Source organism: Chenopodium album, chromosome 4 (genome assembly GCF_948465745.1).
Source record: "Chenopodium album chromosome 4, dcCheAlbu1.1, whole genome shotgun sequence".
NCBI classification, from domain to species: domain Eukaryota; kingdom Viridiplantae; phylum Streptophyta; class Magnoliopsida; order Caryophyllales; family Amaranthaceae; genus Chenopodium; species Chenopodium album.
Window position 1 is genome coordinate 63,399,971 of NC_137837.1, and position 72,089 is coordinate 63,472,059.

Here is a 72,089-nt window from a genome sequence, read left to right on the forward strand (position 1 = left end):
ATAAATCTCAAGCCAAAGTCATTGAAATAACAAATTACATCAATCACAAACACAAAGTAAGGTGACCTAGCAAGAGAATTGGCTAGCTATACTTGATATGGGACAATCAATCTTCCACAAACCATTCAATTGATTCACACAATATCAAGTAGTTAGCAATGTATAGCACAGACCGAGAAAATTTTAGAATTATAACTAAGATCAAAAGAAGCTCAAGAGAGTCAAACCAAATCCGCACACGGTTCAAAGTCAAAAATATGAAAAATAGACACATGTATGAACTATCATAAACGTGCCTATAAACTCTATATAAATATGACTCGTCACTTCCCTACTACAATAGATGAACTAATAGAGAAAGTGTATGTACCATATAAGTGGTTTGATCCAATATTGAACAAGTACACATGGATCACTTTGCAAGGAGTAATGAAAAAAGATTCTACAGAAATAAGGAGTCAACAACTTCAATCCACCTCATATGGACAAGAAAAGGTTAGACCACCTAGGTCTGTTACCTGAGCTGTTGGAAGTTAAAAAGGGGCTCATTCAACAGGCAATTGACCACCTCAACAAACTTTTTATTCCAACAAAAATCAGAACAATGCAGACAACAATTAGATGGAGGTAGATGCAGACTAGGTACAACTCTTGAACATCATTCAATTAGAACATGACTTCCACACATAACCAAATAGGGAATCACAACATGTTTTTGTCTTAAGTAAGCTATTATTTTTTTTAATGCTTATTATGGTTTGGTTATGTGTATTTTGATGGATAAACTTTCTTATTTTTAGGCAGTCATGTAATGAATGACTAGATAAGCCTCGTGCGATGCACGACATAAAAAATTTCTTTGAAATATATATTTATTTTACATATGTCCCTCGTATGAGATAGATTATAAAAACATAACCATTAATTACAATGTTATTTAGATCTAACTAATTTTGAAGAAGAGTATAAATTTAAGTAAATTATGCAATACGAAGTACTCTTTAACCAGGAGTAGTTATATTTTGAAGCCAAATAGTAACTTATAAATTCATCATAATATAATACATAGAATATAATATAATATAATACTTTTTAAAAATAAAAAAAATAAAAAAAAAAAAAATATTGTAATAATTTAAGGTAAAAATAAAAATATGATGTCAGCAATTAATTTAGGCGAAAAAAATTTTAACCACAACTTGACATGTGTACAATTTGAAAAAGTGATTATGTAATCAGTTATTGTTTTAGTTTATTTATAGATTAGGTAAAGGGACCCTTAACATGTAACTTTTTGATTTGAAATGAATGATTATGGAATGGTAGCTTCAAAATGAATTCCATCAGGTAGGTTACTTTTGTTTTAGTGAGATGTTGTTGATTGTTACCTCAACAACAAGTTTAAAAGGCACTTGTTGGAGCAAAACTAACCAACACATCCAACTCAAAGTGAGTCCCTTCATCATCTGGAATTTTGACACATACATAACCCTTTATTAGGGACTCATCCACAAAGGCACATGCACTGACTTGCAACAACTACTAGGCAACAAATGGGACTGTATAGGCTACTTGGCATAGCTCATAAATCATCAATCTTGCATTCCCTTGGCCAATAACTAAAATGACTAAGAAAAGGCACACAAATAATCCAACACAATCTAGCCGTCTACACAAACAACCATCCAACATAATCCAGCATGAAACACAATCATACATAAACACGCTCCAGCAGGATACTTAAAGTACCAAAAACCACAATCCACCAGCCTAATAAAAGGCAATCCAACAAAAACAACAACATAAACAACCAACCAGCTAAATTAAGCAGCATAATCAACCATAGAACAGTATTAGGAAATCAGATTTGGCATGCTTTTCAACAATGATGGAAAACAATAATGACATAGTAGCCAAATCAAAATAAATCCAAACTAACCAAAGCAAATTTTAATCACAATAAACAAGTAGGGTTTAGCAATAGTCACGCTGCAAGATCAGTTAGTAGGAGGGAAGTCATGAGGGTATTTGTTCCTCATATAGGCAAGGTAAGCAGGATCCCAGTCGATATAGTCCTCTGTGAGGCAATAGTCCTCCGTGAACACAGATTTAACCCGTTTCTTCCCACTGGAGGATCCAGCGGTGGTGGCAGCTTTAAGGGACTCAGAGAATACTACATTTAGCACCTCGATCAAGAGAGTCAGGAACCTCCACCACTGCATTAGCTACCTAAGAGCCACCTTGCTCCACCAGATCTGACTCCCCAAAAGGGTCCTTCTCAACAACCAAATCTGTAATACCCCGTATTTTTTAAATGTATTTCTAATTAGTTAATTAATTAGTATTCTCTTAAAAAGGGTATTTTAGTAATTTATTTTACAATTTGAATTTTGGAGCCACAACGATATTTAAATTTTGTCGCCAAAAGTATTTTAAAAACTCAATTATTATTTTTGGATTTTGGATAAGATTTATTATCCATTTATTTTATTTTTAAAACCAGAATATTTATATATATTTCGGATATTTTAACTAATCAAAAATTATATTTTAATTATTTAATTAGGAGGTCCGAATTTCCTAAATAATAAGCTATGATTTTCGGGTTTTCTAAGACTAGAAAATCTTATTTTCTTAGTGAATTTATTTAGTAAATAATTGGTATTTTCTTCATTAATTATTTTATACAATATTTTTTTATTTACAAAATTATTTTTAATTCCTTAAAACTAGCAAATTATTTCCCTAAATATCTAAAGGGAGGTCTGAAAATATGAGCTTAGGAAAGCTCAAATTTTCGGCCACCATGATGGATTTTTGGGTGATTTATTTAGGTAAATTGTATTTTTAATTATCTCCATAAAATCCCTTATTTTATTTTCCTTAATTTTATTTTTCCATCTCACAAAGATTTGATCATCTTATTTTCCTACCTTATTTCTTCTTTGATTATTCCCCACGTAATCTCTTTTGCCAAATTATTTTCATGACAAACACATTTTCCTTAATTCTATCATTCTTAATCACCTTAATATTAAACTTTCCACAATTCTTTACCTCTCTTCTCCAAGTAATTTCCTTAATTCTTTTTACCATAATTCTTCCTACATTCTCCTACCGCAATTCTCTCATTCACGAGCCTATAAATACCCCTTCATACCCAATGATGCACGGGTACGCCAATGGAGAGCCGTTTCCTGTTCCCGAAACATATCGGGGACGGGTACGGTACGAGTACGCCTAGGATACGTCCCCAAACCGTCCCCTTCAAAAGTAGTATGTCAGGGCAATTTGGGGACGTTTAGCATCTTGATAGGAAACGTATCGGGTACGAAAAAGGTCAATTTCTAACATTTCCTATAAAGCCCAGCCTTTAAAAAAAACCCTAATCAATATACCTGATTGTTGATTTCTCCTAATTCCCAAAAACCCTAAAACTTTCGAATGTCTGAAACACCCGTGAAATTGCTTGAATTCACGAGTCAAACACCATTGTTGTAGCAGTTGTAGCTTGCTGCAATCGCACTATTAAAATACAGAGAAAGAAATGGGTAGAATTCTGGGTGAGTAGGGTAGGTGAGGGTAAAGATGGTAGTGTGTGACAGTTGGCAAATACTTGGTGATTCTTTTACATTTTTACAATATTTTTTTTTACTTTTAACCAATTGACCCACACTTTCTCTCTTTTCCTTTGGGCTGGTACTATAGTAATCACGTGATAGCTTATGTTTCTTATTTTTATTTTTTTAATTCTCACCTACTTCCATTTATGTTTTAGAAGATACGACGTACTTTTAATTTTCTCACTGATTAAAATCTTCACTTGCTACTTTCCTAGAGTAAGTGATTTTAATTTCTTTACTGTAATTACAATTATTATGTTGTTGTATGAAAATATTATGTTGTTGTATGAGAAACTTTTTTATGAATTATATATTTTGCTGATTTGTTTGTTGTATCCGAGGCGTACCCGTTTTCTGAAATTTTGATTTTGTCGCATCTCATACCCGTATCCGTACCCGTTTTTGTCCCCGTATTCGTATCAGTGCAACTTAGTTCATAACTCTCATATTCTTCACACCAAAACTCAATTCTCTTCTTCTCTCTTATTCTTCTTTTCCCTAAACCTTTTGATACTATTCTTTTCCTCTTTTCATACAAATATTATCCCGTATACCTTTGAATCCAGTTTTCGGGCACTTATGGTCAGATTTTGGGGTATTAATGTATCCCAAAAGATTGTTCATCATGAAATATCCTTGAGGTTAGGCTCAATAATCACCCAATTCGGAGTTATAGTGAAGAAGTTATGGCCTCTGCAAGTTCTGCCTATTCTGTCCAACGAAAATTCAATTCTCCTTAATCTATTCCTTTATCTTCTTCATGGTTAGTTTTATAAATACAAATACCTATTTCAAAGCTATAATTGTATATTAAAGTATTATTCTAAAAGAGTTTTATAGTCCATGCACATTAGATTTGAGTTTATGTTTTGATACCCTTATGGTTATGATATTTGCAAGGTGTATTCGTGATTGAACTTTGAAAGTGTGAAGTGTTGATTAAGATTCGGAATCAAGGTACGTTTAGGTGGCTAGATACATTTGAAAGTGATTGGTTTGAATAACATGTTTTACATGATTTGATTGGTGATTGAATTAAATTGATTTGAATTATGATTTTGAAATAAATTATGTTTGAAGGTATTGATTTTAATAAAAGTATTTTGAATGATTGATTTTTAAATTATGTTTGAAGGTATTAATTATATAAGAACTATTGGATATTAAAAGGATTTATTGAACCATTGAATTATTGTTATATTAATGCTATATAAGCATGTTGTCAATCACACTATGCGGATTTGGTTTATTGATAGGTCTTGGACTTTGTATGACCGGGTCTTTCCTCAAGAATAGCCTTGTAATATAAGGATACTAGCTTGGAGGGTGTGCACACTTGGGTGAGGAATTGGATTAAAAGAAATTGGTTCTTAATAAAGAAATTGGCTTTGTAGGGAATATTTCAAGCATTACCCCTAGCTTGAACCCCATTGTGATCATACAATAAAGTACAGTGGCGTCCAAAGGAAAAGAAGATATAGCAAAAGAGTCGCCAACAAGTTTTAGGAACTCGTAAACCATTCACGAGGTGAAGGTTACACCCCTTAATGATCCAGGAGATCGTTAACTCTAATAGGTCTGGAACCATGATTGGTAGTTCGGGAATATAAGTACAAATCCAACATAAAAGAGATTGAACCACCCTAATTATAGGCTTCTACTTTATTCTGATCGTATTCATGTGCACTTTCTGACTAACATACAATCATTAGGTTTAACCCTAAACCTGTTTATCTATGTTGGTTGAATATTAATGCACAAATAAATCTATTATTAGCGATCACTTGAGTTATAATCAAATTAACCCTAAACAAGATTATTAATTCTCTTATTAAGCGTGATTACAAGTACAAATTCCCTTTAAACATGCATAAAAGGTGTGATCAAGCAATAAATAATAATAACTATCAAGCAACATGATGTTAACAAATTATATATAAATTATCTGTCAATTAACAAATAACATGAAATAATTTGTAAATTAACAAATTACGTGAAATTATATAATTCAACATAATAATAATCATAATCATAATTATCAAAACCATGTTAAAGCATAATATTAATAGCAAGATCCTAGGCATGATACTAACAAGATTAATAATAAACCCTAGCATGTCACTAAACAATAAAGATCAAATATATAGCCCTAATATGATACTAACATGAATATTATAAAAGAAAATAGGAAGCATCACAGGAATCACAATTGTCATATTTGATATTAGAAATTATAGGAATTACCCTAAACATGATACTAGGAAGATCAAAACACCCTAAAATGACACTAGGAATCATAATAACAACCTAGACATGATTTCTATATCATAATATCAATAAAATCAATTAAAACACTTACTTGGATGCTTCGTATCTCTTTTTAATAACAAAATACACATGTTAGTAACTTCAAGAAAAATATAAAACAATTAAATTAAATAATAATTGAAATAGAGATTTGAAACCAAACCCTCAGAAATTAAAACCTTTCACGTCTAAGGTGAAGGCAACTTTAAACAATGTTAGGTGTGTCTAGTGCTAATGTATGAGGAATTGTGTTTGTAAAAGGCTAGGCATAGAAAGAGAGAGAGAATTAAGAAATTCTTGATGAGAGTTGATGAGAAGAATTGATGATAATTGATGAAAATTGATGATTGAAAACAGAGGTTTTAGAAGGCTATTTATAGAGAAAATCAGTCGGATGTGATAAAAAAACGAATCAAAGTTTCGAAAAGAATAAAACACGATTGCAGCGTCAAACACGCTCCTGGCGCCAAACGCCAGACATTAGCGCCAGACACCATGAGTGGCGCCAGACGCCAAAACTTAGCGCCAAGCGTTAATCATGTCGTCAGGCGCTAGAAACAGTTTTTTGCGGATTTTGTTTTTATCATATCTTTTGATCCAGAAGTCTAAATAAGTCATATAATATGTCGTTGGAAAGATCTTGAAGTCTAATTTCTAACTCAATTGTAATCAGATTACAATCTTTTGTAGATAAAAAGATATGACCGAAATAGTGGAAGGGTGTCAGTTTTGGATAGAGCTTCGTATCTCATTCATATCTTTTCCGTTATAGCTCGGATTTAATATTATAATATATCATTGGAAAGATAATTTCAAGATCTACCCAACCATATAAGGTTTGGATAAATATTATGAGGCACAAAAATAAAATCTGAATATATTCCACTTCGTACAAAACAAGGATTCTAAAAAGGAGTAGTTTTATTCAATTTCAAACTCTTTGAAACATAATTATCAATCCTAACTCCATTAGGATTTAAAAGAACCTTCTAGAGTATTCTAGAAGACTATAATCAATCCTAATAGCTTTAGGAATGATAATTAATAATAGGTCCTCCTCTAGATCATTGGGCCGCATATAAAAACCAAATCGGGCCCAGTTTAGTATTTTGGCCATAACTTCCTCATTATTATTCGGAATTTGGCTTATAATATATCGTTGGAAAGCTCTTTTCAAACCCCATCCAAATACACTATTTTTGGACCCTTATCATGGACCAAAATAAACTGAAATGCACGTTTTTCATAAATAAGGTAAGAAAAGAAATATTTTCAAAAACAGAAAGAAGAGATATTTTAATAAAAACATCCTCATCATAAGACTTTTCACACTTTCGCTTTGTTCGATAATCAAATGACGTGAAAGGTATTCATCACTGGATTTGGTTTTGGGGAGACACATTTGGGTGTCTACATAATCCCCCACTTTGACTGAGTTTGGAGAAACGCAAGTTTCGAAAACAAAAGTCAAAGTAGCAAAAGGGACGGAGAATGATTTAGAATGTTCTGCGATCCTAAATCATTCTTGTAACGCCGATACCTGCAAACTAGAATTAGTTAAATAGATAAAAGAGTTAAGAAACGTGTATCTTGCACCGTCGAGCACACGTCTCTAGAGGTAACCAATTTGTTGTGACGATCTTCCGCAAGCTAGAGAATACCGCCTGAAGACTGCTACGCCTGTAACTGCCTCCAATTTCCGCTGTGATAGTCTTCAAAAAGATCACTGCTTGTTGATCCTTAATGATGCTATGTCAGTACGTCGGTGCTTTGCTGCTTGTGAACCAGTATGTCGGTGCTTTTGCTGTGATGACAATCCTCTTTTCTTTGGGAATAGTTGCCAACACAACTCTTGTATGATGCATGACAATCCGATTTAGGGAAAGTTGTCAATGTTTCGTAGCAATCCATCCTTGGAAATGTTGCCATGATGAAGCGACAATCCGTACCTCGGAAAATTTGCCAAAATCCAATTTTTGGGAAAAGTTGTCAATGCTTCGTAACAATCTGTCATAAGAATTTTGCTACGATCGACAATCCACATCTTGTAATATAACTCTTGAAAGCAATCCACCTTGGAAATTTGCCAACGCTATGCGACAATCCTTTTAGGAAAATATTGCCACAATTGACAATCCGCCTCTTGGAACATTTGCAAAAAAGAGTCGACCGAAAATCCACTTCGAGAAAATTTTCCACTTACTAAAATGAATGACAATCCACGTTGAGGAACCTTTGCCGAAATTTATGATGAATAGAGTCCTACAACAATCCTTTGGGAAAGTTTGCCATAGGGAACTGGGTGTATGACAATCCAATCTCGGAAAACTTGCCAACGATGACAATCCGAACTTGGAAAAATTGTCAAGCAGAGAAGGAGCACGACAATCCACGCTTGGAAACTTTGCCAGAGATGACAATCCAATCTTGGAAAAATTGTCGTTAAATAAGATGCACGACAATCCATTTTTGGAAATATTGTCAGTTGGGGATGACAATCCAATTTTTGGAAAAATTGTCATTTAAGAAGATGCGCGACAATCCGTATTTGGAAATATTGTCGTTTAAATGCGCGACAATCCGTATTTGGAAATATTGTCATTTAAGAAGAATGCGCGACAATCCATATTTGGAAATATTGTCGTTTAAGTGCTTGCTTTTAAACCGATACGTTGGTGCTTGTAATGAGCCAGTGTTTTAGGCACTTAAGCTAAGTGAGACGATTTTTTGTCAGGTCAATCACTTACTACGATTGTAATCAAGCCGGCTACTAATCATGTCAATTTTCTTATAGGGTCTAACTGGCGTACCAAGGAACCCGAAATTGCTGTATGAGGTCGAAATAACCATTCTGAGAGGCTTCAAGCTCTGTCGCTGCTGAAATATCTCTGGCGTCAAGAATTGGCTCTGTCGCCAGACACTAGGATCTAGAGTCAGGCGCTGAACTCTGTTGCCAGACGCCAGATGTTGTTGCCAGACGACAGCCTTGTCGTCTTGTGCTGGAGTCGGGTCTTCCCTATTCTGCTCTTGCTGCCGCTGTTGCTTGGTTTTGCTCCGAACTTTGAGCTTGGTCGTTTCCTTTCAACCAAATCCGCTCAAATATTTTGTAAATTAAAGCTCTTGATCTCTAATTTACTGATCCATGTAACTCCTCTTATCTTGGAGGAATCTCCTGTATCATATTCGCGGTTTTTTAAAAAAAAATCCGAGAATGTCCTCGCTTGCTGGGATGCACTTGCATTTATATCTTTGACCATAGGACTTTGCTTATCTTTCTTTAGGGTTGACCTAAGTGTTGCTTGACTCATTGACTTGTCGTGACTCAAGGTATGAACTTGACTCGATGTGATTGACTCTAGGTTGACTCGACTCAAAGTGTTTGACACATGTGTTAGACTCAAATCAAGGTTATATCATGACATGACTCAACGTATACATGACTCGTGTGTGCATTGTATAATGATCGTGGGACTCAAAAATGCAAATAAGCAAAAATTTTCCGTCATTTTTGTGGAGGTTACCGACTTTCTCCCGAAAAATAAAGACACGAAAAAGAATCGAAGTGAAGTTTTTTTGAAGATGCATGTTGAATGAGCTTAATCCGTTAACTTTGTCTCTCACAGTACAAGGATTGTAACATCTTAAACTATCCTAGTTGACTCGATAATGAAAGTATTTAGGTAACTTAGGCACGGAGGCTAAGCACTTCATACTTCGATGCAATGATGATTATGATTGATGAGTGATTTTGTTATGACGAAGTATGCTTCAATGTTGTGTTAAGATTTCATGACAAAGGGTTCCTAAGGGAAAGACTATTTGGTCATGTATCTGTGATGTGTGTGATAGTTATTCTAAAGTTAGGCCGCAAAGGCTAAGTGTGTGGAAAGATATTATTTTTTAAAAGAGTCAAATGGTGGTGACTCTTAGGCTAGGTAAGCTAATGATGTAAGGATCAAGCCCCCAAGTCTAGCTCTAAGTGAATAGGGATGAGCATTGGAGATCCCTTGATATGACCATGATGTGTGAATGTGAATGTGAATATGAATAATGCATGTTTATTACGGCCGCACCTCGATGTGAGGTTGCCTACGTATCCGTTAGGAATCAGGCCGAACGTAGCTCTAGCCGAACCTCACACAAGTGTGTATACCTCAAAAAGGTCTTTGAAGGGTTGTAACGTGGTTAGGCTAAAGGTTATAGAAGAAGGGGATAAAACCTCAAGACCCTCGATAAGCCCCCAAGGTGTGCAACTTTGCTATTGAATATTTGTATTTTCATGCTTGAGGTTTTCTACTCTTTTTTAGCTCTTTCTTTTGCTTTAGCATTTATTTCATTTTTATAAGTGTGGGAAATCCCGATCATGTGGTCTATCACTCACTTGGCATTCATGTTTCTCGGGCACGGTACCGAGCATTTGATAAGAGACGCAATCTGAGACGTGTTCTTATCAAAGACATTTTCATATCAAAGACATTGGAACACTTGCCCATTTGTACACTTCTATTTACTTATTTTTCTATTTTTGCTATTTTAAACTTTTGAAGTCACTCAAGCTTTTTATGATATTGAAAACTGCATAAGTTGCACACTATCCCATCCCAAGGTTAGGTAGATATAGGTTGAAAAATGACAGGTCTATCGTTAGACGAGGCTCAAAGTGGTTTCTGAAGAAAGGATTGTAAATTAGAGAGGTGAAAGGCAATATGATGTGGCTACAAGGGGTACGGTGCCTCAAATCATTGCTATACCTTGTGCTTAGCTTGACAATGATTTTTTTTTTAATGCAATGTAATGAAATAATCATATGCAAGGAAATAAATACTCATTTTATTATAAGGGAAAAAGAAAGATTCTACAAAATTAATCTAAGGGAAAAGAAAGGTGCCTATGCTAGACTTATTGGGGGAAAGGGTAAATAAAAAAGAAATAAAAAAAAGAGGTCATGAAATCTCATTGTTGAAGCTCGCCTCTGTCTTGTGTCGTTTGCTTCATCATCACCCAGTCTTCTCGTTAGCTAGCGGCAATGGGATCTTATTTGCTTCTATGAGATCTTGAATGAGATTTTTAAACCTGTAGCATTCATCAGTAGTATGACCGCGTCCTCGATGGTACTTGCAATAAGAGTTGGGATTCCATCTCGAAGATCGATTTTCTGGCGTTGGATCCTCGGTAGGGCCAATAGGTTTGATTAACCCTCGATCATAGAGACGATCGAAAGAAGCATCGTAGGTCATTCCAATGGATGTGAACTCCTGGGTTTCCTTTTAGATCCTTGATTGTCCATGGCTAAGACACCATTATGGTCAAAGGTACTAACATTATTACTAGAGTGGGCGTTTTCGGAAGAAGAAGGATTGTCGTTCTTCTTTCCTTTCCAGCCACTATGGTTAGTATTGTTAGTAGATTTTTGTTTTGGGGCGAGGTCATCTTCAATTTCAATTCCGATGTCATAAACGGCTTTGAAAGTATTCAAATTATGTTGATATTTTAAATTCTTTGAATACTTCTCTTTGAGATTCATGGTAAACATCCTCACAAATTCTATTTCGGAGGGCACCTCAATCATCTTAGCGAAAGTTTTCCTCCACTTATTGAAGAAAGAAGTAAAGCCTTAATTCTCTTTTTATCTTAGCATTTCAAGTTGTCTGTAATCGGTTTTGACTTGAATGTTACACTTGTATCTATCAATGAAAGAGTTTATTATCGATTCCTAAGTAGAGGTTTTCTCTTTGTCAAGAGAAAAGAACCATTGTTGACAAACAGTTTCAAGTGATAAAGAAAACAAGGAATGAAAGACTTTCTTATCAATCCCCTTAATGTTCATTATAGTTTCAAAGGCTCTTAAGTGAAGATAAGGATTATCTGTTGCCTTGAATTTAGGGATGTCATTGGTATTGAACTTATGCGGAAGAAGTCCAGTGAAACCCCTTGTGAACTAATGCCTTGGAATTACTAGTCACTAGATAGCTTGCTCAAGCTCTCTTACATGAGCTCCATTTGTTGTTGCTTCATAGGGTCATTGATTTTGAGGGTTAAAGCCTTCAACGCCTCAGTCACATCAGTCAATTGGTTCCTGAGTTCGTTGACTTCTTCTTGAGTTGCCATTATCTTCTTAGCTTTCCTCTTTTGACGAATCGGTTTATCAAAAAGTAAGACTTAAACAAAGGTGTTATCCTTGATTAATCGCCCTTTTCTCCTTGACCAAGTATTGTGGATAGGGAAATTAGGGATATCGACTGTTAATTATTTGACTCAAACTCTATTCAACATGCAATGGATAGAAGAAGGTAGAAAAATGAGGGTGGTGATATGGAGAAAGCATGTAGATGGAGAGATGTGGAAAATTAGGAATAGAATGTACCCCCAACTCAAATGACGGAAAAAACCGGCTCATGGATGAACCTAAGACATGGTCATGGTGATATATACTCAAAGTGTGTAGGTGACATGTTAAGACTCGTGTCATGACCATGTGGCTAGACTATGTGACTAGACTCAAGCAAAGACTAAGTTAAGACTTCACGTATATGCATTAAACTGGATAGGTTGTGATATTTTAGTCATAACTTTTGATCTGTGACTCTGATTGGGATGAAATCAACGCCAAGTTAAAGATAAAACTCAGGGCTACATATCCATAGGTTGTACGACTTGTAGTTCTTCCTAAAACTCCGGATATGATCAAAATAAATTGACGCTTGTGCAGTATAGGGGAATAAAAATCCGGGTTGACTTAAAGGGACTATGACTCGATTTTAGACATATTTATTAGATCAAATTAATTAATTAATTAATTAATCAAAGTCCTTTAGTCATCAATTAGTTTATTAAGACTTATTTACAAGTGTAGACACCCATTTGTGTCTCCCCAAAACCAAACCCAGTGATGAGTACCTTTCGCGTCGAATCATAATCGAATGAAGCGAAAGTGTGGAAAGTCTAGTGTTGCGGAAAATTTTCTTTTCTTTTTTCTCTGTTTTTGAAAACTTATTTTTAAAAAAATAGTCAATCCAGTTTGGTTGGTCCATGACATGGGTCCAATAGTAGTGTAGTTGGATGGGGCTTGACAAGAGCTTTCCAACGATATATTATAAGCCCAATTCCGATGAATATTGAGGAAGTTATGGCCAAATTACTAAACTGGGCCCGTTTTGAGCCTTATATGCGGCCCAATGATCTAGGGGAGGGCCTAATACGGATTTATCATTCCTAATGCAATTAGGAATGGTTTTAGTCTTCTAGAATCTTCTAGAAGGTTCTTTTCATTCCTAATTCAATTAGCATTGATAAATTGACTTTTGACTTTTCAGAGTTTTAATTAAAATCAAATAGCATTTTTGAGGGAATTATATGATTTTATCCTCCAGTACGGCAAACTTATCTGATTCTCGAAAATGCGTTGAAAATAGGCTTGGCGCCTGACCCCAGGCTTTGGCGCCTGACCCCAGGCTTTGGCGCCTGACCCCAGGCTTTGGCGCCTGAAACCAGGCCTGGCGCCTGGCGCTAGCCATTGGCGCCTGGCGCTAGTGTTGGTGTCTGGCGCCAGTTAGCCAGGGTTGGCGCCAACTCTGTTTTAGGTGCGCCAACTCTGTTTTGCATGCGCCAAGTGCTCTGTTTTGATATTTTATCTTTTTGGCTGATTTTCTCTATCAATAACGTGTTAAAACTCCGTTTTCATTCACTTACAATCAGTTTTCATTCGCAATCATTAATTCTCTAATTTTCTCTTAATCATTCACCAACTCTCATCAAGATTTTCTTGATTATTCTCTCTCTCTCTCTCTTTTTCTAAACTAGCCTTTTCTCAAATACAAAATTCCGTATTCGCAAGACTTAGATACACCTAGCCATATTCGAAGTTGCCTTTGCCCTAGACGTGAAAGGTTTTAATTTCTGAGGGTTTGGTCCCAAATCTCTCTTTCAATTATTTAATTTAATTGTTTTGGTTATTATTTTCCTTGAAGTTACTAACGTGTGTATTTTTTTATTAGAAAGAGGTACGAGGCATCAAAGTAAGTGTTTTAATGGTTTTTATTGATATTATGATATAGAAATCATGTTTACATTATTGTTATGATATTCCTAGTATCATGTCTAGGGTATTTTTAATATTAAATATGATTGTTGTGATGCTTCCTATGTTCTTCCTAATATTTATGATTGTTAGTATCATGTTAGGGTTAAAGATTTGATTTTTATTGCTTAGTGACATGCTAGGGTTTGTTATTAATCTTGTTAGTATCATGTCTAGGATCTTGCTATTATTATTATGCTTTAATATTAACATGAACATGATTATGATTATAATTGTTATGATTTATGATGATTATGAATACTATTATTATTATTTTGATGATGATTATTTTATTTAATATGATTATTATTATTATTATGCTTATTATAATTATTATTCATGTTATTTATTATTATTATGTTGCTTGATTATTTATTTTTATTGCTTGATCACACCTTTTATTGCATGTTTAAAGGGAATTAGTATTTGTAATCATGCTTAATAAGATAATTAATAATCTTGTTAGGGTTAATAGGATTATAATTCAAGTGATCGCCAATAATAGTTTATTTGTTCATTAAATTCAACCAACATAGATAAACAGGTTTAGGGTTAATCCTATTGATTGTATGTTAGTCAAAAAGCGCACATGAATACGATCAGAATAAAGTAGAGGCCTATTATTAGGGCAGGTTCAATCTCTTTTAGGTTGGATTTGTACCTTCATCCCCGAACCCTTATTTGGTTCTAGACCTTATGGAGTTGACGATCTCATGGATTGTTAAGGGGTGTAACCTTCATCCTATGAACGGTTTACAAGTTCCTAAAACTTGTTGGCGACTCTTTTGCTCTATCTTCTTCCCTTTTGGACGCCACCGTACTTTAGTGTATGATCACAGTGGGGTTCAAGCTAGTGGGATTAAAGCTTGAAATTATTCCCTAAAACAAGCACAAGTCAAACCAAACGGTTAGCTTAGTCGCATAATAAGTATGCACAAGTAGTCAAGTAGTCACAACATGATGCAATGAGTTTGCAACCTAACCATGGCTCTAGTTTTCTAAAGTTCGGGATATGGGTTAGTCAAAGAGGGTCCATAGTTAATTGTCCGGATGCACCGCGCGGAAGCCTAACCGTGAAGGGTTGGCGCGAGTGGATGGGACACCGCGAGTTAAGAAAAACTCGCTTCCATGGTTTGGTGAATTCAACATTCTCGGATGTACCCTTTGTTGCACAGAGCGTTCAATCAGGTAGATGGAGCATGAATTCCCAAAGGGTTATGTCCATATGTAGAACACATATGGGTTTCAGAAAAGTGAGAAAAACTCAACCAGGAAGTAGGATCAAGCAAACAGTGCTAAAAACTGGTCAAAATTAGAACGTATACTTCTGGCTTGGTATTGGAAGAACTTGGCGCCAGCAAACAGAGGCCGGCGCCAACAATTTGGCTTTGGCGCCTGACGACAGAAATCGTCACCTGGCACCAGAGTCAAATTAGTGGCGCTAAATTCTTTTTTTCTGACGCTAGTTCCTACATGCCTCAGCAGCTTTCTGTGCTCGATAAAATTTTCTAGTTTCGCGCAGCATTATTTCGATCCTAGTTGTGAAAGATATTCCTCAAATTTCCTACGTGTAAAAATCCTATGTTTTAACTCATTACGGATGGTCTTTCCAATGAGATCTTTTTTATGCATATGACAATAATATTAATCAAAATTACGCACATGAAATACTTAGAACTTTTCAAGTCTCGTCCACTCATTCTAAATCATTTTCGAAATAAATTTCAGGAATTAAAATAGAAATTCTCCCTAGTGGAGTCGCCAAAAACTATAGGGAATATTTCAAGCATTACCCCTAGCTTGAACCCCACTGTGATCATGCACTAAAGTATGGTGGCATCCTAAGGGAAAGAAGATATAGCAAAAGAGTCGCCAACAAGTTTTAGGAACTCGTAAACCATTCACGAGGGAAGGTTACACCCCTTAACGATCCAGGAGATCGTTAACTCCAATATGTCTGGAACCATGACTGGTAGTTCGGGGATAAAAGTACAAATCCAACCTAAAAGAGATTGAACCTACCCTAATAATAGGCCTCTACTTTATTCTGATCGTATTCATGTGCGCTTTCTGACTAACATACAATCATTAGGTTTAACCCTAAACCTGTTTATCTATGTTGGTTGAATATTAATGCACAAATAAATCTATTATTGGCGATCACTTGAGTTATAATCAAATTAACCCTAAACAAGATTATTAATTATCTTATTAAGCGTGATTACAAGTACAAATTCCCTTTAAACATGCATAAAAGGTATGATCAAGCAATAAATAATAATAACTATCAAGCAACATGATGTTAACAAATTATATATAAGTTATCCGTCAATTAACAAATAACATGAAATAATTCGTAAATTAACAAATTATGTGAAATTATATAATTCGACATAATAATAATCATAATCATAATCATAATCATAATTATCAAAACCATGTTAAAGCATAATATTAATAGCAAGATCCTAGGCATGATACTAACAAGATTAATAATAAACCCTAGCATGTCACTAAACAATAAAGATCAAATATATAGCCTAATATGATACTAACATGAATATTAGAAAAGAAAATAGGAAGGATCACAGGAATCACAATTGTCATATTTGATATTAGAAATTATAGGAATTACCCTAAACATGATACTAGGAAGATCAAAACACCCTAAAATAACACTAGGAATCATAATAACAACCTAGACATGATTTCTATATCATAATATCAATAAAATCAATTAAAGCACTTACTTGGATGCCTCGTATCTCTTTCTAATAACAAAATACACACGTTAGTAACTTCAAGGAAAATATAAAACAATTAAATTAAATAATAATTGAAATAGAGATTTGAAACCATCAGAAATTAAAACCTTTCACGTCTAAGGCGAAGGCAACTTTGAACAATGCTAGGTGTGTCTAGTGCTAATGTATGAGGAATTGTGTTTGTAAAAGGCTAGGCATAGAAAGAGAGAGAGAATCAAGAAATTCTTGATGAGAGTTGATGAGAAGAATTGATGATAATTGATGAAAATTGATGATTGAAAACAGAGGTTTTAGAAGGCTATTTATAGAGAAAATCAGCCGGATGTGATAAAAAAACGAATCAGAGTTTCAAAAAGAATAAAACATGATTGCAGCGTCAAACACGCTCCTGGCGCCAAACGCCAGACATTAGCGCCAAACACCATGAGTGGCGCCAGACGCCAAGACTTAGCGCCAGGCGCTAATCCTGTCTTGTTTTTATCATATCTTTTGATCCAGAAGTCTAAATAAGTCATATAATCTGTCTTTGGAAAGATCTTGAAGTCTACTTTCCAACCCAATTGTAATCAGATTAAAATCTTTTGTAGATAAAAAGATATGACCGAAATAGTGGAAGGGTATCAGTTTTGGATAGAGTTTCGTATCTCATTCATATCTTTTCCGTTATAGCTCGGATTTAATATTATAATATATCATTGGAAAGATAATTTCAAGATCTATCCAACCATATAAGTTTTGGATAAATATTATGGGGCACAAAAATAAATTCTGAATATATTCCACTTCGTACAAAACAAGGATTCTAAAAAGGAGTAGTTTTATTCAATTTCAAACTCTTTGAAACATAATTATCAATCCTAACTCCATTAGGATTTAAAAGAACCTTCTAGAGTATTCTAGAAGACTATAATCAATCCTAATAGCTTTAGGAATGATAATTAATAATAGGTCCTCCTCTAGATCATTGGGCCGCATATAAAAACCAAATCGGGCCTAGTTTAGTATTTTGGCCATAACTTCCTCATTATTCATCGGAATTTGGATTATAATATATCATTGGAAAGCTCTTTTTAAGCCTCATCTAAATACACTATTATTGGAGCCTTATCACGGACCAAACTAAACTGGAATTCACGTTTTTCATAAATAAGGTAAGAAAAGAAATATTTTCAAAAACAGAAAGAAGAGATATTTTAATAAAAACATCCTCATCACTAGACTTTTCACACTTTCGCTTTGTTCGATAATCAAATGACGTGAAAGGTATTTATCACTGAGTTTGATTTTGGGGAGACACATTTGGGTGTCTACAGGCTTTTTAAAGGAATTGGTTTTATTAATTATTTTTATTAGTGAATCATTGAAATTGATTTTGGAATAATGAGTTTGGAATTTTTTGGATTATTAATTATTGGAATTGATTTTGGAAGCATGTTTGCAAATAAATTGAGTTTTCATTATCTTGCACTTATCGTACTTAGCATATTTTGCTAATCCGTGTTTCCTATTTGTTTTTGGTTCGCCCTATTTACCGTAATGGTAAGCAGTGTTGACTATTTTTAGGTGGAGTCATGAATGAGCATATGGGAGTCCCGAGATTTGCTTCACCTAGTTTAGGATGTTGGTCTTCTCTTTATTTTGAGTGTTCATAACAATGTTACTATTTTTTATAAGTATTAATAAAAGAAAGTTGAGTTTCCGCTGTAAGTTTTGTTATTGAGTTAAGTATTTTGAGTAGCCTTGCGTAATCACACGACGGTAATACGCCCAAGTCTATCTCTACGGTATAATTATATGTATTATACTGGTATTTCCGTAGAGGGAGATTTGGGGGTGTTACAACTTCCGAAGGTCCCTCCTTCACAACAAAGATAGCAACATCCACCTGACCACCTTCGGCCGACAGATGTGGACACACAGTAGGCTGAAAATCCTCCTTCTTCTTTACATCTGTGCTTAAACCCTGCTCCTCTTTTTCATCACTCGAAGTGTACTCAGCGAGTTTCGCCCCAATTTTTCCATAGGTGAACCTCGAAAACAATGCAGAGCACTGATAAACTAGTTTCATGATTCCAGTTCCTCGATGCCCCTGTAGCGTGTGAAGGGAGGGTCGGTGTTCTTCTCACTGCATTGAAGGAACTCATTGTTTTTAGAAGAGAACAAGAAATTGAACTTAGGGTTTGATAGAGAAAATGAGAGGGAGAAGAAAGTAAGAAAAGGAGAGAGAAGAGGGAAACGAGAGAAGATCTAGGGTTTGTGTAGAATTTCTGGAGAATTTTTCAGATCTTATTCAAACTAGGCACTATATTCAAGAGAAATTTTGGGAGATGAGTGGTTGTTGACGAAATAAGGATGGTACGGGTTAAATTTTGGTGGCAATGGTTAAAGTTACTGAATTAATTTAGTGGTAAGTGTAACTAGAACATGTTAAACAAACTTTAAAAAATAAAGTAAGGGTAAGGTGGTCATTTCACTCTTTAAAATTTACTAAAAAAGTAAAGAAAAACATTTGTTGCAAATAATTGAGAGCACCCATTTATGGCAAAATGTTGGAGATAATAGTGGGCGAAGGGAGTATGATATTTGTTTTCCCTCAAGCTATAAAGAAGTTTTTCCGAGTACTAAATAGCCTTATGAATAGGCTCCAAAACAAATTTCAAATGAATTATTCGTGAGCCTTAATGAGTCGAGCACATATGTATTATTGGGTCATTCATTAAGTGATCTTTAGAGTTTTGTTTGAGCTTCTTTATTTAATTTTTCAACCAAGTTTTGACTGATTTTGATCAAGTTTATTCACGAGTTGTTCGCTAATACATTAGCTCATTTACACCCTTACCTCCACCTTAATGGTGAATTTTTATAGCCTATATAATTATATATATTACAAAATTATCATTTTCAGTTTTAAGATTATATTGTTATATCAAAAATAGACAAACGAAATCGTCAATTAGAGGCCAAAAATTATCTGCGTACTCCGTATATATTTCAACTAAGAATAACATTAGAGATTTAGAGCAAGTTTAACCCAAAATCTTAAAACTAAACCATGGTATCATCATTTTATTTACCCATCAATTGATCTAAGTTGCACCCTTATACAACTATAATAGATGAAACATCAGCATATTGAAAAGCCTAATTGCAACACCAGTTCATTGAAGATGCGACCCAAACAAAAATGCACTCCACCCACACAATTTTTACAGAAACTGTCACTTTCCAATTGCAATATTTTTTTAAAAATATAATTTTTTTAATAAAAAAACTTTTTAATCATTACAAAATTAAATATCTGAATTGAATTTCTTCTCCCTTTGATTTTCTTTCTCTAACAATCAAACAAAGTTCGCTCTCTCTCCTCTAAATAATTTAAATATCTTATGTTCATAAAATGCATTGAAATTTTACTGACAACCTCACTTTTCAACCCAAAAAAAAAAAACTGTTTAGCCCTTTTTTTTGGGTGGAGACAAGGGGTAAGCCCTAGTTTAACCTACATTAGTCGTGCATGTTCATTATTTGGATACCTTATGTTCATAGAATGTTTTGAAATATTCACAATATAAATATTTGTTATTCATATGATAAATATTCTTAAGTATTAATGTTTATAAAATATGTTCATCCCGTAAAAAAAAAAAGTTCATATTTTGAATGCTTATGTTCATTTTCTGAAATGCATATGTTCATACTTTTTACGCATATGTTCACTTTCAGAGACCCAATGCATATGTTTTGAATGCTAATGTTCACTTTCTTAAATGTATATGTTCATATATTTTTTATGCATATGTTCACTTTGAAATGCATTTGTTTAAGGAACCAATTCATATAATCATATTTTAAATGTGTATGTTCATTTTCTAAAATGCATATATTCACATTTATAATGCATATGTTCATGTTTTTTTATACTTATAATGCGTAGTTTCAATTTTTATGCACTAAATATTCATTTTTAGTGCACTAATGTTCACTTTGTACTAAAAATTCACTTTTAAAGTACATCGTGTTCCTTGTTAAAAAAAATAATAAAAAAGTACATCCTGTTCATTTTTTTCCCAAAAATTATACACAAATATTAGCAACTTAATTAAAATAAAAAATCAAAAAATCGTAATAACAAACAAATTTAAGATACAACAATTCAATTCGTCACAAATTCATCGATCATAATTTCTGCAATATTGATTACTAATTAAACCTAATATCCACATAATCAAATGACATTTATTACAGATTCAACAATTGAATTAATATTCATCAATCTAATTGATATCCATCATAGCAAATTTATAGAAACTAATCTGCATGATCTCTTTGGGAATAACAACCAAATTCATCATTACAATTTCATGAAATCAATTAAAGATAACAATAGAAAAAATAGAGGAGAGAGAAAATAGTTATGAAAATGAAACTATGAAAGTATGGAAATCAAAAATTTTTGATAAAATTATTATATGAATAAAAAGTGAAGAGAGAAAATTAAAAAAAAAAAAAAAAAAAAGGAAAAAAAGAGAAGAAGAATCACAGGAAAAACATTAATTAGAGAAGAAAAAAGAAAGAGGTGGATTGTGTTTCATGTACTACGTACTAAAATTTGCGTTGAAGGGGTGTTACATCTATTCTAGCTGCACAAACATGCAGCCAAGAATATGCGTTTACCCACCTTAGAGCTAATCAAAGTGAGACCGCCCCGTTGGCCCATCCCGACTCGTTTTTGGGCGAGTTTTGGGCATTTTTTTCGGTTTGGCCAGATTTTTAATTTTTTTCCAAATGGGTTTGGGAATGGGATTTTATGCATTTTTAGTTGTTTTTGGCCCCGTCAAAAAGCCTGCATGGTTTGTCTTGTTTGGGCAGATTTGGGCACATACTTTTCGGTCCAGCCCGCACAATAATCACCTCTACCTGATTTGTATAAAGGTTTTATTTTTTTTTATTTATTTATTTTTTTTGACAAGAGATCTTTTCTTTTATAATATGCATTAGTATGAAATACACGGATGTCATTTAACATGTACTACATTCGTTTACACAAAGTTTTATATGTGGCTGGCCACACAGTATGGTCATCGATCATGAGGGTTACTTCGTTAGTGTTATATGAGTTACTCGTTCAGTTTTACAGGGCTCACTTGGTCAATGTTATAGGAGTTACTTAGGGGTTACTCGGTTATACGAGTTAGTGTTATATGAGTTACTCGTTCATTTAATATTACAGGGTTACTTCGTTAGTGTTATATGAGTTACTCGTTCAGTATTATAGGGTTACTTGGTAAGTGTTATAAAGTTTACTTTGTTCTTTTAGGAGTGACACATGGTGTGGCCAACCGCACACAGACGCACTGATTCATTTAATATTATAGGCAACATCATAAATGAATATACTTTGTATTTCATTTTACTACCTCCGTGCAACGAATAAACATTTTCTTCTCTATTTTATGTCAAATAAAATATTGAAAGAAATTGGTCTACCATCATTAATAAGGTTGCTGGGCTAAACAAAAGAAAGTTGGGCCAACAAGCCCGTGCGACTGAAACAACTATTGGTCTGGCAAGACTGACACAATAGTTTGTGTGAAAAATAATTCAAAGTTGGGATTATTTTGAGCGAACGGGTAAAAGTTGGGTTTATTTTTATCAATTAAAAAAAAAGAGAGCAACTAGTATTATAAAGGGTAATGTTATATGCAACCCTGCATATAAACATTTAATATACTTCATTTTTTAGTGGAATATTAACTTGAGAATTTATCAACAATTAATGAGTAAATCGGTGTAATAAATGCTTATTTATGTCAATTCTTTCCCATATGCAGCCACCTGCATATATTTTTTTATCCTATTATAAAAAAATAAAAAATAAAAAAAAAAAATAAATAAAATCATTCAGAAATAGTAAATGAAATCAAATTCCAATTTAATTGCTTACAAAATAAAAATAAAAAAAAAAACAAAAATCTAGTACAACCATCACCTTGTTGTCTTTGTTAGAGCACCGGCGGTGAGTTTAGGGGGAGAAGTAGCGGCCAGTTATGCGGCAGTGTGATGCGTGTCGCATTAACAGCCTCAGCATTGAGTTGGGCAACATCATTTCAGCCTCGTAACCTCCTCACTCGAATGCTTTTTCATGGAGAAACAACTATGGTCAGGAGAAAGCTGTTGTTGCTCTTGAAACCCTTCGATGTTCACCCTCTTCGCCATTCTGATTCTCTTTCTGGAATTTCCAATTCTAAGGTTTTTTTTTTTTTTTTCATTCATTTTTGTTTTTTCAGCTTAATTTTTTTGGTATCTATCATAAATTCATGCATTTTTCAATGTAAATATTTGGCACCCACATCTTTTCTTGTATTTCCATGAAGTTATTAGATTTTATTACATATTCCCATCAATTGAACATGATGAATTTATGCGGTTTTGGTATATTTGTCTAAATTTTATGGCTTTTGTTTGTTCATTTACATATATAACGTTTAGGGTTATTGGGTTTGAACTTTGTAGATGTCTAAATTGTTTTTCTGTAGGATAAGTGTGTGAGAGATTTTCAAAGGTTGCGGGTATTGAATTCAGGTATTGTTGATTTTGTTTTGGCTTATTGGTATAGGAATATAGGATTGATTTCTCTAAGTGATAACATCGCGTTAATGTTTGTACACGGTTTATGAATTCCCAAGACACTTAAGAACCTTTATAATCGGGATTAATTGAACAAGTATTAGGCAAAAGGAGGAACTCGTGTAAAAATTAATTGGTAATGTAGCGTGCTTGGCCATCTAATCTTGGCAATGCAAAAGAAACTTCCAATTCGGGAGTTTAATGGTTTGAGTTGAGGACACTTGATAAGCTATGAAGATTGGGTGTGAACTCCAATTTTCAAAATGTTTTTGGTGCCACATCACCCATTGGGGCACATTTGTCCTACTTCAAGTAAGCTTATTAAGATAGAAAGGAATTATGTACTGCGTAATATAATTTTGGGTAGTTATGGACTAATCAATTGTTTATTTTGACTACCTTTACTTTTTTGTTTGTAGTAGATGTGAGTTCAAAATCTTGAAATTGTCAATCGAGAGTTTTGTTAAATTGTTATTTGCCATTGCAAGGTTGAGGATATGCGCTTGTGAATTTTCTGCCTTGTATGTGAATCTTTTGCATTAGACTGATCTGCTGTCTGAATCCATAAAGGTTGTAGCAGATGCAGTTTTATGACCTTTTGTTGGCTACAATTTCCTGCAAATGCTGTTGTATTAGTCACCTGAGTCCTATATTCTGTACAAAATTGCAGGTACTTCGCCATTTAAGCAATAGAATTCAGGTTCACAAGGATGCTATAAGCTTATGTCAGGAAATTCTGCAGCGAAAGTCGATTGAGTGGGAAACTCTATTTCACAATGATGTAACTCGCCCAATCCAAGATGTGGATTTGGTTGTAACTATTGGAGGTGATGGCACTCTTTTGCAAGCTAGTCACTTTATGGATGATAGCATTCCAGTTTTAGGAGTAAATTCGGATCCCACACAGATTGAAGAGGTACAAGTATTTCAAACTTGCATAGTCGCTGATTTTTTTCTTTTTCTAAGATTTGGGTTTTGGCTATTCTCTCTACAATAACTGACCCCTCCCTCTCCCTCCAAACCTTGTTGGATTAGCTAACTTGCTTTCTCTGGTACAGGTAGAACAATTCAAAGATGAGTTTGATGCCACTAGAAGTGCTGGCTACCTTTGTGCAGCTACAGTCAACAACTTCGAACAGGTAAGATTGTAAGCATTGCCTTTTATTATGTTGCAAAAAATCAAGGAAAACAGAATCACTGAAACTGAGTTTGCTATTGGTCATCATCTTTATTCTAGAGTCAAGTGCAGTTAACTATTATGCTTGTTTGTTAAGAATCTGTAACGAGCCACATTCTTGGCCTTAGAGGGTTGCGGTTTTGCTTGGGAACTGCTCTTGAGGTTCTACCTTGGAAAATATAAGTTGAAGGCCAAGACTTTATGGATTTTTGAAAAGACTGCCTCTTGTGCAGGATTATATCCCTCTACTGGGTTGTATCCTGATTCTTGACCATTAGAAAAGTGATTAGTTCATTGATTTTATTATTTTTACAATCCAGGAAGAAATTAATGGAATAGCCATAGGAGGATGATTTGAGATGTTAGAATTTTTGTATCTTGAGAACCAATTAGTAAAAACCAATAAAAATCGATAAATTGTGGTAGGATACGCTACTAAAGTGTTAGAAAATTAATCACATCTGCAGTGAACAATGGTCATTTATTTTATAAGGAAAACTAGGGACAAAGATGTAATACAGCAGAGTTTTTTATGAAATTGAGGAGGAAGGATAGTGGTGGTATTTTGCAGTAGGTTTGTTAGAGCATTGAGTATCGTGCAGGGCAGTAAGGTGATGATTTTTTTTTTTTTAAGGATGAGCGAAATTATGCAGATCCATTTAGAGATTATCTAGTGCTAGAAAACTTCATCAGGGAGTTCATCAGCAATCACTTCAAAGTGATTGCCGACCTCTGGAAAGTTGGTTAGGTTGTAATTGGTGATTATATGCCTTGATTTCATCAATTCAGTAATATCTTATTTGTATGCTCTTCTCTGCCTAAAATTCTTCTTAATCATTTTTCTACATTCAGTGAGTGTAAGACTGTAAGTTCTCTATATTCAGTGAGTGTGAAGTTAACTCATAATTAGTTTGATTCTTAGCACAATCATTGTCACTTTGCTGCACTTCATATATTGCAATTGATCTAGAATGATAATTTTCAAATTTTTACTTGGTGAAGCTTATAACATTTGTCAAAATTGAGGCTAGAAGCCTAGATGTAATGTCTATTTAGCTCAGATTATATATTTCATGTCTGTTAAGACTCTAACTTACTATAGGCATTAATATTTATCATCGCTGAGATCATATATAAAAAATATTAAAAGAAAAAAAAATTGAAATCAAACAAAAAATATGTTAAATAGAAAGCTTGACATGTAATTTGAATTGCAATCAATCAATCACAGACTTAATCCCATAAGTGGGGTAGGCTACATGAACCAAAAGTGATTATTTTGTGTGTTAATCCACACAAATCTTTCTCCTCCATCCTTTATGATCAAAAATCTCATTCTCATGCAAATATATATGCTTCATATCCTTCCTAACTCCTTCCAACCACGTTATTTTCGATCTCCCTCTACCTCGTTTAACCTCTCCATGATCTCACTCCCCCACTCTTCGTGTCAGAGCACCCTGCGGTCTCCGTCTTACTTGCCCGAACTGCAGACATTTTTCATTAGTTTGTGTGCAATGCCTGCAACACCCACTTTCTTGCAAATAACTTCATTTCGATTCTATCTCTTATAGTGTTCCCGCACATCCATCTTACTTGCCGCATTTCCGTAAACCATATCTTTTCAACGTGCTTCTTCTTAGAAGCCCAACATTCTGCCTTATGACAGTCTTATTTTCCCCTTGAACTGTAAAGGAATGCTTCGGTCACATAACACTCTCGTGACCGCTCTCCATTTAAGCCACCTTAACTTAATCCTGGGGCCCATATCTTGATCAGTGTCACCATTCTTTTGGATGATCGACCTAAGATATTTAAAACACTCACTTATCAAGGCCTAAGGCAGTATATTTTTCCTTCTAATAACCTCTGTCTGAGTTGCTGTGAGCAACAAATGTGGTCAGGCCTCAGACATGGTGGACAAAGATTTGTTAAGTATATTGAGAGTGTGTGGGGGCTCCTTACCTTAAGCAGCTCATTGAATTAATATATTTTAGAACCACTATAAAGCTTTGTTGTTGCTGGAACCATAATGGGGGTAAGTATGCTTTTACATTCAGGGTCAGTGGAAGCTTTGGATTACCGAATCATATTTGAGGAAGGCAGAGGCCTGTTGTGAAGAAGGCATGTTGTGAGGAGTGCAGATGAACCCTGGTGGTTTTGTAATATTTTGAAGTGAAAAGAATTTTAACTTTTTTGCCGGGAACTAAGGGACTCTAATGGGCTGTCTTGGAATTTCATCACAAGAGAATTTCTATTTGGAAGATGTGCAGTTGTAATTTGCAGCAAGATAGAAAGGAAAGGATTATAAATAGTTCAGCAAGATTTTATGCCTGCTATGCTGCTACTCTTTTTAGAAGTTTAAATATCTACTATATATGCATATATAATTAGAAATGAAATAGAATAGGAGAGAAAAATATAGCAAAATTTTATCTTGTGTGCATTAGCTTCCTTTTCCGTTTTTATTTACCAAGCCTTGTGTGGTATTGGTTACTAGATGGCAGAGTTATGTTCTTTTAATACTTATCTTGTGTTTTGCTATATTTTGGGAAACATGAGAAGAGTGGGTTCCTTACTAATAATGATGTATGATGACTTACTTAAATTTGATACGTAGTAAGGGATGCAAGATAATGGCCCAACCATCATAAAGGTATTTTTGTAAAATCATATCATATCCTTAAGGAAGCAACAATATTTTTATAATCCCTAATATATTCCTATCAACAACCAAACAAGAATTTAAAGACTCCCTCCGTCCCTAAAACTTTTGACCCTTTTGGGTTGATTTTGCGGTTATTAAGAAACTTAAATGAAAAGAAATAAAAACATATTAGAAAGATAAGTTTACCTGGGGTTTGTAAAAAAGTAGAGAGATAAAGTATTAAAAATACATGAAAATTTTAAATTTTATATGGGGAAGCTAATTTTGCACAAATATTGTTGTAAATTGGTGGGTATTTTAATGCAAATGGATCGATCATTTTGGGATTAAAATTAGGCCAAAAGGTCAAAGTTTTGGGGATGGAGGGAGTATATTTTTATGAATCTTCAACTAGAATGTTCCCATGTAAAGCGGGGTATAATTAAGGATAGGATTAAAAAAAAAGGAAAATTTATAAATTACCACAAAAAATGTATCCATTTTCAAAATAACCACCCGTTAATTTTATTTTATTTTATTTTACCACCACTTTAATTCAAAAACTACTCAGATTACCACCCATTTTAAAATTCCGGTGGATTTCTCTTATGTGGGCCCCACCCAACGACTCTTAGTGGTGACAGGAAAAAGATGAGAAAAAGATTTTAGTTGTTTTCTTTTGGTTTTAGGTTGTCGTATACTCAATAAACTGGTTTAAGGGGAAGGAGGAGTGAAGACAGGGCTGATGTAATATGCTTAGACATAGTCGTTGGGTGGATCCACATATTAGAAATCCACTGGAATTTTGAAATGGGTGCTAATCTGAGTAGTTTTTTAATTTAAGATGTGGTAAAATAAAATAACAAAAAATTAAACGGGTGGTTATTATGAAAATGGATTCATTTTTGGGTGGTAATTTAAAAAATTTCCTTAAAAAAAACAGAGTATATATATGCAAAAAACCTTTAATAAAACAAAAAATAGTAACAACAAAAAAAACACATTGATTACAAATAAAAAAAACTAAGTCTTGATTCTCAAAAAATAAAAACAAAAGAAAATCTTAAAATATTGTGCTGAATGAATCTAAGTCTTCAATTTGATTGTCCGCACATCTATCGCTTTAAGTAGTAGAATTATTCCTTCCATCTTACTTGTAAAACAGATGCAACTATAATATTATCATTTCCAATCTTAGAAACATGTAGTATGAAAGTGAATGTACGAGTATTCATCAAACGTTCACTCAAATACTCCTCTAAAGAGTAGTCTCCAAATTCCTGGTCATAAATACTCTCTCTGTTTTTAATTACTTGCACCACTTTTTTTACCGTTTTTAAATACTTGCTCCATTTCCTTATTTGGAAAACTTTTACAATATTTAATTTATTTCTCTCATCTGGTGGGACTCGATAGAATTATATGTTATTTTCTTTAGATTCTCTATCCTTTAATTACCTTCCACTAATCCCATTACTTCCTAAAACTCCGCTCATGGAGAAATGGAGCAAGTATGAGGGAGTAACATTTTTTTTTTTTTTGAAAGAAGTCCTAAAGGACATTAAATTTCATTAAATAAAGTCATACGACATCTACAATTGACAATTAACAATAATGAAAATGAATATATCAAAATCAAACAAGAATTAATCGGGAAAAGGCTAAAAAACCAAATACATAAATATAACAATTCGGCACATTATCGATTCGTTGTCTCATACAACATTTTTGAGTGGATCCGTCGTCGCTTCGCAATTTTGTGAGAAAGTTAATTCTTGTGCTGATTCTGTAACCCGAATTTGAGCCCTAATCAAACGTAGCCCCGCACAACCGGAGACCAAATTAAACCTGAATAATACCTTGTCTTTCGAAGGAGTTTGAAAAACCTTGTTTTTCGAAAGAGATTGAAAAAACGTTGTCTTTCGAAGGAGATAGACCCTATCTTTCGAGGGAGACATTATTATTGTAACCTTAGAAACAAAAGGCTTAAAAGAAAATAAAGATTGGGGCTTTCCACCGGTGAAATCCAATAGAAGCCCCTTCAAAATTAACAATGGAGGCTAGAGTTTAGGAGAAAGAAGAGAGAGAAGAGGCTAGGGTTTTTTTAGTGAGGGAGTAACATATTTAGTCATGCATGTATGTATTTCCTTAATATATGAATAAAAGGTATATTTACATTGTTTGTAATGGCTTGAATACTTGATAGTGGACAATTGATAATCAACTTAGCAAATTGGCCAAAGAGTATAACACAAAATGTATTTGTAGCATCACCAATTTTGTCATTGATTCTAAATATGTTATTATTGATATGATATAGAGCGTGTTCGACAAAAGTAGTTAGTTGTAATAGCTGTAAGCACACCTAGATGTTAGCTGTGAATGTTTTAATTTTTAATAGTAGTGTTCGGCAAACTAGCTGTTGAGTTTCTAAATATTTTTAAATTATAAAAAATTATTACTTTATTATTGCATAAATCATAATTATATTATTAGTACATAATTATAATTAAGTTGTGGTTTATAAAATAAAGTACATAATTTCTCGATCACTATTGAAAGGAGAGTGTACAATCTATCAAAATAATAAATAATTATAAATGAGTGTATACAAACCCTTAAGTAAGAATATTTAGGCCCTCTTCTGTTCACCTTATTTCTACTTATTTCAGGATTAATAAGTTTAGATAAGGGTTAATAGGTTAATAAATTCTGATAAGTTTAGATAAGGGTTAATGTTAATAAGTTGGGGAAATAAGTTCTAGATAAGTTGTATTAAGGGTCAATCAGGGCTACCCAAGTTTAATTTATAACTAAAATAAGTTCTAATAAGGGTCAATAAGTTCAAATAAGTAAAAATCAGGTGAATATAACAAACCCTTATTTGCTTTTTTTTTTTTTTTTTTTTTTTTTAACATACCCTTTATTTGCTTAAATAAGCTAAAAGTTACTCTAATGAAAAAATAAGCAAATAGTTTATTACAATAGATAATATTTGAACGTTAGACATGAGATAATTATCAAAACAAATTTCAATGTTAAAATTTTGATAAGCATTAAAACAGTATTTCAAATTTGAAGGATAAAAAAATAGAATTGGATTATTTCCTAAAATGTGGATAAAAATTCTACACCTAGTTTAAAATATAAAAATTAAAAAAAAAAATCCCACGGCAATTCAAATGTTAAAACTTCTAACTTTTGGCAACCGGTACTTGAAATACTAAAAGCTACTTTCACCACTACCTTGCCAAACATGCCTAATTTTTATCAAGTAGCATTTTGACCACGTCAAAAAGCTAAAAGCTACTTAAAAGCTACCTAAACGCTAGTGCCGAATACGCCCATAATTATGTATAGTGATGTTTAAATATAATATTTTTTTAAAAAAATAAAAAGTAAATTACCTTAGCATACTCAAGGAGGGGTTGCTCTCTTTGAGTGTCGAGCACATGATTCATACCATTTAGACATTGAAGAATCAATGGATAACACTTTTGCTAGTACTAGGAAGTATTTTACCAAAAATTAAAAAAAAAATCAAATATTAAATACCTCATGCCTCAAATAAATAATGGTTGATATACATACGTTATGCAAAGTTGAAAACTGATTTAATTTGATCCTTTTAGCATTAAACACCATTTCCATTTGAGGGATACCATTGGTTAATATCTTACTCCAAATGATATGTTTTTGGACATATCCATCATCCGCATACCTATATGAGTTATGTATACATAAATATGCAACATAAAATTACATTGTTGATTATGATTTTTTAGGCAGACCATCCATGTAGATCATTAATATTAGGATCAATAAAGAGCTTAGTACGTCCAACCATCAAAAGACATGCACCTATTGGAAGGTCGGTAAAAGTATTCAAAGCAATGTTAATTAAGTAAATGGCACCATAGTCTTTCGATGGTTATCTAATTTAAAAAATTTATTTTTATCATAATAGGAGTCTATCGATACCATGAATGCACCCAACAAATGATCCTAATTAAGCTCATGGAATAAGAAACAACCTTGATGTGCAAATCAAAATGTCATTTGGGTTCTTTTAGAAAAAAAAAAAAAAAAAAAAAAAAAAAAAAAAAAAAAAAAAAAACATAAATCTTAACATTGTATAGTTTGTTATAATTATATAAGCATATTGTAAATTGTGTGATATGCTTTTGCTTTGTGTTGTTGAGTAACACATCTCTTTAAAAATGTTGTCTTTTACTTAGACTCTATATAATTTAGACACATAAATAATCAACCCAATAACATCTGCGTACATTTATCATCAATAAAATATTATATGACTATTAAAACTCGAAAAATAATTTTAAAAATCATATAAAATATTTGTATTAGGTAAATTATAATTATTGAAAGACATATCCCAATGAGAATTGCACATGTGAAGGTACCGTGGAATGTGGTAAAATTTAGTAAACCTGAAATTGTACTTTGGGATATCATCGTAATCATCAATAACATCTGTTATCATAGTCTTGTTACCAAATTTCAACCTCCTTTGGTTACTGGCATATTTGTAAGATGTATCTGGAGGCATAAGCTATAGTCGTGCAATCAAATAAACTTAACCTTGTTTCAAGATGTCTATATTTATCAATATCAACATTAAATAATATGACTTGAACTTCTTCCCCTTAGAAAGTGAGAAATTATACATAAGTATTTATATTTATAAATATATATATGAATATATTGGAAAAACAAATTAAGCACTAAGTAAACTGAAGTTCAAATCTATGTGTCAATAAATTCCATACTCCATGAACGATGGATGTAATTTGCACCCCTAGCTCTAGCTTGTTCATTCACCACCCATAATTAACGCGCTCTCATATTCACTTTCAACATAGAAAGGGTAATAAAACGACATGGTGTGTATATTGTGTCCATTTCCCGCATTTAAACATCATTGAAGTGGGCATAAAAAATAATAAACATACTGTATCATTACCGATCCAACCTTGCACATGTAAAAGGGTCATATAAATAGTATAGATAATGAAAGATATCTTTAATAAGTAAAACGAAAGCATTAACATGACAAAGATAATTTTAAAAATATATATATTTCTAAAATTACACTAAAACAAACATTGCTAAGAATTACTAAATTAATATTATAACAATTCTACATACATAGCTATTTTACACTGTTTAATACTTCCTTGTACACAATATTTTTAGTCAAATTGTTGGAAACATCCTTCTTATTTTGTAGTAAGATTTTTAGCGCGGAAAGAGATCTAATTCATGACCTTGCAACATATAATTGACCATAACTAAACACGGGCCTTGGGAAAAAGATATCAACGTTGCTCAATGTTTGTTTTTGACTTTTTTATTGTCATGGCAAAGGCTAATTTTAATGGGAATTGCTTTCTTTTGAGAGAAAGATCTATCTTCTTGTTAAAAGGCGTTAAATCAATTTGCGGAATCATAACTGATTCTGTAGCTTTTGGACCTGTGATCACTTGTGCTTTAATCGCCCTATGACCCAATTTTTGTACAAGGCATGTTCCATTGCACAACCTTATAAATTGGTTCATATGATTTTAATAATTCCATAAGCTCTATGTTATAATGGAACCCACCATCTCCTGCATCATCCGAAGTATCTCAATTATAATATCTTTGCACATTTCCCGGTAGCATTGATAAAAAATTTCAAATTTGACTCATCTACACCATTGTTTGCTGTAGAATTCTGCGATCCTTTAGGTACTCCCAATATGTGTAATTTGAAGGCAAGTTGAGGAGATAAAGTTAATGAGATTTTGCAAACCATGTTTATCATCGGTTATCAAAAAATTATGTTTAATTTCAATCCAATTTGGTTCCTCTTCCTTTGTAATGGGCACACTCTGTTGTAATGAAAAGAGATAAATGAACGCAAAAAGATAAAGCTTAGGATTCGTTTGATCACTGTGGTTTTTAGTTTTTTCTTTTTTAAAATCATATGATATATGTCATACGATGAATAAAAAATTAGTCAAACTTATTAAAATCATAATAATTTTGAAAATTGACAACTGAAAGTGGAAACACCTTTTTCTTGTTTCCTGTTTTTGGTAATTGATGCCAACTAATGACAAACTACCACTCAAATTGGAGAAGCATACTCCACGTATCACCCTTAACAATTCTTATCAACTAAATAACAAATTTAATTGACTCCTAAGATTAAGTCACTAATTACCTAAGGAATAGGAAACAATAACCACTAATTATTTCGAAGCAATACCCTGACACACCCCCTTGCTTCAAAGTCAACAACCATATTGCGACGACGGATTTTGACTTGAACTTTGACACGCTTTAATGATCTCAACACTCGAGGTATTTCAACCTCGACTTTCAAGACACAAGATTTTTGAAGAGCCTAGTCTCTTCCTCTTCGACCTTTTGAGCATAGTTAGATTGTTCACCTTGCTCATCTCTTTGTTTATCCCAACAACGATTTTCTTTGTGACCATACCTTTTGTAATAGTAACATTGAACATTGCTCGTATTTCTTGTGGATTGACCATGTCCTCCACTTTCTTCTCAACCACGGCCTTGATCACACCACCACGACCCTAACCCTAGTCCCCAACCACGATCGACCACCAAAGCCACCCTTATCTTTACCACCATCTTATGCTCCCCAATGCACTTGGGATGCCTTTTCTTCTCATTTATTAATTCTTTCTTCATGAACTAACAAAGAACTCATCAACTCAACGTATGTATAAGTTGACAAGTCCTTAGATTCCAATATTGTAGTGACAATATGCTTATAATTCTTTACTTTGTTAAGACATTAGAGCTCTCAAAACCTTACAATTGTTTCATTCGTGGTAGTATCACCATTAATTCTCATTTGACTCACAATTCCTAGTACTTAAGATAAAAAATTTTGAACTGATTCTTTATCTTGCATTGTCAAACTTTCAAAGCTACTATAAATTGTTTTACTGTTTGACAGTTATTACCTTCTTACTCCAATATATTTTTGTTTCAAATTTCCCATGCTTGCTTGCATTGGAAATTTGTGGGAAAATCTGATCATCCAATGCCGATTGAATGAACAAAAGAGCCTTTGCATCTCTTTTCCGATTTTCTCGCAACTTTTGATCCGGTGTAGGTCGGCTCTTCATACCATTGCTCCACAATGTCCCATAACTCTTAAGACTTGATAAAAGTCCTCATCTAGTGTAGGGAATTTTTATCGCCCCGTTGTGGGTCATGTTTTTAGGCATGCCGGCGTATTTAGGAAAGAAGCTAGAGAAAAAGAGTCGCCAACAAGTTTTAGGAACTTGTAAACCGTTTGGGGTATTGAAGATTACATCCCATTCACAATCACAGAGATTGCTAACTTCATAGTGGTCATGACTGACCTTGTAATTTAATTTTCAATTGGCAGGTGTTGGATGAAATTCTCAATAAACGTGCTAGGCCTTCTGAATTATCTAGAATATTCATACGTGTGAACTCACACTCATTGAAGACACACGCTCTAAATGATCTTCTGATTGCACATCCTTGCCCTGCAACATTGTCTCGGTTTTCATTCAGGTAAGTAGTATATCTTGTTTTTCGATACCTCTGTTGTTTCGCGGCATATATAACTTTGTAAGTAATACAATCTTCTTATTATTGGCAGGCTCAAAAGAAATGGGGAGTCATGTCGCCCGTTAGTAAATTGTCGGTCGAGTGGTTTAAGGGTTTCAACAGCAGCCGGATCAACTGCTGCTATGCTCTCTGCTGGTGGATTTGTGATGCCCATTTTGTCTAAGGACCTCCAGTACATGGTGAGAGAACCCATACTACCAAGGGGTTCAAACTCTAGCATGATGCATGGTTGGGTAAAGTCCGATCAGACCATGGAAATTGCTTGGTCCACGGAAGAAGGTTGTGCATACATTGATGGTAGTCATATCGCTCATCCTATTAAGAAAGGGGATATCATTGAATTATCAACAAAGGCCCCTGTTCTGAAGATTTTCCTGCCACCCCACTTGTTATCCTCTTCTAATGAGCATGCCGCAAAATTGTGAAATTTATTAGCCTTTTTCATGTTTGGAAATTAATGGAACAGAAGGATAAATTTTTTGAATATATATTTTTTTTTTTTTCTTATTTCATTGTAATTAGTTTTGGAGGGAGTGGCTCTAAAAGTCTGTACATAACAAATAGTTCTGTTACATAGCAGGAAATTCCACTGACTCGGGTTTGATCCACATTTTTGTTGTTGTCAGGATGAATTTTTGAAGCACTTGAGATAATCCTGTATCAGATTAAGAAAGGATTACATCATATATCAAAAAATAAATTTTCTGCAGACTTGCTCGATTTTGCGGTAACAGACCAACAGTTAGTCTTTCGATAAATTAGGGTGAGATGGTGTAACCTAAACGTCTTCATTATTATTTCTGCCCTTGATCTAAATACGGCAATTCCGACTCTGCTGGTGTGAATAATCTGTTGGTTCTCTTTACTTCAGGATTTGTACATGAAGTTTACAGGGAACATATTGGTTCAATATGCTACGTATTTCTCTTCACGGAACAGTCCAAATCTAACTAAAGATTATGCTAGTCTAAATGTACTGGTGTAGTGTGTAGAGGAGAAGTGATATATACTTCAGGTGTCCACTATTCAAACAGACATTTGAGTCTCGCAAGCAGTTGGTTTGATACAGAAGGATGAGCTGGCTCTTCATGACAAGATAAGGGACAACTGAACTAAGTATCGATTACCTAAATCTGTCATGCTCGGAAACATAACCGAACTTTTACACTTTCAAAGAGTATTTGGGGATGTTAATAAGAAGTATAAAAGATGGTTCTGTTCAACTTGAAAGATCCTTGTAATCTCAGTCTATGTCAGGCGAAATACCTCCAAAGCATTTGTGCTCAACAAGTGCAGGAAAACATGGTTCTAACTCTTCTAAGGATCGGAGCAATGACAAAAGCAGAAGTACATGCTGAAATGAAATTCTGCCGGGTCAGAAGAACTTGAGAGGTTCAGCAAAGAAATAACAGTAACTATATTTTTAGCTGGCCTTGCCTGCAATTTTGGTTGCTGATTTGCTATGAATGGAATCACCATACTATGAGGAAGTTCCTTTTTTAATTTTATTTTTTATTCGCACAGGAATATGATTGAAGTCCATCCAAGGCGATGAGATTGACAAATATACACTCTAACATTGCATTGTCTTAGCTTCTTGTTAGTTTAGGATTTAGGAGTCTAGCAAGCTTTTATACATTCAAATTACGTAGGTAAATAAAAATATCCATTTATTCTAACAATTGCCTCCTGAAGCAATATTTCAGAATATAGGTTTAATCAATCATCATAAACTGAAAAACCTTCAGAAAATGATACCAATCACTAGTAAGGAAACATTGGAAATTTATAAAATTTAGTCACAGATCAATTCACAACGTACCATTCTTTGCATAATTTCCCTAATCAGACAAACATATTTCCAATGAAGTTTGTCCATCGCTTGCCAACAACCAAAAAAAAAAAAAAAAAAAAAAAAAAAAACTCATGGACCTTGCAAGTGAATGAACAATCAACAAATATAAAACGTCCCCTCGTTCACACCGGACAAAGGGAAAGGTCAACGTAGCCTTTGACTATGCAGCTACAGATGAAAATTTTGCTACCAGTCCTACCACTGCTATTTTGTGTGTATTTTTGTACAATTTGACGTATAAAATGCCGATACTAATAAATTCTATAGTTCTGTTGCATTAAGATGTATTTCGGAAAGTGGGAGAGCTTGAACCAGCTAATGCTTCTGTAACATCAGTCGTGTTGCAAACTTCTTCACAAGAATTGATCATTGTGCTAAGCAGCCAGAAGAGGCTCTACTTATACAGAAAATAGAATCCAAAATGTAGCTCAAGACTTCTGTGGGCATGTTTAGCAACAGCAAATGAGCTTACTTCTGATCACATCCTGAAAAAAACAATCTTGATGTGATTAGACAGCAGATAAGACAGAACCTACTTGTATCTAGAAGATACAGATAATACTTACGTGAAAAGCTGAGGGCGGTTACGTGATAACTGAGGCCGCTTTATAGGAGAAAGAACCAGATTCCTGAGAGTCATGGAGGGGTTAGAATTTCCCGATCCAAAGGGAGGATGGCCACCGGGCCTTCTGTTTCCTGCATCAGTTGGGACTGGTGCTCGCCTAGCTGGTGAGCAAGCTGAGACATCAAAGGCTCCTCCAGAGTTGGAACTATTTTGCCTTGCTGGCCAGATATCCTCCCTTGGTCCTGGAGTATCAGGAGTAAAAACCAATCGATCTGCAACACATAAGTCTACTGATTTTTCTTGGGTGACTTAACAAAGAAATGCAAAAATGCTTATTTAATTAGCATGCCAACAAAAAATAATTACACTTTAACTATATATACTGTAAAAATTTATGAGTAAACATTTTATCAAAAACCCTCAAATAACAAGATTTTAACTCTTTAAAGATTGGTGTATCACTACTTAGAAAATTTACTCCGCTCTCCCACAACACCCAACACAAAAGCTTCTTAACGAATTTCATTTGAAGGTGGCATTAAATACGGAAGAATTTAACAAAAGAAGCAAGATTAGGCAGCTAAAATCGGAATGCATAATTGCATACAAGGAGATGATATAACCTTTTCTTAACGTATCTTGGTTATCCATCAAGTTGGACGGGTTAGAAAATAGATCAGGCTCAGGTCTGGAATAGAAGTTGTTTGCAGGTTGTATAGCTGAACGTTTGACTGAATCAAACTCGCTCCTCAACTGATCATACATTTCATCAAGTTTTCTCTTCTGTCTGGCATCAGCACACAATCGAAATGAAGTATTAGAAGCAAGGAAAGGATTTCAAATATATAAATTAATCAGCCATTATAATACATATTGGCCTGACAGCAATAAGCTACCAGACAATATTCACCTAGATTTCTCAGCAAACTTTTCTTGCAGTTCTTGCTTATCTTTGGACAAGTTCTCAATCTCTTGTTCCATCATTTGACACCTCTTGCCCATTTTCTGGTATGCAGTATGCATCTGCTCCAGTTTCTCACTGAACTTCTCTTGCAACGCCTCACATTTTTGTCGGCATTGCGTCATTAGCCTGTTCATCTTGCATTGCATTTCTAGTTCCTTTTGCCCAATATAGAACATCACACTTCTGTATGCACTTTTCATCACTGGGCTTGTTTAAGGAAAGACAATACACATTGCCAAGACAAAGTATAGATAAAATTCATCCATTGACAAGATGGTTCCTGATAACAGCTCATCAACACAGAGCATGTCAATCACTGAGCTCATATTTTATTCCAAACAGAATTTTGGTACCTCCATGAAAAAGACTGCAATTAAGACTTATCAGGGAGTTTAAGGATACATATCTGAGGCGAGACTCCTGCCATTGCCATCTGCAATTACAAGGAAAAATACAACAAAACAAATACGTTAAATAAAACAGAAAACAATCCCCAAAAGTATATATATATATATATATATATATATATATATATATATATATATATATATATATATATATATATATATATATAAAATAATGATCAGAACATAGATAAGTGTCAAACAAACAGGTTGCTAAACAAAGAAAGTTAGGAAAGCGCATAACTTACATTAACCCATTCATCATTTGGATTGATATCCACAGGTTTCATATGACTGCAAGGATGGAGAAACGATAAATCATTTAAACATAGCAGTCAGATGTTACAGATAGTATCACTTATAGATGAGGGCAGCAAGAGTTCATTGCATGCTCTGAATTTTCCAGAGAAAACTCAAGCAAATCAAGTTGTCAAAACAGTTGAAGTGAGCAAATCGTTCCAAAATTGTTACAGAATATTCACTATATGAATCAGCAATAATAATTCTCCTCTTAATAAATTTATTTTTTAAAATCCAAATAATATAACTATACAACTTCTAGTTAAGATCCAGCAAATTCACAGAATTCACAAAAAGACCTCACCTCTTAGATAACACCTGATCACAGATGGGACACGCTCCATCACTGTTAAGTATCTTGCCTGCATCTGATGTGCCTTATGACATGTTAAGTGAAACTTGTGACATCTTATGAATTTCAAAATGAGAATATAGAGGAACAAATTAATAACCAACCATTGTCCTGTTAACAATAGTATGGGAGATCAACATTTGCATTGGTTCACCCATATCAAGTAGAGAGGTTATTTCCAAATATTAAACAAGAAAACCTAAAGATTTTTAGAGACGCTATTAAAAAAACAAGCATCAGGATACACAAAAGGTGGCCACAAGTGGTCGATACAGCTTGACCTTCCAACTCTCTCCAACACGCATTGCATCTCATTTTAAACTTCAGGTGAGTAATTCAATTGATGGCATTATTAGGATTCTGATATCCTGTTAAAATTTACAAAGAAACAAAAAACATGACACTTTATCATAAGCTTCCAAAATGCACTTAGTACAATTTATACAAAATTTTTCAGCAATGCAGCAGCATGAAAGATGCTCTACTAAGAATTGACATATATTGCATACAAAGTTAGTACTGAAATGGACTATGTGGCACAGCCTGCAGGGCAAACATGAACAAGTGTTTAATCTACTACGTCCCTGGGTCAGCAGAAGGAAAAAGGATAAGTGGTTGATTAAGAGCTCTAGGGACAAAAGTAATGAAATTATTGTTTTTCACCAAGGCTGTTTGTGGCCTGGCACTACACAGATGGACAGTACAAATGCCAGAATCAATTATGGTTTGCAGTAGAGACCATGAGCACATGTAGCTGTACCTAGTTTCTTCATACCCCTCATGAACCACAAAAAAGTTGAATTAATACTTAAATGTGGTAAATTTTAGCCTAATTTAACCATACTAGGTAGTGAATTGTATACCCACACAGCATACTCAACCTCGTATGGCGAATTATGTAACACTAATTCATCATACTTTTGATCTATCACTTTTAGCAACTTCCAAAGTAGAATCTCTTCCAAAGTACACACAACATGCTGAAAACAAAAGGCTTGAAACATACAGACTCATTGATCGGCGTGACTGCTATACTAGGAATAAGGCACAAACACAATAAATATGGAACAACGCCAAACAACAGGAATAAGAACCTAAACTACTCTTATAACTTCATCAACAGCAAACAGGAACTGCTTGATCACCAATTGAAGAAACCTATTTTCCAAAAGTAGTATAATTCATTCCAAATTAATTCTATATAAAATTTGAAGATAAGATTTTGCAACTCAGTTCAGATCAAAACGGTAACGCCCAGGCTTGAGCTCGAAGCCGACGAGCCTCAAAACCCAAGCTCAGCTGGGGCTCCTACAATCTCAAAAAAGCTTTGCTAAGTGACTCAATTAGGTTTGCAAATTGCTAAAACATAAGCAACAACACTCATCAAACTAAGCTCGAAAATTCACATAATTTCTACTCTCTTATGATCATCGACGTAAATTGCAGAAAGTAAAACTCTAGCAACAAAATTGCTCACTACAATCTTTCATAATTTCAGCAATTATAATCAATTAGTTCAATAATCAACCTTATAAGAACCCTAATTTGACTATAATGACAATTAAAGCGACGATAGTTTGAAACAAAACCCTAGATTGTGAAAATGATATTCGATGATTAAAATGGGGGAAAAACATCTTACCTCAGAAGTGCTTCAATGGAGGAGTGAAAGCTCGGAAGCTGCTTCAATGGAGAGCTTGGAGTACGGTTCAATGGAAAAGAGAAAGCTCAGAAGCTGCTTCAATGGAGAACTCAGAGTACGCTTCAATGGAGGAGAGAGAAAGAGAGACTCGCAACGTTAAAGAGAAAAGCGCGAAAGGGGAAAATATTGAAAACACTACAGATATATAAACATTCCCGCTTTCAAAAAACTTTAAAAGGTAAAAAAATGAGAAAATATAAATTTATTACTTTTTCTTGATGATAAATAAATTTTGTTTATCTTATGACATTTTCGTAAATAAATCAATAACAGTCAGTATGACATTTTCGTAAATAAGTCAACATTTGTGGACCCGCATATTAATAAAAGTTGTTCACTTATTTACAAAAATGTCATGTTGACTGGGATAATTTGTTGATATATTATTTACGAAAATGTCATTAGGTAAACAATTTTGTTTATCATGAAAATGAATGGTGGCTCCCTCCTAAAAAAATAAGAGTACTTTTTTTTTTTTTTGTGCCAGAATTTTTTTTACTTTAGAAAGGTAATTAAACATATGAAACACATTTGTCAAAAAAAACATATGATTTCATTTTTTTTTATTTTTTTGAATAGCGTATGATAGTTAAACGGTGCACGTAACAAAATATATGTTAATGAATTTTTTTTTTTAATTATTCACTTTTAACGTTTTTAAGCAAAATATTTATTGACACATTAGTAATTTTAATCACGCTATTAGCATAAGTATGTAAGTAATCTACTTGTATATTATAATTGTAGAGTCAATATCAGCACAATCCCCCAGATCCCCAATCCTCAAATTTTATTGATCATTTTTTTTATTATTATTTTTTTTTTTATTTTTAAAACATCAATAACTACCCTACCCACAGTACCCAGCCCACTATTTTTTAGTAGTATTTTTTTCAAGGATACCAATAAGCAATAACCACCAACATTTCACTTTAGATAGTTTTCTTTCGCATATAATGTTTGTCGTGCAAAGCACGGCTGCATGGGTATGCTCTAGTATCTAATATATAATTTAAGAGTCGTTTTTATAACTTCTCACCACATCACTCTAATTCTTGAATGGAGCAATTCTATGCGTTCTATTTAATTATTTATTTTTTTTTTGGATAACTTCCTCTCCAACTTTAACCATATCACTAATCACTTCCACTTCTCTTTTTTTTATTATTTTTTTTGAAAAAAAAAAAACCCTATACCATTATAACTTCCACATAATTCATTTTCTTTTACATATACATACAACATACGTATATTCCGTGCGTTAGCACGAGTATACAGTTCCTTTATCAACGATTCACAATAGCACTCAAAATCCCCAACATTTCACTTTTTTTAAAACACTACGTGCTAACCCTTCACTTTGTTTTACGCCTATTATTTTTTGGTACGTAGTATAATATATGTCATGCATTAGTACGAGTATACAGTTCCTTTATCAACAATTCACTATAGTACTCTAAATCCCCAAGCCTTCAACTATATGCATTTTTTAGGGACTACCCTCCAGACAATTTTCACTTCTCTAATCATCAAAATAAAATAAAAAAGGACAATACGTTTTTGCGCAACTGGCCTCACCGAATAACTACTTGCAACAGAACAAAGTATACAACTCCCAAAGCAAGACTCTAACCCATATGACACTAACTGAGTAGCCCTTATTGTAGGGGTTTATAGGTACTACGCAGCAGAAATAAACATGAATCATATTCATACAGTACCTAATCCCAAGATCTAATGCATAACACATAAAGAACATATAATCGTATCTTTGAAGCGTGATTCCACGTGCGATTGAGCAAGAACAATGGGAGATAAAGAACCTCAAGCGTGATTCCTCTACTTGGTCCACGGGCACAGATTAAGACCTCCACTAATGCTAGTTAGTTGCAATTGAACCCTTCAATTGACCTTCTATAGAGAAGTGCGAGCAACGAACCACCATAAACCACCACGAAACACCACACGCGCCACCAAGGTGGCCGGCCGTACGGACGAGGGGAGGAGAGAGAAAGTCGTGAGTCAGAGAGAGGAATTAGGGTCTTTGGGATTGGTTGCCTTGATGTCAAAATACACTGTGTGTGAATTATGACTGTTTGCTTGCAACCCTAGGCATGGATCTTATTTATAGATCTCATCTCTAAATAAGATCCCGTGTCAAAAGCCCAAAACCTATTCTAATCTAACTATGCTAGCCCAATCCATTTCATGATCAGTTAATTGCTCATGAGGCCCATTAATGGGCCTCTAACTTGCTTAACCCAATACCCTTGTGTGTGACCTCATAGGATCCATTCTAGCGGGCTTTGGACCATTTGATTAGCCCAAAGATCATCTCTCATAGTCTAGCAACAGATGATGACGCCCCAAGAGAACGAACTTATTATCTCCATAATAGTGATCCTTGATATATCTAGTAATTGCACTTATCGAAGACACAACTCCTTCAATCTCCCACCAGTCTGAGACAAGTGCATAACTGCGCAATATTCAAATTCCTTAAGTCAATGTGTGTCGATTTGATAATATGATTGCATCTCATGTCGTGATCATATTAGTCTACAAATCTTTTCTTGAAAACTGAGTGAGATTCACAGAACAAATGATTACTATGTAATGCATTTGAGCACGACCATGCATTTTTCTGAATTCTCCCTCTTCAAGGGGCCAAGACACATTCCTATTTAATAGGTGGACTCAATCCAATCTTGTGGCAACCAAAGCTCCCACTCAAATTTTGAAGTAACCGGAAAACATCCTTTATAATCTCCAGTTACGGGCAGACGTTTGAATGTACCACAGTCAAATCAGCCATTGAATGGAATCAGTGTTCCACTCATGTCAAAGGAATCCGCTAATATATCCAGAAGCTCTATACTTGAACTTCAAAGTAGGTCTATATTTCGATCATGCATCATTCATGCATATCCATGTGATTGACCGAGCTTCACTACGCTCCTATAGCCCATGAAACTGCGTTATCCAATCAATCTTACATGCTAGTCCATGAATTGAAATCATTTATGTCCAGTTTAATGATTCCGAACTAGGAACTTAAATAATATATGAATTTAGTTCACCTATGGGGTTTCATTCACCAGGTCATCAACCTGATGAGCCCATCAATTCATAATTATTTTGGACATTTTATTTAATCTTGAAACCACGATTAAATAAGATTGAAACTTTGTTTCAATTGATAAACATAATTCTGCAAATGAATGTATTACATATGTAACTTGTTTTTCTCCAAAAACAAATACAACTTCTAATTACATTATTTGCCTCAATCCAGTTTCATTAGCATGTTTCCCATGCTTTGGAAATGGAAGGGGTTTATTAAGTAGAGTTCATGAGACATTCTCATAAACATGAACTTTGCAATTTCTAAATCTTATAATCATTTTCATCTCCATACACTAAGAATTTTCCTTCGCCCTTTCGCAAGGAACTCTGGAATTTCTAATTTGTATTCCAACGTTATATTGAATTTTGATTGAAATCTATCATCACTTGTTCTAAAACGTGTGAATCAAATAGATGAGTATAGTCCACGACATGCATGATGCATCCTTTGCATATTGCATGAGAATCATCACTCAACACCTTATTTTCACCAATCTTTCTCAAAGTATTGAATCATTAAGCAATGTGCCATATGTTACATGGGATTGAAACTCCTTTCAATATAATGTTGAACCTTATACGAATCTTATCAATATAAGCTTCTTAACCAAACTCAAACATCAATCAAAACCTATCTCTATAGATTTTGAATCCCAAATGTACTCATCATTCTCTTCAAGGTTTTTCATACAAAATGCACTACCCACCACTTGACTCTTCAAGCAATGAATAATTTGCTCTTTATACTAGACCAAGAAGACTTCATAGCTCCCACTAAACATCTTGTACACACAAGACCTTTTCTTCATTTTACGAGAATATCAAACGATTTGATTTACTCACAAAATTAAGAACACTAACTCCATGATGCTATGCATCCCTAGGATTATTGGATCTTCAAACTTTTGATTGTATCATATACAAATCTTCTTTCACGAACAATTTCAAGAAAGTGTTTTGAAATCCATCTACCAAATCTTATAAGGTAGAAATCACTGAAACATCTTTAATTGATCTTTGCAACGTGACTAATGTAAAGGTTTCATCGTAATCATAGTCATACTATGAATTAGTTGAATCCTTTAATAAGTCTTTGCTTTAGTTAGAAAACATTTTTCTTTCTTGTCTGCTTTGCTTATAATGGGTCTCACCCAATTAGGCAAATTATTCAAGTGTCATACACTTGCTTACAGACTTAGAATCTATTTCAGATTTCTTGGTTTTTTAAACCACTTGGAGTTATAACTTGTCAAATCATCTTTGTTACTTGCATAATCATCATGTTCCAAAACGAATGTTTTAGAAATCTTAGTCAATATGAAATCATATTTCTTTGGCTAAGTTTTACATATGCTAGTCATCATTGTGGGTTTTTATGCAACAATTGAAACTCATACAACAACTTTATTTAGCTTTCAATGAGAAACGACAATTGAGGATGTGCACTTGGAATGTACTACCTTCGACACATGGTTATTATTCCCATTACACTTAAGGAGACCACGCGTTGTCATTTGTAACATGAGGTGAATCATGCTCATATTGTTGCTTTGATTCGATTACTTCTCAAATTACTTCAAGATTTTCGAAATCACTTTTCTTGAACTCTTTCAAGGCTCTCAAACTTTTCAAGATTATTATACTCCCACTTGCCCTTTTGAGGAGACACATTTAGCATAGGGTGAACCAACCATGGTTTAAGTCATGTTTGTTTGTTGCTTTTTCTCGAACTCTTTAGAGATTTATACTACTCCCACTTGACCTTTTGGAAAAATTTCCATAAGGGCACCTACTTGAGAAACAAACATTTTGTGCTAAGTATGATTTGTGTAGTAGTACCCTGTGCTCTGTATAGGAATTGATCGTGCATTAACCGATTTAATACAACATTTATTCCTTGCTTTGTAGAAGGACTTTATAAGAACTCTTCTTATCCATATCATATATGGAGTCTTTGCTACACTTGATTTGACATATATAGTTTGTTTAGTTTTGTGGCTTATCTTAAAAGTATATCCCCTGAATAATGGTTGGAAGATAGGTAATTTTCATCCATTATCAAAATATATCTCATATAGATTGATAGTTCCCTCCATAAACACTTCACAAGGTTTTCTTTCGGAGTTTGTCGTGAAACGATTTCACAACTCTTGGATGTTCATCAAGGTCTTGGCTTAAATTCTCATTATTACGATCATATCGCAATAATTTGAATGTGTTGACAAGTATATGTCTTGACTTAAATTTTCACAATTACAATCATATTGTAATGTAATCATTATCTTGTCAAGTTGATACTGAACTTCGTACTGAACATTTTGAACTTTTCAAAATTTTCACTCTTATGCTTCAACTAAGCACATGTGATCATATCACAAATGAAATTTCATTGTCCGTCTCTAGCCTTTGAACCTTTGGTTTTCTTACATCGATATGTATTCGACTTTGAGTTCTCATCATCATTTCTCTAAATGGTGACTTTGTCAATACTTTCAAATTAGAATGATATTTACATGTATCAATGGATTCATAATCCAATGATATTGAAAGTCCATCCCTTTGGATCTTTCGCATGCAATGTTCATTTTTCATTCGAATTAATTGACATTTTAGAGACAATTTATATATATAGAAATGGTTTAATTATTTCTATCATATAGAACTTTGAACCTATTTAGCAATCTCAAACACATTATGACTCAATGAAGCATAGAATAACATTTATTCCACGTTTTTGAATCTTCGATGCTTAGTCATTACTAACATTGAATGGTGCTTTGATAATGGCAAGAGTGAATAACATTTATTTAATTCTAGCCAATAACAAAGTAAGGTGAAATATAGGCTCTACTTGTAAAGTTGCAACTTTTGCTTCCAGACTCGTAGACTCTACTTGCATTGTGAAGTAGCAACATTTGCTTCTAAACTTGTAGATTTATTTCTCCTTTAGCCATACTTCTTCATTTAGTTCAACCTCATTCTCAATGAGAGAACTAAACAAGACATCATATGTCCAAGAAGTATCAATGTGCTAAATCAATTTCTATAATATACTTCTTAAATTTTGGAACATTTCCATTCTTTTACCTTCCAACTATATGAGGTAGTCTGTAATTAATTGGAATTGGTCCATTTAATTGGAAACATTTGTTGTTCATAACAACTTTTAGCATGTAAGTAGTTCTAGGTTTGAGAAGTAGCAACTTGTTTGCTTTTCTTGGGCTATAACTTCTTAATGCAATCCTCATATATTCCTAAACCTTTCTCATTTGAGCCACTTAGAACACTTCTCTTTGGTTCAAAATGATGCTTTGCTTAACTACTTTAAGCACATTTCATGATTTTGCTAAGTCTATTCAATCATCATTCATATTAGAGTTTAATCAACTAGTTAACTCTTATATAAAGTGGATGAAGAATAGCGTCATTTGATCAACTTTTGATCATAGAGATTTCCAATCACTTTCTTATATTCAATCATATTAAAGATAAGAGATTTTATTGGAATTATGTACTTGTCTTTTAGAGGGTTTGTACCTCCCATTTTATTATATCCCTTGAAACACTTTTCAAAATGAAGATGTGTTGGCATTTTACTCAAACATTTTGAATAAAACCAACCTTAGACATGTGACATGGATTTCTAAAACTTGCCTTTTTAGAACCATCTTAGCAAAGTTGGAATATAGGTTTATGCATTATCTTTTAACCTTTTGAGAACGTTTCTCAACTTTATTTTCAATCGAGGAGATTATATATAATAATAAAATTATAACGACATGTTACTTGTAAGTAAACGCAAAATTCAATTATGTTTAATAAAAAATTTAAAGTGCCATAAGCGAATTAAATTGGCAACTTTAAAGCATTTATTCAATTTTAATTGATCCCTATTGAATAAAATGATTCCAAAATCCTTTATTTGTGCAATAATTGACCGGACTGAGGCCCTACCATCAAGTATTACATTTTCAAGGTGAGTAAACTCTTTACTGATTACAACTCTTTGTAACTCTTGGTTGAATAATTAACCATCACATGTTTAATTATTACCCTTAGCTTCAAGATTCTAAACTCTTTAAGTAAACTTGTTGAGTATAACCAATTAAAATTGTAAAACGTGATTTACCCCCACTCCCCTAAGATATAATATGACACCTAGCTGAGGCATGACCTATCATAAATATTGAAGGTTTCATCGGGTTTTTAATTGGAAAAACAACCTCAATATTACTGGAACCTAGATTTATTATGTTGTGATTAAATAGTGAACTCTTGCGCATCATCACAAAACATCAATAAAATCTAACATGCATAATAAACTGAATGCATAACAAGACATAGCATGGCCCCTAATCCTAAGAAACTAATAAAGCAAAAAAAACTCCCACTTGAACCTTCATGGATCTCATCCACCTTGTTCCTTTGGGCCTTCACTTCATGGGTTTCTTGGATTAACTGCAACCTGTAATTTTACTCTATTCTATCTACTACTTAAATAACATGAAATAAAATTACAAAAATACTTTATCGGTACGTAGGCCGTACTAAGATTACAAAAACACATCACGATGTGCATATCGTATTTAGTAATCTACTGGGCCATACTAGTCATTATATAGCAATAAATAACATCATATATTATAAAATTGCCACATAATAAATCACTCATCATGCTTTCCTAAACTACAACATCGAATGTTAACAATTAAGGAAACATGGCACCAAAATATCTCATATTTTTAATTAATGTAATTAGATAATATCATATATTATTCATGACCATTATCAATAAAATATCATATATATTTTAAATTAGTCATGAGATAGAATCAAATCTTATTTTAATCTTAAAAGATAAATCATATTTATCCTAACAAAGTTAGGAAATTCTATCCTAATTACTAGCCAATCACAAAATTTTAAATCAATTATATCCAAAATTAATTATGGGATAATCACATTATTTAAATCAATTAATATCCTTTTGGAATATGCTCAGAATATCCTAACAAATCTTATCCAAAATTATGGATAATTACCAATTTAATTGGCTTTAAATATGGATAATATCAAATATAACAACTTTTCAATATTTGATTTTATCCTAAAATAAAAGATTTTATCCAAATAAAACCAATTTTATCTTTTAAAAATAAAAGATCATATTTTCAAAATATTTTATCTTATCCAAAATAAAACTGATTTTATCCCAAAATAATTCATAATTATCTTGAAATAGTTTTAAAACAGTTTTTTTTTTTTTTTTTTTTTTTTTTAAAAAAAAAAATCGTGTACCACCACACCGGCCACCGTGGCTGGCTGCCAACAGCAGCCACTGCCACAAGGGCAGCAGCGTGGCAGCAGCCGTGCAAAGCTTGCACGCTGCTGCCCACAACTACCTTGGACCGTCGCCCTCCCGTCCCTCCTTCTTGGACTGCCACCAGGTCGGCAGCCGCCGTGGCTGCGCCACCCAGCCGCGGCTGCCGGCCTCAAATTTTTTTTTTTTTTTTTTTTTTGTTTTCAATTTAATTAAAATAACATTTATTAAAATTAAATCAAATTAGTCCAAAAATTAAAATTAAATCAACATTCAATCTTAAAATTAGGGTTCATCATAAAATTAATCCCAATTTAATTTTAACTTTTAAAATTAAATCGATGATCATACACTAAACGTTTTTATGCATAAATCAATCCGATTAAAATTATGAAACATAAAACAAATCGAATTAAATCAAAATCAAGCACAAAAATCATCACTAGTAGAAAAAACGCATTAGGCAGCGGTTCAAACCCGGTCTAAGGCACCGGTTTGAACCGCTGCCTATTTGAGGGGTGCCGAAAACCTACTTTTTGGCACCGGTTCAAAACCGGTGTCATAGGGTTTAATAGGCACCGGTTAACCGGTGCCATAGGGTAGAATAGGCACCGGTTAACCGGTGCCTAATACTGCTCTCCCGCCCTTTTTTTTTGGGTGGTGGATAGTTTAGGCACCGGTTCCTGCCTAACCGATGCCTTTTGTATAATTTTTTTTTTTTTCGTTTTTTTTTTCCATCGTGCAATAATATTTTTAAAAAAAAAACCTGCAATAATAATAACCTGTAATTCCAGCAATTATATTAAATATAATAATTAATAATTTTATTATTATAATAACTAATAATAATATTATTAATTATTATATACAAAAATAATATTAGATACAAGAATTCAATTATATATATATATATAGATATAAATATTCCCAAACCCAATACAAAAAAAAAAAAAGTTGCTTACATATACAAATAATAGTAAGTACACATATATAATGAATAATAAGTTATATATAGTTCAAAAGTTAACATAAATAATTTACAATTACAATGCATGCCATTTACATGTTGAAGGTGATAAAAGACGCCAACATGTCACGAACTTCATTAAGCTCCTTGATTGTCAACGGACCATCCTTTTGGACCTTGCAAAACTTGAAATACAAAAACATTATTTTAAAAATAATTAATTAGGCAAAAAATATGTATTTTATCAAATATTACCTATACGACTTCTATATAGCCCATTTACTACATTACTTATCAAATGAACTATTTCTTTCTCATAACATGTCAATATTGGATAGTTGTATGTGTGTAAGCCCTAAAATTGTATAGGAGAGCATTTTGTTAAGGTTTATGACGGTTTTTACCCAAAATGGCCCGAATATAGCCTATATGACCTTACTTTGCCCATTTCCTACATTTCTTATTAAATGAACTTTATTTATCTCATAACATGTCAATATTATCTAGTTATAGGTGTATAAGGAAAGAAATCACATCAAAAGAGCATATTAACACAAAATGGCCCTAATATGGCCCATATGACTTCTATTCAACCCATTTTCTACCTTTCTTGTGAAATAGCCTTTTTGTTTCTCATAACATGTCATTGTTGGATAATATTAGGTGTCTAAGGCTAGAAATCAAATCAATATAGCATTTCAAGAAGTTTAACAACGCATTTTACTCAACATGGCCCAAATAGGGCTTATATGACTTCTATGTAGCCCAATTTCTACATTACTTATCAAATGAACTATTTCTTTCTCATAACATGTCAATGTTGGGTAGTTGTATGTGTGTAAGCCCTAAAATTGTATAGGAGAGCATTTTATTAAGGTTTACGACGCTTTTTACTCAAAATGGCCCGAATATGGCCTATATGACCTTACTTTGCCCATTTCCTACATTTCTTATTAAATGAACTTTATTTATCTCATAACATGTCAATATTATCTAGTTATAGGTGTATAAGGAAAGAAATCACATCAAAAGAGCATATTAACACAAAATGGCCCTAATATGGCCCATATGACTTCTATTCAACCCATTTTCTACCTTTCTTGTGAAATAGCCTTTTTGTTTCTCATAACATGTCATTGTTGGATAATATTAGGTGTCTAAGGCTAGAAATCACATCAATATAGCATTTCAAGAAGTTTTAGGACTTACCTCATCAAGCTGTTGAGTGTCCGTACAATGAGTCACAATGTCAAGCATGAATCTCATCACATACAAAGCACAATCAAGTCCATTCTCTTGTTGTGCGCACTAGCATATGACAAACCAATCACATCAGTGAAACATAAAAAGGAAATGAGCAAATATTTACTACCATAGATTTTCAAGATAATCACAATAATATCATGTAAATTACCAACGGTGTCTTCCATGTTGGACCCTTTGGAGCACGACAATGTAGCTTCTTCATAACACTGTAGTATAAAAAAATACAATCAAATTTGATTAGTCGTATGATTACTAAATTAGTTATTATTAGCAATAATCATCACTATAGGTTGCTATATATATTTACTTTTGCAATATAGACTTCACGAGCCACTTCTCCGATGATCGAGCTGAATCAAGGTGATAAATTGTGTTAGTGGAATTACAAATCACCATGAGGCTCCAATGCTCCCTACATAAGTTCACAATAGACAAGGTAATTAATATTTAGGAGTCAACATATAATGAGGCCAAATCGATTGAATTTGACATGGTTAGACTTACTCTCTATAACATGGGGCGAATATGAACTTGTCTCCCGCACGCGTTGATTCCCTTATACTCTGTTCAACATAGTACAACACATCATGGGGGTTGCCTATGATTTTAGTAGTGGATAACTGCTCGGGGCATAACCACCCAACTTTACAAGGAGAATCAGTGTCAGTTAAGTGTTCCTGTAGTGCTCTGCGTGCATGAACATTGATTAATTTATCAGATGTAGGATAATCACCATCAATTTGAATAACTTGAAAAAAGTATAGATTATGTGGGCATTGAATTACCTCATGAATGTTTTAATGAGGGAAATGTTAAGCTTTGCACCACGTAGAAATTCCTTCACATCTTCTTTGCTGATCCATGCAATTGCATCCTCATCATAGTGGAACATTGCCTTAGGAAGTGCAACTTCCATGGGATCGACCAAATGACAAGCACGGTTGTGAAGAAAGTTCATGTCAGTAGAGAGCGATTGAAGAACAATGTCTTCAACAAGTGGAGTAGGTGGCATGGGTGAACCTTTCGAAGAGTGCAACTTCGACGATTGTTCACTCTTGGACTGTTGTTCACTTAGCTTCTTCTTAGGTTGATCAATTCTTTTAGGCTTCTCCACCCTCTTTCTCTTTGAAGTTTTGCTTCCATTGGAAATCTGAAATAGTTTGAGAAATAATAAGTTTCAACTCACAATCACTTATAATAGGCAAGTGAGTAGCCATTTCGGGTTAAAATGGCTTTTTTTGATGAATTGGACCCAAAAACTTAGAACTTGGCGATTTTTATGTAATTTCAAATGACAAACACTTATAAATATGTGATTATGAATTTTTTTGAGATGCAAGGAGTTTATAAGTTGAGAAATGAAGAAAATAGCCAAGTGAGTAGCCATTTCGGGTCAAAATGGCTTTTTTTGATGAATTGGACCCAAAAACTTAGAACTTGGCGATTTTTATGTAATTTCAAATTACAAACACTTATAAATATGTGATTATGAGTTTTTTTTGAGATGCAAGGAGTTTATAAGTTGAGAAATGAAGAAAATAGCCAAGTGAGTAGCCATTTCGGCTCAAAATGGCTTTTTTTGATGAATTGGACCAAAAAACTTAGAACTTGGCGATTTTTATGTAATTTCAAATGACAAACACTTATAAATATGTGATTATGAGTTGTTTTGAGATGCAAGGAGTTTATAAGTTGAGAAATGAAGAAAATAGCCAAGTGAGTAGCCATTTCGGCTCAAAATGGCTTTTTTTGATGAATTGGACCCAAAAACTTAGAACTTGGCGATTTTTATGTAATTTCAAATGACAAACACTTGTAAATATGTGATTATGAGTTGTTTTGAGATGCAACGAGTTTATAAGTTGAGAAATGATGAAAATAGGCAAGTAAGTAGCCATTTCGGCTCAAATGGCTACTTTTTGATGAAATGATGAAAATTGCTTAAATTTTTTATTTTATTTTTTAAAATGCAACGGAAGCCGCACCGGGACACCCGAGGGAGCCTCCCCCGCTGCCGGAACAGCGTAGGCAGCCCGTGCCGAGGCCACAGCAGCCCCGACAGGTGGCTGCCAAGGCTGTAGCAGCCACGGCAGGTGGCTGCCAGTCTGCTGCAGCCTTGGCAGCAGCCTTCCTGGGCTGCTGCTGCCTCGACAGGCGGCTGCCATGGCTGTAGCAGCACAGGCAGCACCTGCCGAGGCTGCAGCAGCCATGGCAGCCGCCTGTCGAGGCTGCAGTAGCCCAGGCAGGCTGCTGCCGAGGCTGCAGCAGTCTGGCAGCCACCTGCCGTGGCTGCTACAGCCTTGGCAGCCACCTGTCGGGGCTGCTGTGGCCTCGTTGGGGCTGCCTTTGCTATTCCGGCAGCGGGGGCGGCTCCCTCGGGTGTCCCGGTGCGGCGGAAGTTGCTTATTTTTTAAAAAAAAAAAAATTTGAACTAGGCGATTTTTATGTAATTTCAAATGACAAACACTTATAAATATGTGATTATGAGTTGTTTTGAGATGCAAGTAGTTTATAAGTTGAGAAATGAAGAAAATAGGCAAGTGAGTAGCCATTTCGGGTCAAAATGGCTTTTTTTGATGAATTGGACCCAAAAACTTAGAACTTGGCGATTTTTATGTAATTTCAAATGACAAACACTTATAAATATGTGATTATGAGTTGTTTTGAGATGCAAGGAGTTTATAAGTTGAGAAATGAAGAAAATAGCCAAGTGAGTAGCCATTTCGGGTCAAAATGGCTTTTTTTTATGAATTGGACCCAAAAACTTAGAACTTGGCGATTTTTATGTAATTTCAAATGACAAACACTTATAAATATGTGATTATGAGTTGTTTTGAGATACAAGTAGTTTATAAGTTGAGAAATGAAGAAAATAGGCAAGTGAGTAGCCATTTCGGCTCAAAGTGGCTTTAGTTTGATGAATTGGACCCAAAACCTTAGAACTTAGCGATTTTAATGTAATTTCAAATGACAAACACTTATAAATATGTGATTATGAGTTGTTTTGAGATGCAAGGAGTTTATAAGTTGAGAAATGAAGAAAATAGTCAAGTGAGTAGCTAATTTACCTCCTTATTAATCAACTTCACCCATGCACGTGGCCAATCAACGAAGCTACCTACAGCTTGCCAAAGCGCTGTTATCTCAACCTCCTCTATCGGTACGGGTAGTGGGATGTCTTCGAACCCCGCAACCACTGAATCGATCCCAACCGAGTAATGATGTGGCCCCGCCGTAGCACCCGTCGTCGGTTGGGCACTACCATACGCCACCAAACTCAACACGGTACTATTTGCATACCCCGGAGCTAGAAGTGCACACCGGGTGTCTTCCTACACAAGTATATATATAAAAAGAAGATAGTTAAATAGGACTTTTACAACAGCATAGATATAACAAAATTCATTAAGGTAGAGGGTTACAAATCACCTGTAACTCTGGAAATTCATGCGGTGTTGGATTTTCAAGCTCCCTCGAGTCCGCATGTGTAGGAGTAGGAACCTGCAACAGTACATCAATCATTGCACCTAAAATCTCAATTAACTCGGTATTTTAAAACTTTTAATAACCCAATTGATTTTACCTGAGGTGGCACATCTTCACCACGTATCTCATCTCCTCCATGTCTATCACCTTCTCCTTGTCCTTTTGGTTCAGAACATGAGTCGACCGGGGTACGAGTGAGGAACGACAAAGTCGGTAAGTTCATCAGCTTCGCCCAAGCATTCAATTCACCAACTAACTCGTTGCGTACTTGTTCCTTAATTGATGCCACCTTGGCATCCAACTCCCCCGGTGAGTTAACACTGGCTCGAGATCTACCCGATTTTGTGTATTCGGGACCCATCACCTTATTCCATCCAAGCAATGACCCTCCCGAACCTACTACTCGTCCTGGATGGTATGGCCTTCCCAAAGTCATGGTGAAAGGGTCATTCTCCACACTTGGTTCAAATTTCCCCTCCACCATCTCTTGAGTGTGCTCAAGCTATAGCATAAGGAAAAATGAGGTCAGTAAAACAGTTAATGGTTTGTACAGTGATTAGATGCAAAAGTGACTTAATTTCAACAATTCATAGGTAACTTACTAGCTTATCCGCCAGTTTTTTGGCTTCCGGACCCTTGATGAACCAATTTCCGGTTTTCTTATCAAACGAATGGAGAGAACAAAAGAAATCACCGGCACGACTCACCAATGTAGTGATCGTGGAACTAGAGGGTTCCTTCGATGCCACTAGAAGCGCTTTAGGGTATAAACCCGAAGCGGCCCACTCAGGTCTCTTTTCAGCAAAAGTCTTAGGACCCATACGATGGACGTATTCCTTCTTTTCTGCATTCGCTTGATTTTGCTCTCGAAGTTCCTACAAAACAAAAAATGTTAGTCTCATTAATACAAAAAGTGTCAAGCTATTATTCAATTGACATCAGATTTACACAAACTTACAATGGCTTTCTTTTGACTCTTCATTCTAACGAACTCTTCCCAATCATCTTTTGACACGGTCGGCCATATTTGCCACGGGAGACGGTTATCCTCTTTGGAATTCTTCTTCTTTGTTTGCACCTTCTTCTTCTTATGGATCCACCGATTAGTCAACTTAGTCTTAAAGCCTCTGAATCTTTCCCCTAATAAAGAGACAAACACCCTTTTCTTCTCGGGATCATTAGGAATAGAAAACTGCCTCTGCAAGCACAAATTAAAACCGATTATTAGTTTCTATTTAAAAACAATCATAAGGTTAAGGTATCTTAAATTGTCTAAATGTGCCAAAAACACACTTACCCTTGTATCATCCCAAAATGCTTGAATCAAACCCGGAGGTACTTGCCGCATTACAAGTGTAATGGGGATTTTCCGCGAAAATAAGCCAACTTGATTAGCATATTGTCGACGCCATTTGGGCCCGAGTTGGCCTTTGTTGTCATACTCCAAGACCATGGGACCGTCCGGTTCTTAAAGCTTCTCGTCGGACCCCTTGTTTTTCTTTCAGCCGGTGCCTTTTCCCCCCCTCCACCACCTGTGTTGTTTTCATCTTGTCCTTGGCCTTGACTTTCAGGAGTCGGGTTCTCACCAACAATCTCACATGCTGTATTTACAATGGACGGTGCAAGTTCAGCTGACATTTCAAAATCGTCAAGCCTACGCTCGAACTCATCTTGAGCCTGATCCTCTGGCTCACCCAAGTCATCCTCCTTATTCACATCATAAGGAGCATCACTATCATCGGAGTCGTCATCCTCGTACTCGTCCTCGTACTCATCATCGTCAATGTCCTCTACCAAACGAGGATCATGATCGTCCGCCATGAGATATAAGCACCTGTCAAAGCAATCATAAAACAATATTAGTGTATAGTAAAGTATATGCATGATAGTTATTATGGTTATGTAGAAGCTATTTTAGCCATTTTCACCTACTTATTATGGTCCTATAACCTTGTATATGCATGATAATGAGTACAAAATGCCAATTTCAATCTACATATGGAAAATAGGTTGTTAGAATGAATAAATGTTAGTTCATACACAAAACAAAGGAGTTGGGTTAAGTAGAAGCTATTTATGCCAGTTTCACCTACTTATGGTCCTATAACCTTGTATATGCATGATAATGAGTACACTTAGGCAATTTCAAACTACAAATATATCATTTTCGCCTACTTATGCTCCTATATACATGATAACTAAACTATATTTGCAATGAAACCATTACTAACTTTTAATCAAACTACCTCATTCTGAAATTCCTTCGTTGTGGTCTGATCGCATATAACCTGCTTCGTTGTCTATGTCATTTAGTACTCCAGGTCTAGGAACAGTGAAAGGTGCTGAATCATCAAACGCATCATATTCTTCCTCATCCTCAACATCTCCAATGCCTAGGATTCTTCTTTTGCCAGCTAGCACTATAGACCATTTTGAATCCATTGGGTCAGTTACGTAGAACACTTGCTTAGCTTGAGATGCAAGGATAAATGGTTCCGCACTATCATTCAAGTGGCCAAGATCTACAAGAGTAAAGTCCTCATGTTTGACGTTACGCCTGATATTATCAACCCACTTACACTTGAAAAGAGTAACCGTGAAGTCACAATAATCAAGCTCCCATATTTCTTGAATTCGACCATAGTATGACAACTCTGCATCGACAGGTGATTTATCCTTAGAACTTGCAAACTCCCTTGACGATGCCACAAGAGTTACACCACTGTTTTGGGTGGAGGAAGATTTCAAATCACGAGCCTCGGTCCAAAAAGTGTACCCATTGATGTCATATCCCTCAAATGAACGGACATCATCCCTAGGACCGTACGCAAGCCACCGTACTGTATCGGTCACATTAGTATCATTCAATCCACTCATTACTCGTTCATGAAACCAATCAACAAATTTCTTATTATGCAACTGCATAAGTGCCCTTTCACCTTTGGATGGAAATTCGGCACGCAAACAAGCCATGTGCTCGTCTAAATATGGGTGCACATCTGAAACATGGTGCAACACATAAAGGTGTCCTTGTAAGAACTGATCTCGGTCTGGTTACATTCGTTTCGACCCAATTGTGCCATGACCATCAAGTCTACCTTCATGTCGAGAAGTAGAAAGACCAATAGGTTGAGCAAGGGCTATGTAGTCCGCCACAAAGTTACCTATCTCCTCACCCACTGTCCCTTGCATTATACTTCCTTCAGGGTGAGCTCGGTTCCGTACTTTATCTTGTAATGTACCCATGTGTCTTTCAAAAGGGTAGCACCACCTCATGAACACTGGACCGCACAACTTAATATCACGCACCAAATGAAGAACCAGATGAACCATTATGTCAAAAAATGAGGGTGGGAAATACATCTCAAATTTGCACAAAGTCACAACCACATCAGCTTGCAAAGCATCTAGTGTACAAGGATCAAGAACTTTGCTACAAATTGTATTGAAAAACGAACAAAGGCTTGTAATCGCTTCCCTCACGTGTTTCGGTAGAATACCACGGATTGCAATCGGTATGAATACTTGCATCATAATGTGACAATCATGGGATTTCATACTTGTCAGCTTCAATTCTCCATTTAAGGTTACAAATCTTTTCATGTTAGATGAGTACCCTGATGGAACCTTAATGCCGTACAAACATGCACAAAACATACGTTTCTCTACCCTTGACAATGTATAGCAAGCCGGGGGTAAATAATTCTTTTCATCCTTCCCTTTACCCTTAACTTTCTTCTTTGACGCATCTTTGGCCTTTCCCTTTCCCTTGCTCTTCTCCTTCCCTTTTTTCGAAACACTTTCATCTTCTATTCTCGGCTCCTTTCCCTTTCTGACCTTTTCTTGAGGCCACAATTCTGGACGAATCCCCATCTCTTGCAAATCTAACTGTGCACCCTTTCCGTCCTTTGTTTTGCCTGGGATATTCATAAGCGTCCCCAAAAGAGCATCACACACATTCTTCTCTATATGCATCACATCAAGACAATGCCTAACGTCATGTTCTCTCCAGTACGACAGCTTCCAAAAGATTGATTCTTTCTTAAACAGAGCAGCTGAGACCACAATTTTTTCTGATTTTCCAAACACCGTTTGTATCCCTTTCACCCGAGCACTAATCTCAGCACCAGTCAATGGTCTAGGCGCAATATCCTCTTCCACGGTTCCATCGAAAGCCTTTTTTTGCCTACGGTACGGGTGATCACGCCTAAGGAACCTTCGAGTCCGTAGGTACACATCTTTGTGAGAATGAGTCAGGTATACGCTTGATGTGTCATCAATACATATGGGGCATGATTTTTTCCCTTTGACCTTGTACCCACACAAGTTGCCATATGCAGGGAAGTCATTCATGGTCCACATAAGGGCTGCACGCAATGTGAACATCTCGTTCTGATGAGCATCGAAAACGGAAACCCCTTCGTCCCACATTTTTCTCAAGTCGTCAATAAGCGGCGCAAGGTAAACATCTATGTCGTTTCCAGGTTGCTTAGGACCAGTTATTAGCAATGAAAGCATTACATACTTACGTTTCATGCACAGCCAAGGAGGCAAATTATAAATCACTAAAAGTACCGGCCATGTGCTGTGTTGGGTACTAAGAGTGCCAAATGGATTCATCCCGTCCGTGCACAACCCAAGCCTTAAATTTCTGACTTCATTACCAAATTCCTCAAACTTCAAATCAATATTCTTCCACTGTGGAGAGTCAGCTGGATGCTTCAGCATTCTGTTTTTCTTTCTTCCCTCTGCATGCCACCTCAAGTTTTTAGCGTCTTTTGGTATTGAGAACAGACGCTTAAACCTTGGAATAATGGGAAGATACCACAACACCTTAGCAGGAGGTCCCTCCGTGCCAGGATTGCAACTTATGCGCTTGTACCGCGACCGCTTGCATCGTGGACACTCCTGCAGTTTTTCATACTCATTTCGATACAAAATACAGTCATTAGGACATGCATGTATCTTCTTATACTCCAAACCAAAGGGACACATGAGCTTCTTTGCGTAATAATAAGACTTAGGAATTTCATTCCCATCAGGCAACATATCACTTAATGCGGTCAACAAAGAAGTGAAACTGATGTCCGTCCACCCATGCTTTGACTTAATGTTGAAAAGTGTTAGCACGGCCGATAGTTTGGAGTATTTTTTGCACCCGGGATACAAAGGCTTTTTGGAAGCCTCCGATAATAATTCAAACACTTCACCTTCAACACCTTGCAACATCTCATCCACTTGTTCATCCTCGACCTCATCCGCCTGATCTTCATCGGCTCCATCCTCACCATTATCAACAATATACTCATCATTGTCGTATTCCTCGTCCACATGAATCTCAGTGCTTCTAACACGCACATCATTCCGATCAAGATCCCCACTGTACTCTCCACTTTCTCCGTGCCAAATCCACACATGGTAAAATTGCCTAAACCCACGACATAATACATGATCTCTAATGATTTCAACACTATCGACCACATTCACACAATTACAATCAACACAAGGACAATAAAGGCCTTTGCCTCCCAGTGTGCGTTGATAAGCTAAAGCCCTCTCGCAAAACTCTTGAACCCCATTCCAAAATTCCAATGTATCGCGTCTACCATACATCCAACCACGATCCTTCTCCATTTAGTAAATTGTCTCTAAACATATATATAGCACCATATAATTATAATGTGTAAGTGCTACATATTTTATGTAAATCAAATTCAAGTACAAAACGTGAATATACCATTCATATAGTGAAAAAATGCATGTTTCCAAAGGGTCCTTATCACTCCAACCTAACCCATCCTTGAATGTCTACTCTCACTAGTGAATGTATGTCAACTTTCCAATTTTAAGGAAAATCCGGCAGCATTTCCCCCTAGTTCTCCAAGTACACGATGTAGATAATTAATTACCCACATATGTACCCAGAGAACATAGTGAGGAAATGGTAAGCCGAGATGTTCCTTAAAATCGAAAAGAAAACATACATTCACCACCTAAGTGAGAGTACACATTCAAGAACAGTCCCAACCGGGGACTATTCAAGACTTTCTCCTAATGAGAAAGCCTTGAACGGGTATCTAGGCATATGATGATGCAATTTAAGTATTCTATATATTGTTGTATTTATTTGCAATTAAACAATACACAAGTTGCAATTTCATGAATAAACTTTTATTAAATGGATGAATAGAAAGAAATATAGCTAAGTAAAGTTTAGTAGTCATACCAATATAGCAACTACCCACTTGAGCTCAATATGTAGTCCTCAAGCTAATTAAACTCTTGCTTCAATTCACAAATCTGTTAAAAAAAACACATCATTCATTGAACTAACAATTGCTAAACTAACATGTCAATTCACTAATTTATTTATAAGTTAAAACACATCATTCATTGAACTAACAATTGCTAAACTAACAAGGTTACTAATCTCTAATTTTTTCAAAATTACCCATCAAAACAACTTAAAAGTAACCATTCACCCATTCCAAAATTCATCTACTTTAGTAACAAACAAGGTTACTAATCTCAAATTAATTCAAATATACCCATCAAAACAACTTAATATTAACCATTTAAACATTCCAAAATTCAACTTATTTAATAACAAAGTTAACTAATCTCTAACTTATTCAAAATAATCCATCAAAACAACTTCAAATTAACCATTAAAAGTAAAATACCAAATTTCACCTATTTAATTAAGTACCAAGGTTAATATATTTTCTATAATTATTTCAAAAGTATCCACCAAAACACATTAAATTAACCATTAAAACATAATAAAATCCAACTAATTGAGTAACAAGGTTACTAATCTCTAATATTTTCACAATTTCCCAATTATATTCAAACCTAAAATTGAGAAAAATTATATTCAAACCTAAATTTTAATTTACTAACAATGGTTCAAAATACAAAACAAATTAATATATATAATTATATAATTGGAAAATAATGTAAAAAAAAAAAATTAAAAATAAACCTTGAACAATTAGGGCAGCAGCTAGCTAGGAGGAGACTCGGTGGTGACCCTCAGGCCGGTGGCGCGGCTCGGTGGTGGAGGAGCCTCAGGGGGGTGGCGCAGCTAGGTGGTGGAGGAGAAAATTAGGGCAGCAGCTAAGTTCATAATGGAGGAGGCGCAACAGCACTCACGGCAAATGGAGGAGGACACTCAGGCTGGTGGCGCGGCTCGGTGGTGGAGGAGCCTCAGGGGGGTGGCGCGGCTAGGTGGTGGTTTATTTTCGAAAGAGAAAGAAAGGGAAAACAGAGAGAGGAAGGATTGAACTAGGCCGGTTTTCGAAACCCCTGGTGGCCGCCGGTGAAGGTGACGGCTAGTGGTGGAGGGAGAGAGAAAAAGGATTGAAGGATAATTTCGAAACCCAGCAATGAAACAGTAAGACGGAATTGAAGAAGGAATGAAAGAGAAAGAGAAGAAAGTGAGGAAGGAGAAGAGGTAAGCTCGAGTCCGCGTTTTTTTTTTTTTTTAAAATGGGTCCGGTTCAATTGGTACCGGTTCAAACCGGTGCCAATTTAATTTTAGGCACCGGTTCAGGCCAAACCGGTGCCTTTTCTCTTCTTCTAAAATCCCGCCCATTTCTGGACCAGTTTTTGGCACCGGTTTAGCCTGAACCGGTGCCATATGGGGGGTGCCTAATGCTTTTTTTCTACTAGTGCATATTTTAGGGCTAGGATTTTCGAAAAAATTCAAAATTTAGGGTTAGGGGGTTCGAAATTTTCGAACATATTAGGGCTAAAACCGGTCATCTTCATGGCTATTTGAGCATAATTAAATCACATTTAATTGATTCCAAAAGTTTAATCTCATTAAATATAACAATTGAACCATAATTAAATTATTCTCCCTCCTAATTGAATTAAAATTGTGGACTATCAAAGAATTATAGTCAATATGCGTAAATGCAATAGGCTAACTGATACCACTGTAAGGGTTTATAGGTACTACGCAGCGGAAATAAACATGAATCATATTCATACAGTACCTAATCCCAAGATCTAATGCATAACACATAAAGAACATATAATCGTACATTTGAAGCGTGATTCCACGTGTGATCGAGCAAGAACAATGGGAGATAAAGAACCTCAAGCGTGATTCCTCTACTTGGTCCACGGGCACAGATTAAGACCTCCACTAATGCTAGTTAGTTGCAATTGAACCCTTCAATTGACCTTCTATAGAGAAGTGCGAGCAACGAACCACCATAAACCACCACGAAACACCACACGCGCCACCAAGGTGGCCGGCCGTACGGACGAGGGGAGGAGAGAGAAAGCCGTGAGTCAGAGAGAGGAATTAGGGTCTTTGGGATTGGTTGCCTTGATGTCAAAATACACTGTGTGTGAATTATGACTGTTTGCTTGCAACCCTAGGCATGGATCTTATTTATAGATCTCATCTCTAAATAAGAGCTCGTGTCAAAAGCCCAAAACCTATTCTAATCTAACTATGCTAGCCCAATCCATTTCATGATCAGTTAATTGCTCATGAGGCCCATTAATGGGCCTCTAACTTGCTTAACCCAATACCCTTGTGTGTGACCTCATAGGATCCATTCTAGCGGGCTTTGACCATTTGACTAGCCCAAAGATCATCTCTCATAGTCTAGCAACAGATGATGACGCCCCAAGAGAACGAACTTATTATCTCCATAATAGTGATCCTTGATATATCTAGTAATTGCACTTATCGAAGACACAACTCCTTCATTTATAACACTGAACGGGTAACCTTATAACTTTGACAAAGTAAACCTCATAATAGCTGGCTACATTGCGTGGCCACCGACATAAAAGAGTAAGACCCTGTTTTTTTAGCTTCCATGCAAAGCAGAGAATATCATATTTCAGCAGAGCAATGTCAGCAGGGTAGAACAAGTGTCAGCAGATTATTAATACTCAGTAGAGCAGAGCTAAGTAGGGTTCAACAGAGCCGACCAGTTCAAAACCGACCATTGCAGCTCAAGTCTAAGTTACAACATCAAAATCAACTTTCCGTATTTTAAAAATATTTTTTCTTGTATATCCCGTGCATTTTGCACAGGTACACTCTAGTAACTGATAATGTCAGAAGAAAAGTGTATACGAGTACAAACTGTAATGCAGTGGATAGTTGTCTATGTGCTCAACCTCAATCACTTCTAGTCAAAGAGGATTATAGAGTAGTAATGTTTAGGGGAAGTTAAAAAAAATTCTCTAATGGTGTTAATAATTTTACTTTATTTATTTAAACCTCACCATTAGCATTTTTAGGAAGTAAAATAAAATTTTACAAAAATGAAAAAGATATTGATGTTCAAGGCCTTGGAGGAGCTCACTATCTTCCTTTCTCTTTAATGCTGATTATGAATGTTTGTCTAACCAATATAGTGAAGAAGATGAGAAGGATACTCGTATAGTCGTATATGAGCCGAAACAATCAAAGCATTCAAATGGTATTAAGTCAAGACAGGCCCTGACATGATATGGCCTTAAAAAAAAAAAAAAAGCATGATATGATACAAACACGAGGTAGACATGATACTAATTCTCTATGATACATGTTCTATAAACTTAGTGATTACATTTACAAGCTAAGAGACCGAAAATTCTTGCGTGTGCATCAAAATCAATTCTCTATTTTTTTAGATGGATTTTTTGTAAAACGTTTTTTTTTTTTTTTTTTTTTTTTTTTTAATTAAAAAATGAGGGGTAGCTATGAATCATGATAGGATAGGTTTTTTTTTTTTTTTTTTTTTTTTTTTTTAAATTGCACTTATAATGGGTTAAAATGTTAAAGGGTATTTTAGGAAAATCAAAATTTATCAACCAAAATATCATTTCTCTTTATATAATAATAATAGATTAATGCAAACTTATTTTACTAAACTAAAACTATTTTTTTTTTTGCTAAACTAAATTTATTTTTATTAAACTTAAATTATTTTTATAGAATATTGTATTATTGTTTGGATTAGACGAAGAAAACAAAGCCTCAATACGAACTATATTATGAATAGTAAAAAAAAAAGTCAAAGTGTGTCAATCATTATGAAACAAATGAAGTATTAAAAAAATGGCAATTGGTCTTAATAGCACCAACTATAGGTTGGGTGCTGATAATAGCACAACCTTAATTGAGTGCACTCTATATCACAATCTATTAAGTTTGGTGCAGAAAAAGTCATAGATATTATCAAAGACAGGAAATTCTACATGCCTTTTAATTATAATTCACTTATTGCCCCCAAGTAGTAAAAATTAATACTTCTACTTGAATTACACCGACGTAAAAGAGGAAAAGACTAAGGGCCTGTTCACATTTACTGAACTGAACTGATTGACGCAAAACTGAACTGAACTAAACTGATTGGAGCTGAATTGAACTAAACTGAACTGAACTAAGCTGAAATGAATATTTTATGAGAGAGGGAAATTAGGAGCTGAACTGAACTGAACTGAACTGATTGGAGCTGAACTGAACTGAACTGAGCTGATTGAAGTTGAACTGAACTGAACTGATTGAAGTTGAACTGAACTGAACTGAAATTAAGTAAATGTGAACAGGCCCTAAGATCAATCCTAAAATCCTAGGCAATCACTTGGCACAGTACAAGTCATTCTTTAAATTGTAATTTGGTAAATTATGGATTTATGAAACTCAATTTCTACATTTGTATTGAATACATGCATTGGGTTACTCTTCTTTTTTTTTTTTTCATAATTTTATGAAATTAGGATATTCTTTGGTATTATGATGATTTGTTGATATGATGTGTTTTCTGAATGAATTTGCATAATTTGTGTCATGAAATTTCAATTTAAGACACTAGAAAACTTATTTTGCCAAACATAATCTATTTGATTGCAATTCATCATGAATTACAAAATATGTTAAAGAAAAGTAATTAGGGGTACGTGCTAGGTATCATAAAATAACTAAATAATTTAGGAAAAATTAAAATAAATAAAAATAAAAATAAAAAAAAGGGGGAAAAAAACTCTTTTCGATGTCATTTAACACATTTTCTGCACCAAACTTAATAGTTTGTGATGTAGATTGCACCCGGTTAAGGCTGTGCTATTCATTGCACCAAATCTATAGTTGATGCTATTGAGGCCCAATTTTGCCAAAAAAATTACAAATATGTAGAAAAAGTTAATCTCGTCCAAGTTAGGATTTTGACCGATTTATAGGTTCAGTCAGATTCCCATACTAACGCAATCCATCCCGTCTCTAAATTTTACAGGTAAAATATCAGTCTTAGTCCGATCTCATTCCATATGGTCCAAGATAGGTTGGCAAAGAGGCCTACAAAATCAGGATGCACAATATAAACTTATAAAGCCAGTTATACAAGCTGACAAGCTGTCTTTGTAGTACAAGAGTGTAGGCGCTTTCAAAACATGAAAGTATCGTAGATCTTTTTCTGTTGTCTCTCTTTCTTCCTCAAATATGAGCCCCAATTTGACTATTGAAATTGAAAGAAAATCTCAAGGTTCTTGGCCTTGTCCACTAACACCAATCACTTAACCACCACGTGTTTCTTCTTTCCCCTCTATTTTCCACCACTTTCATTCATTCTTTAATTTTAACACTCCTATTTAATAATATCCCTTTCTCTAAACCCATCCCCATCTCATACTAATTTAAATATACTTCTTTTAATTATAAAAAAGTTTTTGGCCTAAATGATGTCCCGGATCATTATATATATTAAAAATGAGCTTTTATACATAGTAATAACAATTATAGATTGTTATTATAGATTATTGTTGAATATTTATGTATAAAATTAAACATTAAATCTTCAATATTTGTGATTATAATTAAGTCTTTTAACAAAACATTTTAAGTATAAGATGTGTTATTGGAGTAGTGGTTGAAGCTAAAGTTTAATGAAATATATAATAATAAAACATTATGCAACATTTTTATCTTACAAAAATATATCCAAATTTCGCTTATTTAGTATCTTACGTGTCGTAATAATACTAATTTATCGGAATTATCGCCTACGTGACTCTATACTTGGCGAAAAATTAGAATGTCAAGTGTCAATAATGCTCGTTGCCTGCAAGACCGACTTTATATATTAGTAATGATATAATATAGATAAAATTTATAGAAGAGAGTATTTCATAGGTTTTACAATATCTAACTGTTTGACCTTTCATATTATTTATATAAGCGTATTTCTTTCATTACACTTTACTTGCAACAGTTTTGCTTCTATATATTTATATTTGTTGAAGGATTTAATTCAACCAAAAGTTTAAACTGATCGTTGAGGCCCAAAAATATTAATCTTTAGCTATTAATGTCTTAAATTAATTGAGTAAAAATCTTTCAAGTTGGTATTATAAAACTAAACATTAAGATGAGTCTAAATGTCTAATAAGATCATACTTGATTATATTTTGTTTTACATATCAATCCCTAGTTATAATAAGTTTTGATTATAGGCTACCTAAGTTCAATCTTTAATTAGTACAAATTAGATGAATCGAGTACGTTGCTTGATTATATTTTTTCTTTTGTATATATCACGATATGACTTAATAACAGAGTGTATGGATGATGCAATAATGTTGCAAGTACTATACATCCTCTGTGTTTTTTAAATGTTTTAGTTTGACCCACACCCTTTCCAATCTATATCTTTAACAAAAATGTAAGTATTTAATTAAAAAAAGTACGTAGTATAAATTATATAAAATTGATATTAAAAAACTAGCGGAGCTATAAAATTTTTATTAGGTGGGGGGGGGGGAAACTATGTAGTTATATTTTGTGCATGAAATAATACAGAGTATATCGAGATGTTAAAAAAAAAGTGTCAACGGAAGATTCGAACTTGAGATTTAAGGAACTCAAATTTTACCCAAAATCAACTAAGGTCCTGTTCTTTTGAGCTTCTGGGCAGAGCAGGGGTCAGCAGAGCAGAGCAGATTTCAGGATAGCACCACAAAGCAGAGCCGAGCCAAGCAGAGTAGAGCAGAGCAGATTTCAACATTATTATTAATACTATTGTTAATGTTATTATTATTATTATTATTATTATTGTTGTTGTTGTTGTTGTTGTTGTTGTTGTTAAGTGCATAAACGATTTAAGTGAGTGAAAACATAAATATATGTGTACCATATTTAAAATATGTGTAATAGTAGAAAGATAAAAGACAACGGTTTACTTATATTTATTTCACAAAAATTTTAAAATAAAATGATTTAATGAGTAATAATGATTTTTCTTATGAATTTATCTTAATCATATATTTTTTTACCCTAATAATAATAATATACAAAGTACTACTTGAAAACAACCTCTTTTTTTTTTTTTTTTTTTTTTTTTTTTTTTTTTTAAATCTTAAAATGTTTAGAAAGATTTGAAAAATAATTCAACTAAATGAACTAACAATCAATACCCACAGAAAATGTTTATACAAATTGTGATTCTAATATCAAATGTTTATAAAAGAAATTGTTATTAATTGTTAATATTATTATTATTTATTTTTTTGAAAGAATTGTTATAATTATAGAAATTATTATCAATAATATTATTAAATATTAATTCTTAATAGTTGAATTATTAAATATTATTATTGATAATTATTATTATGATTAATAGATATTAATTATTATTAATATTAGTAATTATTAAAATTATTTTTAATATTAGTAATTATTATAATTATTCAAAATAATAAATTATTATCATCAATACAATATTAATTATTATTATTGAATATTAATTATTATTGTTGTTATTATGAATTATTATTTGAAAATAGAGCAGAGCTGAGCAGATTTCTTTTGAGCAGAGTAGATTTGATTTGAGCAAAGCAGAGCAGAGCAGAGCAGCTCTAAAGAACGGGGCCTAAGGATCTGTTCACATTTACTAAACTGAAATGATTGAAACTGAACTGAATATTTTATTAGAAAAGGAAATTAGGAGCTAAAGTGAATTGATTGAAACTGTACTGAATGATCTGAACTGAAACTAAGATGAAGTGAATAGGCCTTAAGTTATAATACACCAATTGGTTGTTGATGCAGTGGTGATTGAGACTGCACTTGGTAGGAGAACCTGTGATCCCCCGCAATAACAATTGGGAGGAGACTAAAACCTAACCACCCAAAATCGATCCCGAGCCTGGATTAGCCCAAAGGGTGAACCAAAATCCAGGGGAGGCCAAGGCCCACCTCAGCCCCTAGTTTCGCTCCTTCATACATGATTGTGTTTAATCTTATGCATATAGCCAAAAAAAAAAATGACTTACTGTAAAATAAACAAAATTTAAAATGATACTCGTAATTAATATGTGAATAGGGTAAGAATCAAATTAAAATATGTTTGTATCCTTTGTCAAAAAAAAAAAAAAAAATTAAAATATTTAATTAAATTTTTGTTTAAAAAAAAACAGAGGAAGTGAAAAGTACTAGTTTAATTTCTTAAAAATTAAATAAAAATAAAAATACTGTAGTTTAATTAGGAAGTGTAAAGTCAAAGAATGGATGGACAAAAGAAGTAACTGAATTGAATTTAAATACTGTCCTTAAATTTACCACCAAAATATCTTTCCTCTTTAGAATTTTTTAATTAATCAAAACATCCTTTCCTTCCCATTCCATTTCTCCAAGTTTCGGTGCATTCACTGAACCCAACCAACAAAAAAAAAAAAAAAAAAAAAAAAAAAATAACAAAACTTGTTCATCACACATTTTTCTGGTTTCCAGAATCTCTCTGTAACTCCACCATTTCATTTTCTCTCTCCTAGGGTTTTGCATTAATTTGTATAATCAACCATGAAAATTCAATGTAATGTCTGTGAGACGGCCGAGGCGACCGTACTTTGCTGCGCCGATGAAGCCGCCTTGTGCCATGATTGCGATGAGAAGGTTCATGCTGCTAATAAGCTTGCTAGTAAACATCAGCGTGTTTCTTTGTCCAACTCTTCTTCTCACATGCCCAATTGCGATATTTGCCAGGTTTTTTTTTGTTCCTCTGAATCTCTGATTGATTTTTGTTGTTGTTCTTTTTATTTTTGATGGTTTGATTTGATTATTGATTCCAATTCTTTGATTTCTGCGACCTAAATTTTTTTGATGAATATTTTCCCCTAATTTTGAATTGGGTGTAGTAGAAAAATAGTTGAAAATACAGGAAGTGCTGTAAATCAGGATAATTTATTCTCTATGTTTTTCCTGATATTTTTTTGTAGTTTCCAACGCTTATTTCAAATGTAAATATATTTAATTAGGAAAAATTAGTGTAAAGTCTATGTTTAGAAAATAAGAATTGAGACGAGTTCTTTCAAAAAAAAAAAAAAAAAAACAAAAAAAAAAAAAAAAAAAAAAAAAAAGGAATTGAGACGAGTTTTTTGAGATCCCACATGTTTTTTTACGGAGTACGGAGTATTTATTAGTACTTCGTATTATATCTACGGATTAATATTTAGGCGAGGATTAATTGTCAAAGGTTTGGTTTTGTAATCGCGCCATGTTGTCAAGATAAACAAATAGTGACAAAGGAAGTATGATTAAATTAATCATTTTTGGATCATGTGTTAAGGTACAAATGACCTAGTTTGACCCTAAATAATTTGAGTCATTTGGTAAATTTATTCAAAATCACATTCGTTTGTTATGTTATTACCATATAGATGGTGTTACTATAACAAAATTATCATTCACTCCGTCCCTAAGTAATAGGGCAATAGGTGATTAAAGGGCGTTAATATAATTGGATTGGTATACGATAATTATCCTTATCAATTTAAAAACTTACATCTTTTTTGTGTCACAAGCCCACAATGTAGTTTGTATGGGTTTGGTTTTTTTTTTTTTTTAATTTTTTTATTTTTATTGAGGGTAATATGGACAAATTAGTTTTCCTGTTTAAATTTAGAAAGTTGACTGCTATTTCCAGACATTCCAAAATAGAAATGTGGCGTATATTGTTTTCGAATTGTGCAATATGTGAGGTAGTTGATGACAAAATGTCCTAATAGCACTAGTAATATTGCAGCCCCATGTTTACTCAAACCATTCAAATTTGTGAAATATTGTTTTGTTTTAGGCTGAAGTATATTGCTTTGAAAGGTAGGGATCAGATATAAAGAAGAATTATCATATTGTTGTTAAAAAAACAGATCAAGTTCTGGATGTCAAATCTTTCTTATTTACTTCCAATATCTATCTATCTATACTTCACTATTTAAAAACACAAACCACAAATTTTTCATATGACATATGGCATCACAAATTCACGAGTCACTCATTACCCCATATGCCACATGTCACCCTTAATAATGTATTAATATTTATGTTTAAGTCTTTTTGCATTCTCCAACTTGCAAATTCAAGGAAAAAAAATAAAGTGTTTCATTTCCATCATAATAAAATAAAGTTCAATTAATTAGTACACATTACATAAACATATGCATTATAATAAAAATTGTGTTTTCATGTCATATACTTTAAATATAATTTAAACTAATATGTCATTTCATATCCCACAATCTTCATACACACTCACATTTAACTAAACTCCTTCATCTTCTTTCAGAGCTCTACCCTCACTCTTTTTTTCTTTTAAGTTTTAGAAATGAAACAATACTTCGTATAAAAGCATACCTATATGTAAAAATAATTAACCCAAGTAATAACCCGTGCATTGAACGGGCTAAAAAGCTAGTTAATATAAAGTAGCAACATCAATTTGGTATTGATAATCAGCACTGTAATTCTCAAATCTGCTCTGATGTTTATGGGGATTTTCCGATTTTGAGAAGGAAGGCAATCTATGACATGACGTAGGGATGATGTGATTAGTATATCAAGAGATGTATCAGTGTATGAAAAGGATATATGGGTCTATGAAGTAAGATATTGTTGATGTCATGATGTGTA

At 34.1% G+C, this 72,089-nt stretch overlaps 3 protein-coding genes across 4 annotated transcripts in view; 2 read left to right on the forward strand and 1 right to left on the reverse strand.

The window, feature by feature from the left end:
- The first annotated feature begins 22,722 nt into the window (after positions 1–22,722).
- Positions 22,723–35,580, forward strand: LOC145627072 (NADH kinase-like). Its single transcript, XM_081679473.1, has 5 exons — positions 22,723–23,021; positions 24,070–24,315; positions 24,458–24,538; positions 34,659–34,810; positions 34,899–35,580. The coding sequence occupies exons 1-5, from the start codon at positions 22,833–22,835 to the stop codon at positions 35,290–35,292; spliced, it is 1,062 nt and encodes a 353-aa protein (XP_081535599.1). The 5' UTR covers positions 22,723–22,832; the 3' UTR covers positions 35,293–35,580.
- Positions 35,581–37,284: 1,704 nt separating this feature from the next.
- LOC145627073 (E3 ubiquitin-protein ligase CCNB1IP1 homolog) lies at positions 37,285–41,202 on the reverse strand. Of its 2 annotated transcripts, none has more exons than XM_081679475.1 (8): positions 40,950–41,202; positions 39,553–39,675; positions 39,260–39,332; positions 38,904–38,949; positions 38,654–38,684; positions 38,198–38,453; positions 37,911–38,074; positions 37,285–37,529 (listed from the first exon to the last, which is right to left on the reverse strand). In XM_081679475.1, the coding sequence occupies exons 2-8, from the start codon at positions 39,620–39,622 to the stop codon at positions 37,285–37,287; spliced, it is 885 nt and encodes a 294-aa protein (XP_081535601.1). In that variant the 5' UTR covers positions 39,623–39,675; positions 40,950–41,202. The 2 variants fall into 2 exon arrangements, with proteins under 2 accessions (XP_081535601.1, XP_081535600.1); XM_081679474.1 differs by having other exon boundaries at positions 37,285–37,559.
- A 28,565-nt stretch (positions 41,203–69,767) lies between these two features.
- Positions 69,768–72,089, forward strand: part of LOC145629187 (B-box zinc finger protein 22-like) — a 6,815-nt gene continuing 4,493 nt past the window's right edge. Inside the window, exon 1 of the mRNA XM_081681727.1 lies at positions 69,768–70,166. Within this exon, the coding sequence (XP_081537853.1) occupies positions 69,984–70,166 (183 nt within the window). The 5' untranslated portion in view covers positions 69,768–69,983. The remainder of the gene's footprint in view (positions 70,167–72,089) is intronic.

Bases quoted from the DNA above. Each gene is read 5' to 3' on its own strand.
- LOC145627072 (XM_081679473.1), top strand. From the start codon at position 22,833: ATGCGTGTCGCATTAACAGCCTCAGCATTGAGTTGGGCAACATCATTT. The intron at 24,316-24,457 runs GTACAAGTATTT...TCTCTGGTACAG, and splicing joins ATCCCACACAGATTGAAGAG to GTAGAACAATTCAAAGATGA. The intron at 34,811-34,898 runs GTAAGTAGTATA...TATTATTGGCAG, and splicing joins TTGTCTCGGTTTTCATTCAG to GCTCAAAAGAAATGGGGAGT.
- LOC145627073 (XM_081679474.1), bottom strand. From the start codon at position 39,622: ATGAGATGCAATGCGTGTTGGAGAGAGTTGGAAGGTCAAGCTGTATCG. The intron at 39,333-39,552 runs GTATCCTGATGC...ACATGTCATAAG, and splicing joins CACTTGTGGCCACCTTTTGT to GCACATCAGATGCAGGCAAG. The intron at 37,560-37,910 runs GTTATATCATCT...TATGTGTTGCAG, and splicing joins CCAAGATACGTTAAGAAAAG to ATCGATTGGTTTTTACTCCT.